Raw genomic sequence first — 66,343 nt, forward strand, 5'->3', positions numbered from 1 at the left:
TGTTTATTCTGAAGAAAAAAAAAAAAAAGCCTACCGGTACGTGTTACATTTCTGCAGTTAAAGTCTCCGTAGATGTCCTATGTGCTCAGCTTCATGCACGTGCACCAGATTTTCTTTGTGCAAAAAAGGGACAGTCGATTTCATTCCATAGATAGTGCCTTATCTTTCTGCGACTAACGTCATATATTGTGATATGACAAATTTCACAGATTATTTGAATAACACTTTTCGGAAAGTAGCCTAATTCTAGAATATTTAGGGTGATTTAAATGAAATAAATGGCGTTTTACATATTTCAGGTAAGTATTCAGATCCAGGAAACGATTAATATAAAATGACACTGCATAGTCTATACTGTATTAAATGAATTTAATTTACCTGTGCTAAAGGCACAATCTGGGCGTGGAATCGCGGGCGCGATTGCCAACGAGAGACTGATTTCAGTGCCACACGTGAGTCCCAGCCTGCATTTCCAGGAATAGGAATGAGTCAATTCATTCTACTGAAGTACTTGCAAGTGCTTAAATACTACTCATACAGGTAAGTTTATTTTATGAATTAAACTGAGGTAACGCATCGCTGTTTCACTTGGTCTAACGTTACACTATCATATTAAACTGCATTTGAGTGTTAAAGTTGTAAACTGCTATCTATTAGTCTGTTGACCGTAAGCAAGATCAACAGCACGATTGAGCCATCTATGGTGTTGAGCTACATAACATTAATTAGTTCGTGTACTTTTGCTCACCTGTCCATTAATGTGCTAGAGCGGTATCTGTTAAGTTGAGTTAGTCGCAAAGCTGTTGCATTTCGTAAACACCATACTGATGTTGATCCTCGCTCCAATTCTTATTCCAGTTTGCTTGCCATGTTCCATAGTGTTGGATGAAACCGTGTGCCACTAGACATCACGCAACTGTCCACGCCTGTTTCCACGGTTACTATCAAAGACTAGAATAACACACGACGTGTCACTCGTTTTTGAATGGGAGAAAGTGTATTGCGCAATATGGCGGAATATGTCCCGCCTTCTAAATAAGAGCCAATCGCCGACTGCTAAAGTCATCACGTCATAGCAGCGGCTCTTAGAAGCACCGGTTTCTATAGAAACAGTCAGACACGCGCCTCAGAAAGGTCTGCGGGCGGTCGACATACGGAAGCGTAAGCTTTAAAGTTCTCGTTCTCACTTATGAGATTCCCGCTACAAGCTCGCAAATACGTGACGGCTCGTGAACGTAAACCGTTCGTTTCGCTTAACTTTAATAAAGTGATAACCTGAAGAAAGCCTGCAGTATATTTATTGGAATATAAAAAATCTTAACATTGACATAGCATGTAACACTAAGGCTACTCATTTTCATAAATACACGCGGTGAAATAAAAATATATAAAATGATATGAAAATAATGTCTAATAATTTGAAAAATCTTTTAATAGGTTCTGACATTTGTTCGTGATGTTATGTTGTATTTATCGTGCATTAGCCTTGCTGGGGCAGTCAGTTGAGCTACAAGTTTGCAGCACATCTCAATTCTTAAACAATACGTCTGTGTCCTTGCGTCCTTCCGAGTTCGTTCTTTCAGGTCGCTGGCAAGTCCGCAACTCTGCGTTCTTGGAATTGAGAAACGGCCCGAGAGGCATTTCAAAGATGGCCGCCGAGTGAAATGACTGTCTTAAAGGGACTTGTTACTTTGCAGTACAAAAAGAATCCAGGGATAATGTAGAATTGCAGTTATTACGCCATTGACGGGCGTTATTTTAAATTTGTGACTTTCTCTGAATTTACAAATCTTGGTAACATTAGGATATGTACGCTCACAATTTACATAGTGTTCTATATATTATATAAAAAATAAAAATAAAATCAGAGCAAGTGGTTTTATCTTTCATATCATCTCTAAAGCTGCAAAGTTATTTCTCTGTACTTTGTTGGTTAACATGAATGACACAGACAGCAGCGAGCCTGCTGTAAGTTAAGATCGAATGCGTGGAAACCCTATAATGATACACATCAGTTCTTCACGTTACCCAAGCCATATGCACTGTGTGTATAAGGACATTTTGACATAAATCTGCATGTACGTGTCTATCCAAGAAAAAATGGATGCATAGGTAAAGCAATTCATCTTTAACGTGTACACAGAATAGCGCATAAACTGACAGGACCTAAACGTGCTCCTATGCTATCCTTGCGTCATGACTTGTGGATGCGCACATTGAATCATATCTAAAGTGATATATTGTGCTGCCTACTACACATCGAACATCAGAGTTACTGTGCTCCGTAGGCTACTCCGCACCCGCCTGGTCATAAGCATTTCACTTGTGCTCATTGTGCCCCTTCTGGCAGTGTACTCCCGAATACCTCTTATCTCTTTACTAAGGTATTGAACAATGATGCTCATGGTGTTATATTTTTGCAAAGGTTTGCTAGCTTCAGCCAGGTTTAGCATTGTCAAGTAAAGTGCTTCCCTTTTGCAAGGGCACCGTACGACTAGGTTTCGCAATCTCTATCTGCCCCATGCATTATGTAATCTTGTACTTGTGTCATTCTGAACTGGTTAATTTCTTTGGGGGTTCTTTTAGCAGGTTCTGACAGTTAGATGAATTCTCTCTGCTTAGTTCTGTCTAGCCGTGAGTGGGAGTCACGGCCAAGTATATTGGATAAGTCTTTCCTATAGAAAACATATATACCTTTTCATTATTTACTTAAAATGACTCATGATCATTCACTCATAGTATCACATTACGTCGACTATTGCTCGCTAGCTACTAGTGGTGGTGTCATTGTTTTCTACTTTATCTTCAGCTTCGTTCTTCACAATTGCATACCTTTATATCATTGGCTTATCGTGACCTTTAATCTGTATTCATAATGGGCCTTTCGTGGCCTTTACTTATAACGGCCTAATCATGGTTTTCGTGTAACATAGCATATTGTTGCTCTGCCCAGAATGGCCCCTTGACTTCTGCGTTGCATAGAATATATCATACTATCACACTATATTGCCTATTATTGCCTTTAACTTATTATTATAGGTATATCGTTATGTTGACATCTCATAAAATCACCTATTATTGCTTTGCATTAAATGGCCTCTCGTTGCATTCACATTCGATGGCCATCATAACTTTTAGCTTTACATGGAATATTGTTGCCATAACATTAATGGTTTATATTTGTCATCACATTATCATGGCTATCATGACTTTCAGCTTCACAGGGCATGTCGTCGCCATCAGGCATATTGTTGCCATCGGGCAAATCGTTTGCATCGGGCATATCGTTGCCATCGGCCATCGGGCATATTGTTGCCATCGGGCATATCGTTGCCATCGGCCATCGGGCATATTGTTGCATCGGGCAAATCGTTTGCATCGGGCTTATCGTTGCCATCGGCCATCGGGCATATTGTTGCATCGGGCAAATCGTTTGCATTGGGCATATCGTTGCCATCGGGCATATCGTTGCCATCGGCCATCGGGCATATTGTTGCATCGGGCAAATCGTTTGCATCGGGCTTATCGTTGCCATCGGCCATCGGGCAAATCGTTTGCATCGGGCATATCGTTGCCATCGGCTATCGGGCATATTGTTGGCATCACATAAAATGGCTTATTACCTCACATTAAATGGTTTTCATTTTTGCATCAAGTGGCATATCATGGTTCTACACAAAGGCCTGTCTTAGCGCTTCATATAATTAAAACCTTTCACGGCCACAAGGTAAGTCTGTTTTATGTAACTCCAAGGTCTTCTCAAATTGGCCTATATTGACTTTTCAAGGTACAGGACCTTTGTGGTCTTTCCATGTTAATTAGATTAATGTAGCCTCACTCCATATCTTTATCAGTCATGTTATGTATGCAATTTATTTGTCAATTTAATACTAGTACGTTACTAATGCAAACTACTGGTGGTGGTGTTTTCATATGATTTAATATCACTCGTTATGATTTCCCTATACTCACTCAAGGTCAAGCGAACCGCTTACTCTATGGACCATGGTCCTCATATGCAGTCTTCTAGTATCACAGACTAATGTGTTTTCTGACCATTAGTATCAAATCACTATTCACATCACTGGTATTCTTTGGTGTTTAATCTAGGATTACCAAGGCTATGTTTATAACAAGCTTTAGGTAAGGTTATAGCTTATCATAAAATCCTATATTTAAATCTTCTGTGGTAAGTATACTATTGAGACAAACTACCTGTAATGGCGTCAGTTTATATTCCTGATATTTACATCTATATGACTTGCTTATTCGGCTTATCCGGGCATCTCATTCATCTACATCTACTTCCCCTCACTATAGCCTATCGTGGCATCATACATGATCTACATGGCACATTTATACGCTGGCCTATCAGCCTACTTTGCTTTCATGCTTGACCTAATGTGGCAATGTTACATAATGATTCTTTCTGTTAATGATTAAACATTCATTAATGTCTGTGCATTCGTTATCTCTTTCTCTTTGGTAATATTTAGGAACGCATTCAATGAATCATCCAACTGGTGCGTATTTTCTTCACATTCTCAGTTCTTTTGGGGGTAGGCTCCGCCCCTGCCTTCATCTTAAGGCAGGATCTGCAAACGTCTGCTACCCTCCGGATTGTACTATGGACGGGGCCTACGCCAAAGAACTTTATCATTCATCATTGATATTTACATTCATACTGTTGAATAAATCGTATTCAAACGTTTCTTTGCTTCCCGAGTCTTTCTGGTAGAAATGGGAGCGTTTAGCGGAAGTTCTACCCGGAAGACTCTAATGCACGTCATTGCTCATTATCTAACCAATCATTACACGTCACCTGAGTATATAAGTTCTGTTCCCACCCACTATTGTGTTCGCAGATACCATCGCCGGCGTTCACCCCCATCCTCCCCACCACCACCAGGTCGGTCCCTGTCCATACAACGGGGGTAGGCTCCGCCCCTGCCTTCATCTTAAGGCAGGATCTGCAAACGCCTGCTACCCTCCGGATTGTACTATGGACGGGGCCTACGCCAAAGAACTTTATCATTCATCATTGATATTTACATTCATACTGTTGAATAAATCGTATTCAAACGTTTCTTTGCTTCCCGAGTCTTTCTGGTAGAACTAACCGAACTAACAGAGGACAGAGATCGCTAACTATGGCTATTCAAAACACTTTTCAAGACAATAAATACACGATTGAGACGATGAATGCATGTATTGCCTCAGAATTTGCGTCTGAATAGCGCTGGCTCCGTGGGCGTGGCCGCATTAGCGGATAATGAGCTGAATCACAGACTTCTGACATGGCTCTATTTTCATACAGATTACATAAACACAGAATGTTTGTTTTCGATTTGACTTACATGATTTAAAACTTGACATTTCAACGTTTTTTTAGACACAAGTCTAATTTTTTTGTGATTAGTATTCACTAAGTTACAGTTCATTTTCTGAGAACTATCAGATTGGACTTTGTTCAGAGGGAGACGAGAGATCACGCATCATGTTAGTTTTCTTTATTTTACAAAAAGCACAACATTTTGTTTTTACTCTGAGTGTACACAAATGAAAGAAGATATTCAACAGATTAAAATGGTGTATAACTCTTAATTGTATGTGCAACATTGACGGAGTAATTTGAGTCTCTTTCACACTGGTAAGAAAAAAAACGAGGTGGTATCGCCGGCGATACCCTCAGACCTCAGAGTGTTAAAGCTTTACAAATCTGCCTGGAAGAGGACGTGTCTAAATCGTCCTAATGCGCGGTGAGGAGGAGAGTTTGAGTGGCCAAAGACTCTCCAAGGATCACAGCTGGAGAATTGTGGAGATTAGTTGAGTCTTGAGTCTCAGAAAGCCTAAAAAAATGATTAAACAGCACCTACATCCGCACAAGATGTTCGGGAGGGTTTCAAGAAAAATCCTCTGCTCTCATCCAGAAACAATCTCCAGCATATTTAGTTGTCAGACACAACTGGAACTTCAAATGGGACCGGCTTCTATGGTCAGATGAAACTAAAAAAGAGCTTTTTGGAAGCAAACCCACCAGATAGGTTTGGTGCACACATGGATAAAAAGTACCCCATGCCCACGATTAACTCCCTGAGGTCTGAAATTCGCGCCGGCGCATTTTGCAGGATTTTTTTCACATTGCAGCAAAACAGACTTAAAATACTCCGTCATTTCTTGTCATAGAGACATAAGTAATATATCAGTTGAAACTATAGAATGTCTTCTTTTATTTGTGTGCACTCAGAGTAAAAACACAATGTTGTGCTTTTTGTAAAATAAAGAAAACTAACATGATGCGTGATCTCTCGTCTCCCTCTGAACAAAGTCCAATCTGATAGTTCTCAGAAAATGAACTGTAACTTAGTGAATACTAATCACAAAAAAATGACACTTATGTCTAAAGTAACGTTGAAATGTCAGGTTTTAAATCGTGTAAGTCAAATCGAAAACAAACATTCTGTGTTTATGTAATCTGTATGAAAAGAGAGCCATGTCAGAAGTCTGTGATTCAGCTCATTATCCGCTAATGCGGCCACGCCCACGGAGCCAGCGCTATTCAGAGGCAAATTCAGAGGCAATACATTAGGGCTGCACGATATATCGCATGAGATTGTCCCGCGCATTTCGTCAGTAAAGCCGGTTCCCTGATTACCGCTAAATCGCCATCACCTGCTTTCAAATGGAGCGGCATTTAATAGACAGAACCGTAGATCACTGAAAAGCCACGCAGTATCGCGTTCATATCGCAGATGAATCGCCTTCGATAATGAACGCGATATTGCGTGGCTTTTCAGTGAACTACGGTTCTGTCTATTAAATGCCGCTCCATTTGAAAGCAGGTGATGGCGATTTAGCGGTAATCAGGGAACCGGCTTTACTGACGAAATGCGCGTGACAATCTCATGCGATATATCATGCAGCCCTACAATACATGCATTCATCGTCTCAATCGTGTATTTATTGTCTTGAAAAGTGTTTATTTGGATGTTAAAGCAATGGTTAGCGATCTCTAGAAGACATGCCGTTAGTTCCTAGTTCCTTTTCTTCTTTATATTAATTTGTGGCCTGAAGGTGTACAGAGAGTGCCCTCCGGCTGCAAGTATGAATGGAAAACACCATTCCTGAAATGTCCTCTTCTTCTTTAGAATAATTTGTGGACTAAATGTGCACAGAGCGCCCTCCGGCTGCAAGTATGAATTGAAAACAGTATCCAGCACTCATAGTGATAACAATAAATATTACTTCTCAGTATAGAACATTGACATAAATATATAAGAATCCATCAATATTTCTCCAAATGTGCATGCTTTTAAGCTATATGAAATGCCACAGAGGTAACATAATTGTTCAGACACTTTGCATCACAGAAATACATTATATTTTAAAGAATATAATAGAATACCATTATTTTAAATTGTAATAATATTTCACAATATTGCTGTTTATGATGAGCTGAGACATGATTACAGAGAGTTTTTTCACAGCCTACCTGACTGAAAGGCCTCATTAATATGCAAGTCATTTCAGGTCATTATTATGTGATTCTTTTGTCTTCTCGGGTGAGAATCGCCCATTATTCATGATGATTCACACCTCCACGCATACTGTGTTTCTTGACAAAAAGTGTCTTACAAAATTTAAATCTCTCTATTGTTTTATATGAAGGAGTAGGTAGCATAATTTTTACATAATTCTGAAGCAAAAACTCTAGTCTACAACCTCCAATACCCAGAAGTCTTGTGAACACAGATTTAATATACTTTTTTTGGCCTTATTTCAGTGACTTAAGTTTTTTGTTTTTTCAATAACCACGCATAAACATTATTCCTTCAAAAATACAAACATGTACATACATGTTCCTCACATATTATTGTAGCCTAGTTTGTGCTGAATACAGTGTAATGGCACTTTTGTCATTTATATGTTTATGAACAACTGAAAAAAGCACAAATGTCAGGGCATGTCAAAACTTCTCCAAGCCCCAAATCAGCCTCAGACTCCAGAGGGTTAATTGATTGGAACTGTTATTTACTGTGATACATTAATGAATAATTTCTGTCCATAAAAGGAGCCACGGTTCAGTATTTAGTATGCCATATGAACAATATGTTGCTAAAATCTTGTTACAAATTAACCATTACTATGCAGTTTTTCATTGTGGAATGATTATGTTGAATGAACATTTTCTTTCTTTTTTTCCCTACAAGATCAAACCACATTTATTGAAGAGAACATGAGCACAAACAAAAAATGCGAGAAACAGAAGGTAAGTGCTCTGTGAAGTGTAAAGCAATCAGAGTCCATTTGTTCATTTAGGCAAAGTGCTGCCTCTCATGTACAGTTGTTTTTTATACACAAAAGGCTGATGTGAAGTTGAAGTTGTGACGTAGTGAAGTTACAAGTTGTTTTATAATAATATACAAGTTCTTGATCCTATTTGACTATGGTGTCCTACAAGAAAATATTTTGTTAGGAGAAAAATTAACTGTTTTCTATTTGCAGCTCCTTGTATTGGTAAATGTATACAAAAATTAGAGATGAAAGTAAAACTGTCATGCTTATTTTACAGAACAAAACAGCCAAGGACTTTGGAACACAAAGAAAAGAAGTGAAAAAAGAAGTGGATGGGAACTTCTTCACAGACTTCAACTTGAAGTCAAGAGCAACTATAAAATGAGAGCTTCAGATCTTCTTCAGATAACTGCAAATGCCTCACAGTCACAAGGGTCTTGTACTGAGAAGGAACCTGGTTCAGATGTTCTTCACAAAAACTACTGATGATGAACTACAAAGCAAGAAGTATCACTGTTTCAGAGAATTACTAAAGAAAAACAACAAAAAGGCCCAAACAATTATATGCAGAACCAACGTTGATGTGTTTAGTTTCGTTTTTGGAAAAACACCTATGCCTAATAAAAGACGGAGCAACACAGACCCTATTCACCCAGTGGATTTTAAACCACAACAATCATCTGCAAACAATGTTGATGCGTTTAGCGCACTATTTGTAAAATCATTTATGCCTAATAAAAAACAGAGCAAAAAAGACCCTATTCACCCGATGGATGTCCAAATGGTCGCGTTTCATTGTGCTGATCGTGTCCCTGAAGCAGATGATGGTCACTAAACTGTTCCCAGTGCCGGTATGCTCTGCCTCTGCTTGTTCCTGATCCATTCACAGAGCAGATTGAGTTTCCTCTTCTGGACATTTAGAGAAATTAACCAGAGCTGGAAGACATAATAAATGCCAAAAATGAAATCATCAGTCAAATCCAGCCAATCTATAAGGCAGAAACTCCAATGGTGTTTTTCTTCAGGTTTGTCTCTGTGTCTTCATCCAAGTCTCAGCTGATGAACAGTCTGATCAATGAGAGAACACAACACGTTCTTCCACAGACACTGCCCAGGCAGCAGCAGAACCAGAGTCCTGATGGATGGAGTGGTGGAGATCGCCTGGTTCTGCCCCTTCTGGAACATATGATGATAAATTCACTGAACGTGTTGCATTCTGTAATCTACACGGTGATGCAGGAGACCATGAGAAACAGCTGCAGATCCTCACTGAAATGGCCTCAGTCAATGTTGTTGTTCTACCACAGCTCAAAAAGGAATGACAAAAGCATGACAAAAATCCAAAACCTGTACAAAGGACCCAAAGCCACTGATTTGCCTTCTTCCTGAGGAATGATTCATCTCTCACTGAGACCTCTCTGAAAGGAAAATATAAAATTGGTTTGAAAGACAGAGGTCAGGCAGATGTTTCTAAAGATCTCAGAGAAGCTATTACAGATTGTCTCTCATTCTCATCTTCAGAATCAGCCACTTTCAGACTTGAAAGATGTGGCCAGAACAGTCAGACATCAGAGTAGATGAGGAAAGATGATGATGACTGCAAGGAAAGGAAAGGAGGCAGCACAAGAAATGATGAGACTACTGGAGAAGAAAGATCTGACAAAAATCAAAGAAATCATTTTTGCCCTGTCAGGGAAAACTGTGGCATCAGTGGTGTCAGAAGAATAAAGAACTGACATCGACCTCAAGGGGATGACCCAGGAAATGGAAGTTAGCAAAAAAAAAGATTGAGATGATGAATGTCCGTGAACTGCAGCATAAATGTGACATCAGTATGTTTATACATTTATTCATGAAACAAATGAACTCAGGTTGCTGCAAATAAGTCAACAGTTTTTTCTTAAATGGCTCAGAATCCTCCTGGATGAATATACCTCAGCTGACCTTTCTGATCTACATCACAAGTATGGTGAAAAGTGGTCAACAGATGTTAAAACCTGAAAGTAAAATCAGTGATGAAAATAGTGGCAAAGCTTAAACAAGGCTGAACTTCTGGAAATATCTAAGAAACTTCAAGATGCAACCTTTGGTTTGGAGCACATCCTCAGAGAAATTGGCCAGATCTATGAATCATTGTTCATCTGTGAAGAAGAAAAAGAAAGACCTGCCAGTTTCACTTCTCTTCTCTCCCGAGTCCTTGCAGCACAGATGATGATCTCTGGATTTCCTCTGGAGCTGATGGATGGAGATGCTGCTCATGTTCCTCTGGTCTGGATCTCTGCTGTTCTTGATGAACTCATCCAGAAACTGGGAGACCAGAGAGTCTTTGTGCTGTCAGTTTTAGGGATTCAGAGCTCTGGGAAATCCACCATGCTCAATGCCATGTTTGGACTGCAGTTTGCCGTCAGTGCTGGCAGATGCACCAGAGGAGCTTTCATGCAGCTGGTCAAACTGTCAGATGAGATGAAAACACAGATGAACATTGACTATATTCTGGTTGTTGATACTGAGGGACTTCGGTTCTCTAGAACTGGCTGGGGAACATCAACAAGACATCATGACAATGAATTGGCCACGTTTGTTATTGGCCTTGGAAATTTGACAGTGATCAATATCTATGGAGAAAACCCATCTGAGATGCAGGACATTCTTCAGATTGTTGTTCAGGCCTTCCTGAGGATGAAGGAGGTCAATCTGAATCCCAGCTGTGTGTTTGTGCATCAGAACGTTTCAGACGTCACAGCTGAAAAAAATACCATGGAAGCAAGGAGACGACTGCAGGAGACACTGGATGAGATGACTAAACTCGCTGCTGAAGATGAAGTCTGTAATGCAGAACGATTCAGTGATGTCATTAGATTTGATGTTCAGGAGGATGTGAAGTATTTTGCTCAGCTCTGGGAGGGAAGCCCACCAATGGCACCTCCAAACCCTTCATACTGTGAAAATGTTCAAGACCTTAAGAAAACTATTCTTTCTCATGTTGAAAAATCAGATGGCATGATGCTGACAGACATCAAAAATCATGTTAAAAACCTCTGGGATGCTTTATTGAATGAACGATTTGTGTTCAGCTTCAAAAATGCTCTGGAGATCGCCGCTTATAGAAAACTGGAGACAGAATACAGTAAGTGGACCTGGAGTCTTCGGAAGACCATGCTGGAAACTTGAAAACAAATTACAGAACAAAATAGAAAATGGAGCAATCAATGTTGGTTGAAGAAACAGATCTTCAAGAGGAACTAAATGTAAAAAGTACAGAAGTGAAGAAATCCATGTCAGAATTCTTTGAGAGAGACACCAATGCCAAAATACTGATCCAGTGGAAAACAAATTTTGAAATAAAAATCTCACACATACAGGAAAACATTGTTAGAGGAAACGAAAGAAGGAAATTGAATGATGGTGCTTCCAGCAGCAAGGCCTAAAGAAAAAGGATTGATTCTCAGAGGACACAAAATGAAAATGATCTGCTTGAGAAGGCCAAAAATCTTGCCTTAAATCTCAAGGACAAAGCAAAGGATGATAAGATCCTGCAAAGAGAGTTTAAATCCTTTTGGGAACAATGTGTGAGTGAAATTATCAAAGACACACCGCAAGACACAGACATTGACATGTATTAAAAGACATGAAGGAGGTACCTCAGTGACGGCAATGAACGTTTCTTCAGACCTCTGGATGGAAAGCAAAAAGTGCAATATTTTAAACATGTCAAGCTATTCAGAGTATGTACAGATTCAAAAAACAACAGAAAAAATTAAAAGATGGTTTGGTTTTTCTGAGATTGATGTCCCAAATCAAAAACTCTAATTACAGACATTGTTCAGCAAGTAAACAAAACAATCATGTCAAAAAATATTGCAAAGCTGGGCTACAATAAAAGTTACATTCAAGAACTCAGTGATTTCATCAAAGCAAAAGTAACAGAACATGAGGAAGGACATAAAGAGAAATATATGTTCAAGAAACACTTCTTCAGTGATTTGGTACTTGCCATATTCAACACCGTAGAAAAGACATTCAAGGAACAGCATGACATTTTCAAAGCAAGCCAATGATCCTGTTCTCTATTTTGCAAGAAAAGAGAGAAGAATATTACAGCATTTTCCAGAAATACTGCCAGGGGGCAACATCAACTGCGATCTTAGGTCAGATCATCTGTAACAAACTTAAAGAGCCCATTCAGCAGAGCGTCTACAAGAAAACTGCCCGAGATTTGGCAGATGAAATGAAGACAAACTGTGAATCACTGAATGGAAACAGATCTAAACTGGAGAAACACATCCTGAAGACACTGGCAGAAAAGGAGGATTTTGAGGCATACAAAATGTACATTCGTTATCCCAAAGGACACTTTGAGAGTTTCATCAGAGATGAAGTCCATCAATACATCAATGATAAGTTCAACACAAGTGTTCTTCCCAAGATGAGAGATGATTTAAAACTGAAGGAGAAGCGGATCACAGAAGCAGTGAAGAGAGGAACTGAAGATGGTTGATGAAAAACCAGGGAGATTTTGATCTGTGGTTGAAGATTTTCACACTGAATTTATCAGATGTGCTGATATTCTCTGAGAATGACCTCAGAGGAGTTAGTCGTGATGATGTTGATGTAAAACTCCTAGAAGTGGTAATAATAAAAGAACTTCCTCCCATAATATCTTACATGAGCAAAACATTCAGTACAGAATCTTTTCTGTTGAATCTGGAATATAAAGACAGACCCGATGAGATTCTGATTGAACACCTCTGTCAGTGCTGTTGGGTTCAGTGTCCGTTCTGTAAAGCCATCTGCACAAACACAGCAGAAGACCACCTTCCACAACCTCACAGCGTTCCTTTCCATCGAATTAATGGACTGAATGGGTGGCATTATAAATTATCACAAGATCTTTGTTCAGGTTTTTGCACAACTCTAGTGACAAGTACTAAGAGTTTTCACCCATCTGATGAATCTGAAGAATCCATTCCATATAAAGATTACACAACAGCAGGAGGAGTTTATGCTGAATGGAGCATCACCCCTGACCTCTCTGAGCTCTCATACTGGAAGTGGTTTGTCTGCAGATTTCAGAAAGAGCTGGAAAATTGCTATGTAAAAAATTTCAGGGTCGAGGTGAGATTCCAGCTGAATGGAGAAAACACTCAAAACAGGATGCTATTGAGAGTTTGAACAAATACATCTGAACAAGATCTTTATTATTCTTTGATTTGAGTCTTTTTGAACGATATTTTAGTTCAAGTCAGAACAATTTTGAGGAAAATGCTAGACTGTTAGAAACAATTATAAAGCTTTTAACAAACTAAAAAGAACCATCTACAATACAATATAAAATATATTACTAATTATTAAATGCAACTAAACACTTCTGTATAATACAGAGTTCTGTATTTATGCTCTTCATAAAAAAAATTGTTTTTGCATGCATATTTGAAACTTTAAGAAGATCTTTTCCTAATCTCATTGTTAGCAATAATGATTGGTTCCTAAATGTATACAGAATACTTAAGTGTGAAGTAATGTTGAAAAACTACAAGTAAACCACAGTAAACAGACCATTTGAAAATCCTGCATTTTAAGCTCTGCTATTAAAGGATTAGTTCAGTTTCAAATACAGTTTTCCTGATAATTTACTCACCCCCATGTCATCCAAGATGTTCATATCTTTCTTTCTTCAGTCGCAAAGAAATGAAGGTTTTTAATGAAAACATTCCAGAATTTTTATCCATATAGTGGATTTCACTGGCCTCCAAATGGTTGAAGGTCAAAATTACAGTTTCAGTGCAGCTTCAAAGAGCTTTAAACGATACCAGATGAGGAATAAGAGTCTTATCTAGAGAAACGATAAGTCATTTAAAAAAAAAAACAAACAAAAAAAACACTGTATGTCCTACGCCTTCCCTGTTTTTTTTCAGTAAGTTGAATAGGGAAGGTGCAGGAAGTACAGTGTAAGCATTTTGAAGAATACGGAAAGTGGAAGCATGTGCAAGGCGATCATTTGTTTATATAAAGCATATACAGTTGTATTTTTTTAGAAAATGAGCAATCGTTTCACTAGATAAGACCCTTATTCCTCGTCTGGTATTGTTTAAAGCTCTTTGAAGCTGCACTGAAACTGACATTTGGACCTTCAACCCGTTGAACCCCAGTGAAGTCCACTATATGGAGAAAAATCCTGGAATGTTTTCATCAAAAACCTTCATTTCTTTTCAACTGAAGAAAGACATCTTGGATGACATGGGGGTGAGTAAATTATCAGGAGCATTTTATTTGAAAGTGGACTAATCCTTTGCATGCAAAACAGGTTTGATTTCTTACTGAGTATGAATTATTTTCACAATTATCCTAGGACTAAGGCCTAAATAATAATGCATGTCGTATTTCACCTATGATATAAAAGAAAATGGTAACACTTCAGTATGGGGAACAATTATCACTTTTAACTAGTTGCTTATTAGCCTGCATATTGGCTGTTTATTAGTACTTACAAAACACATATTAATGCCTTATTCTGCATGACCATATTCTAAATCCATAAATCCTACCCAATACCTGAAGTTAACCACTATAACAACTAACTTACTAGCTATAAGCAGTATATTAACTATAAGCAGTATGTTATGAGTTTATTGAGGGAAAAGTCATAGTTAATAGTAAATGTGTTCCCCCTAAAAAAACTGTTAACAAAAAACTGTATAGCAAATGTATTAAAATGTTTTCAGTCGATGAATGAGAAGAATATGTACTGTAGCGCCTCCCATCCAATAAATCGCAATAATCTTTGTTACTTTTGATATGAAGCAAAGTCTCAGATTTCAAATGACGTCCATCTTATTATGAGATTCAGAAAATAAATACCGTTTGGTGCTGTTTAATGTGGCGTGACAGATCGCTTTAGCACCTCAGTTAAAGAGAAGCATGTGATCATCCTCTCCTCCGCTTTAATACCAGTTACAGCGCAATAAACAGGCATGAACATCTGAAGGTATGTTAAAATATACAGTACAACTTACTGAAATCCGTATCACGTCTCGTGTAATCGCTCAATCAGTGTTTCAGCCTCGGAAAGATGTCAGTAAAAACAGCTTCAATGTCACATGACGTCACATTTACCTCAGAAAAACATATTCAGTGACCATAAACTCATTAGTCAGCTAGAAAAGTGAACTCTAGAGAGCAGCATTCTGATAAATATAGCTATGCACCGTTACATATTCCTTATCATGTTCTTTAAAGTTTAATGCATGTTTGAATAAATCAGTTATGACAGCCAAGATTTAAATGTTTAAATTTTAAAAAACGAATTGGAGTAGAAATATGATTATATAATTCTAAACTTTATTTATTATAAAAAACGTAACTGAGTGTAATTTAAAGGGTCCCAAAACACTTTTTTTGAGATGTAAACAGATATGTATAGGCTGCACATAATTGAAAACACTAAAGGTACTCATTAATGTTATCCATAAGTGAAAAATAGTTATTTTTGCATTTTTCAGAGCGATTGTCTTCCTGTTTGAAAAGCTGAGTCGGAGCAACTTCACAAAATCTGACGTCATCGTGTACTTTTGAACATGCTGACGTAGATTCTCGACATATATATTCATGACATAAAGCTCATTCAATCCAATCACTGCTCTGTAGTATGCATACGATTATAATTGCGGTGTTATGCATGAGGAAGTATCACTTCTCTCACCTCGGTCTCTTGTCATTCAGAGACATATCATTGGTGTTCGTTTCCTCAGTGCTACAACCAGTGGCGTAGCGTCTGGGCATGCAAGGTATGCACGTTCATATGGGCCCATTGAGTGCTTGAAAACAAAAGTCCACTAGATAGTGCGCAGTGCACACGCCGAACACGTCTTTCTGCAGCCAAATACTTTCAAAGTCTCGCACGCGCGTCTGTGCGCGAGACAGAACCTGTGTACATATGTTCAGAAAAATGAAGTAGCCTATAATAGAAATAATGTTGCCAATAACTTGCTATAGCCTATCTATGTTAAATGTACTGAAAATCATTAAGAATCTGAATAAATGGACCAAAAATGGTCAATTCCATGTCTTAGCGATGATCTATATTTGGCCGGTATTCGCTTTTCTGTCATTTTTAAAGTGGGTTTCTGAAACTTATGCATGGCAGTAATGTCAGTAGTACAGAATTTTAAATAAGTCATATTGGTTTTCTGAAAAAAACGACTACATCTGCACATTTTAAGATACTGCACAAGATGTGAATAAATGTAACTCACACACTCGTTGGGGTGGATACTCTTTATTCAACGAAATAAAATGTACATAAAACATGATGGAAACAAATTTAGAGAAGAAACTTCTAGTAAATTTATTAGGAATAAAACATGTGCATTAAAAATAGTCTGTGACAGAATAATTATTTCATAACTGGAATAATCTTCGGAATAATCATTGCATCTGAAATGATGCTATGATCATTCTAAAATTTCAAAGTCGAATCTGTCGAATTCAAGCGTAGACTGTGTAGAAAAGCAGGTTTGTTTGACATTTTTGAAATAGATCCGCAATGCAAAGTCAAAATGATGGAGGAGCGCATAGTAGGCCTACTGTAGTGCTGTTAGTGATGATACCTTATTCATATTAAAGTCCGCGAAGCCAAGGGGGCCTGTAAAAAAAAAATCTGCATATGGGCCCGGGGCTGACTTGCTACGCCACTGGCTACAACACAATGTGTTTTCCTGCGACGTGACCAGAGCAGAGGTTTGTCTGCATGTGGATTGTTTTGCTGTAATCTACCAGCACAAATGGAAAATATGTTCGCGTGAGATCGCATTACAGCGGAGAATTCAAATGTCACAAACGTGCTGCTCATTCACCTCTGCCTGCTCTAGCTGCGTTCAAACACGCGAGCCGTAGGCTGTTTCCCTCAGCACAGCACGTGTGTTGTTTGTATTTTGCTCGCGATGCGGTCAGAACTGGAGTTTGAATACGAACACATGAAAAATACGAGTGTTTTTATGATATACATCATATATGCTTGGTTTCAGTGCAGAGCTCCGAGATGAGTTTAATAACACTAGCCACGTGGCACATAGCTCATACAGAATAAAGTATCTGTGTTTAAAGTTTTTATTTCACACATTCTCCTGCACCAAACATTAACCAGCACGGTGTAGTTATGCACACATATTTCATCAAGTCTTCTCTCAAATTAATTATATGTGCAAACTGGACACTGATACAGTGGTGTAGCCTATCTGAACACGACGACACGATTATTCTAAAAGACTGATTTTGAGACTGCAGTGCTCGTAAATGTAATCAAAGTAGCTATTATTAGCCCTATTAAATATTCTTGCGCATTTGTCCCTTGTGCTTGGGAGTTTGTCGTCATATTCTCTGTGCTCATATGTTAATATTCATTATTCTGTAAAATGAGTGTGTTCTATGTCTGTGCTTCATTGGTTGTTCTCTCCCCTCTTCCCCCCCTCTATACTCCCACTTTTCCAGAGCTTTACACGCCCATTTTCACAGACGTTTTGAAACTCAGAGGTGTGAACGACCAGGGTAAAACAGGGGGGTTTCATGACCCTTTAAGTAAGTGTATATAAATCAGTTAATTAACCGTCAATATTACAGTAAAGTAGTACCAACTGGCTCCCATAGTTTACAGCATTAGTTGAGAGATTTTTTTTCCTCTAAAAATTTGTACAGTACAGTAACTGATAAACTACATCCAAAATAATCTATATTGAATCGAATTGCAAGCATGTGAATAGAAATCAAATCGAATCGTGAAAATTGTGTCAATACCCAGCCCTAATTCTGACATCTGCAGTAAAGTTTCACCTGAGCACCACCTGAACAGATGTTGAGCCAGACTGAGACATACTGATGGAAGGAATGAAAAGAAAAAAAACCTCAAAATATCCCAAGAACACAAGTTAAAATACAACAATTATACTGTAATGACTGAGACAAATCAGACACAATTATTTGTCATATTTAATAAATAATCTTTAAAACTCACTCTGAGCTCTGCAGGACCCTCCCCGACAGACCAGCCTGTGCAAGGGCCTCAGTTACCATGGCCCATCAGATAAGGCTTAGTTTATAGTCCCAAAGAATGTGGTCACGTGGAAAAGGAGAGACAAAGAGACCCATAGAAAACGTCTCAGGTTATGACTATAACCATAGTTCCCTGAGAGAGGGAACGAGACACTGCGTCCCGAAGGGGGCGCTATGGGAACGCCCTCAGCGTGAAAGCGTCTGATGCACGTGTGTCAACTAGTCCAATGGCGAGAGTGAACGTCACCGGCAGGTGACGTCATGACCAGGAAAGTATAAATACACATCCGGAAAGACCGGCTTCAGCTTAAATTGCCGAAGCAAATCGATCACAGGGATGCAGGGAGTATGGCAACGCGACGCAGTGTCTCGTTCCCTCTCTCAGGGAACTATGGTTATAGTCATAACCTGAGACGTTCCCTTTCGAGGGAACTCGCACTGCGTCCCGAAGGGGGTGCTATGGGAATGATATCCCAAAACGCCATAATTCCAAAATGCCTGTCTGTGTGAAACTGTGGCACACTAAGACAAGAGCACTGAAGAGCCTGGAGCTGCATCCAGGTCGAGATACATCATCTCACAACGTGAGTGGCGAGGATCAGCCCGCCACATCACAGACTTCCTTGAGGAAAACCCCCAACATCAAGGCCTTGGAGGCCGCCATACTCCTAGTAGAGCGAGCTCTGGCAGACAGTGGATACTGCTGGCCGGAGACCTCATACGCAAGTGATATAGTCTCAACTATCCACTTGCTAACCAATTGTATGGACGCAGGGAGACCCCTATTTGCGCGGTCCAAAACAAACAGTTGATCTGAGGTCCTCCACAGGGCAGCTCTGTGGATATCAGGTGTCCAGTGCTCACACTGGACACACAAGAATCCACTTTTCCTGGTCTGGATCTGAGAACAGAGGACAGAAAGCTTGCAGCACTATAGGCCGTGTCACATTGGTCAGAACCTTAGGTATATAACCCGGTAGGGTAAAGGAACACTTTGACCATCCCTGGTGCACACTCAAGGCACGTAGGGGATACAGATATGGCCTGAAGGTCTCCTACTCTTTTAGGGAAGAAATGGCAAGGAGGAAAACAGTATAAACAGAATCAAGCGGCTCAAATGGAGCTGCAGATAAGCCTTCCAACATAAAGGCCAACTCCCAAGCAGGAACCCTAGTGCATGTTGCAGGCCTCAGCCTCAGAGTGCCACGAAGGAAACGATACCTCAAAGGGTTATTCCCCACAATTGTACCAACCACAGGGGCATGGTACTGCAGAAATACGAGGATAGTTTCCTTGTGGTTGGAGTTCTGGAGTAAAGTATGGTCACCACAACCTCGGTTGAGAGACCAGATACTATGAGTTGGGCCCCCTCAGGGGCCAAACCCACAGGTTGAATACTTCTGGGCGGGGTGAAAAATCAAGCCCGTCGCATGAGATAGGTCTCTCCTGAACGGAATCTCCGAGGGAGAGCCGTCAAGGATAGACACGAGGTCCAAGAACCATATCCGACTTGGCCAGTAAGGCGCTACTAGTAGTAGACTTATCCCTTCCCGGCGAATTTTGTCCAGAACTCCTGGGAGCAGAACAATTGGGGGGAAAAAACGTACAGACGTAGCCTCGGCCATGTCTGTACCATGGCATCCAGTCCAAGAGGAACTGAATGTGTAAGGGATAACCACAGTGGACAGTGCGTCGTATCCTGAGACGCGAAAGATCCATATGAGCTTCACCACTTTGGGGTGAAGTCTCCATTCCCCTGGCCTCAGCCCCTGTCTCGACAGGATGTCTGCTCCTATACTGTAGGTCCCTGAAATAAGATTGTTCTCTAGGAGAGCATCTTCCCCAGGGACCACAGGAGGATCTGGTGCGCCAGATAGCGGGCGCAAACGCAAACCCCCCTGTTGATTTATATAAGAGACCATCGATGAATTGTCTGTTTTCCAGACAGCTCGATGACCTCTCAGGTCTGGGAGGAAGAACTTCAACGCATTGAAGCCCGCCATCATCTCCAGGCAATTAGTGCCACGAAAGATGATGACTCCTCAACAGCCCTTGAGCTGAGCGGCCTTCCATTACCACTCCCCAGCCTGTGAGAGAAACATCTACCATGAGAGTGACTCCATGATATTAAGCTCCTAACACAGGTCCCTGGGACAGGAACCAACTTTTCTTCCATATAACCAAGGCGCGGAGACACCGCTGCATGATCTTGATCCTAGGAAGTGGATTCCCCTCAGGGAAAACCCTTGGTCCTGAACCACCACTGTAAGGGTCTCATGAACAGCAGGCCAAAAGGTATCACCGTTGGACACAGCTGTCATCAGACCCAACAGTTTTAGAAAACTGTTTTACAGTGAGTGACTGGCCTAGTATATTTCCTGTGTGACTGAAAAGATTGCAGCAATACGAGTGGGCGACAGAACGGCCCGCAGCGTCACTGAATCCATACCATGCCCAGGAAGGTGGTTCTCTGTAATGGAGAAAGCACGCTCTTCTTGGCGTTCAGCCACAACCCCAATCTTTTATGAGCAAGAACAACATCTCAATGTTGAACTGACCATCTGTTCCGACTGCGCTAATATTAGCCAGTCATCTTATCAGTTCATAATGCGTATGCCCTGCAGCCTGAGCAAGGCGAGAGCTGCATCTACGCATTCCATGAACGTGTGGGGTGATGGAGCTAGACCAAATGGAAGAACCTAATATAGGTATACTTTGCCCCTGAAAACAAACCCGAGGAACTTCCTATGCTGTAGAAGGATGGAGACGTGGAAGTATGCACCCTTTAGAACTATCATGACAAACCAGTCCTCGGATCTGGTTTAGAGTCAACATTTTGAACCTAAGTCTCCTGACTGACTGATTCAAATGATTAAGATCTAATATAGGATGCAACCCTCCATCCTTCTTTGGAACAAAATAGTAGCGGCCCTAAAAACCCTAACTCTCTGCTGGGAGGAGGAACCCATTTTGTAGCTCCTTTCGCAAAAGAGTTTACTTTCTGTTCCATTACCAGAGCCTGCCCATTGAGATACATCTTTGGCAGAAGCCTCAACTCTGCCAGAAAATCCACAAAAGGGAACCAGCCTCTCAAGACTGGTCTCTGGTATACCTAGAGCAGCCACTTTGGTGACCTGAAATACACTGGCAGGAAATAACCCATTTGACTGCTTTTCGACCCTCCTCAGAGGGTGCGAACCTGATGCAGCGTCGAGTGAGCGCTGAATCAAAGCTTGCTGGAAACCGCTGCACCCCAGAGCACTAAGAGTGATGGGGTTGGCAGATCGGTCCCCTGAGGGCAACGAAGTGGCACGGGCACCGTATACGGAGGTGTACACCGCTCCACCCCGCAGGGGGCTGCCCCAAGAAGCCTAACACCACAGGCGTCAGGATCTACATGAAAGGCTGAACTAATACATGAATCTAACTATTTAAAGTCAGATAAATATGTATTATTTTAATTTCTCAAAATTAAATTACAGCCAACTGTCCATTTAATTCCTCAAAATTAAATGCAGCAAATGATCTATCAGACAAGTTAATACGGTCTGAAAGAAATGCTATGTATATATAGGCATATAGCCATACACACATCAAATTTCATTTAATCTCTCAAAATTAAAGAGATATTAGTGCAGACATATAGCTTTTAAAAAACCAGGCAATATCCCACTTAATTCCTCAAATTAAAAGCATCAATGAACCACCAGACAAGTGTACACGGTCTGAATAATTGGTTGAATATTTAGAACTGCCGTCTGCACACCCTAATCTACGCGTTGCCTCGACAAACACGAGATTAGAGCCACATAAATTCTTTATTGCAGTTTGCAGACTCGAAATCTAAGCGTCGCCTCAGCAGACGCGAGATCAGAGCCACTAGATTCTTTATTGCAGTTTGCAGACTCGAAATCTAAGCGTCGCCTCGGCAGACGCGAGATCAGAGCCACTAGAATCTTTATTGCAGTTTGCAGACACGAAATCTACGCGTCGCCTCGGCAGACGCGAGATCCGTGCCACTAGATTCTTTATTGCAGTTTGCAGACTCGAAATCTAAGCGTCGCCTCGGCAGACGCGAGATCAGAGCCACTAGAATCTTTATTGCAGTTTGCAGACTCGAAATCTAAGCGTCGCCTCGGCAGACGCGAGATCAGAGCCACTAGATTCTTTATTGCAGTTTGCAGACTCGAAATCTAAGCGTCGCCTCGGCAGACGCGAGATCAGAGCCACTAGAATCTTTATTGCAGTTTGCAGACACGAAATCTACGCGTCGCCTCGGCAGACACGAGATCCGTGCCACTAGATTCTTTATTGCAGTTTGCAGACTCGAAATCTACGCGTCGCCTCGGCAGACGCGAGATCAGAGCCACTAGAATCTTTATTGCAGTTTGCAGACCCGAAATCAACGCGTCGCCTCGGCAGACGCGAGATCAGAGCCACTAGAATCTTTATTGCAGTTTGCAGACCCGAAATCAACACGTCGCCTCGGCAAACGCTTGATCCAAGGCTATAGATTCTTATTGCTTAAGACTTTATTCCCTCGAGAAAAAAGCCAAGAGGAGCAGAGCTAAAAATCTCGATAGTGCATCACATCGGGAAATATGAATGAACACTGTCAGATACCCTTCTTTACAAGAACTGACGTGCATGCTCTGCTCTAAAACAAACAACACATGAATCGTGTGTGTTTCCCTGCCCTCGCTACTATACGAGTGGGAATACACACGATTCATGTTGCTATTTGCTCGCCAATAAGCTTCTGTCTATAATATATATATAATGCTTGAGGACAAACAACAATAAATAGACAGAGACAGTTTAAAACAGAGCGCTTTGCTGAGGCACAAAAGCTGAAGCCGGTCTTTCCGGATGTGTATTTATACTTTCCTGGTCGTGACGTCCCCCGCCGGTGACGTTCACTCTCGCCATTGGACTAGTTGACACACGTGCATCAGACGCTTTCACGCTGAGGGCGTTCCATAGCGCCCCCTTCGGGACGCAGTGCGAGTTCCCTCGAAAGGGAACCCTCAAAACAGACTTTCCTGCATTAATTTATAGATGAACTGATGTATAAATGAATATGCAGCCTACAACATTGGGTTTATGATTATGACTGTTTTGTGCAGCGTCTTGTGTCAAGTAACCTTTATTTATATATACAAACCCAATTCCAAAAAAGTTGGGACACTGTACAAATTGTGAATAAACAAGGAATGCAATAATTTACAAATCTCATAAACTTATATTTTATTCACAATAGAATATAGATAACATATCAAATGTTGAAAGTGAGACACTTTGAAATGTCATGCCAAATATTGGCTCATTTTGGATTTCATGAGCTACACATTCCAAAAAAGTTGGGACAGGTAGCAATAAGAGGCCGGAAAAGTTAAATGTACATATAAGGAACAGCTGGAGGACCAATTTGCAACTTATTAGGTCAATTGGCAACATGATTGGGTATAAAAAGAGCCTCTCAGAGTGGCAGTGTCTCTCAGAAGTCAAGATGGGCAGAGGATCACCAATTCCCCCAATGTTGCGGTGAAAAATAGTGGAGCAATATCAGAAAGGAGTTTCTCAGAGAAAAATTGCAAAGAGTTTGAAGTTATCATCATCTACAGTGCATAATATCATCCAAAGATTCAGAGAATCTGGAACAATCTCTGTGCGTAAGGGTCAAGGCCGGAAAACCATACTGGATGCCCGTGATCTTAATAATAATAATAATAATAATGCATTTTATTTCATGGCGCCTTTCAGAACACCCAAGGTCACCTTACAAGCAATATACAGGTCACTGCATAAGACAAAAACAAACAACAAACAAACAGCATATACATATAAAGTGCATTTAAGTCTCAATAAAACATGTTATAAAAAAGCCTGTATAAAAAGATATGTCTTAAGACGCGTTTTAAAAGTCAACAAGCACTCGCTATTGCGAACATCGAGGGGAAGAGAGTTCCATAGGCGGGGGGCAACATAACTAAAAGATCTGGCACCCATAGTAGTAAGTTGAATCCAAGGTACCGCAAGAGAAATTGAAGATGAAGATCTAAGTGCACGTGAAGGAGTGTAAACCTGGAGAAGTTGAGTAAGGTATTGTGGTGCAAGATTATGAAGTGCCTTATAAGTGAGTAGCAGGATTGTGAATTCAACTCTATATTTTACTGGAAGCCAGTGCAATTGCTGGAGAACCGGAGAAATGTGATCAGTATAAGGTGTTCTAGAAAGAACACGAGCTGCAGAATTCTGAACCAATTGAAGCTTATGCAGCAATTTGGAGGGGATACCTGTGAGAAGAGCATTACAGTAGTCTATACGTGAGGTGACTAGTGCGTGAATGAGAACTGCAGTATTATTATTTGAAAGAAATGGACGTAGACGATTAATATTGCGCAAATGGAAGTATGCAATCCGTGCGATATTATCAATCTGAGCTTTAAAAGATAATGTGCTATCCATGATGACACCCAAACTTTTAACCTGAGAGGAAGGACAGATTGCAGTATTGTCAATGTGTAAAGAGAAACAAGTAGATTTAGACACAACAGATCTAGTGCCAACAAGCAAAGCCTCAGATTTATTGCCATTTAATTTCAAGAAGTTCGCTGAAAGCCAGTCTTTAATTTCAGCTAAACAGCTTGACAAAGATGGCGGAGGAAAAGAACCGGTAGGTTTGGCAGACAAGTAAAGTTGGGTGTCATCCGCATAACAGTGAAAATTAATACCATATTTCCTTAAAATATCACCAAGAGGGAGCATATATATAATGAAGAGAAGCGGGCCCAAAACAGAACCCTGGGGAACACCAGTGGTGACTGTAGATAGTCTTGAACTAAAACCTTTTAATTGAATATGCTGACTGTGTCCAGATAGATATGAACTAAACCAAGACAGAGCAGTGCCAGTAATACCAATGGAAACTAATCTGTCAAGAAGTATGTTATGTGAGACAGTATCAAAGGCAGCGCTCAAGTCAAGAAGGACAAGTATAGTTAAAAGCCCAGAGTCAGCTGCCAACAGTAGATCATTGGTTATTCTGACAAGAGCAGTTTCAGTGCTGTGGTGGGGACGAAAACCAGATTGGAATTGTTCATACAAGTTATTATTGGACAGATGTTCATGAATTTGAATTGCAATACACTTTTCAACTACCTTGGAGATGAATGGTGAATTTGAAATTGGACGATAATTTTCAAAATCAAATGGATCACCCCCTGGTTTCTTAAGTATGGGTGTAATAATAGCAGATTTAAGAGATGGAGATACAAAACCAGAACCAAGTGAAGCATGAACAATTTTAGTAATCAACGGCAAAAGGGCTGGTAAACAAGCTTTTACTAAAGGAGTTGGTAGAGGGTCTAACTGACAAGTCGAAGATTTAGATTTACCTATCAGACCTACTATCTCTGAAATAGTTGGTAGTGTAAAGTTAGACAATACAGAGTGGGGAGGTGTGTGAGTGATAGACTGACAGGAGTCATTGTGAAGAGTACCAATAAGTAATTGCCAATGTACATTTTCAACCTTAGATGTAAAAAAAGTCAAAAAGCGATCACATAAGTCAGTGGAATACATATCAGATGGCAAAGAATCAGGTGGTTTCAGAATATTGTTTACCACCAAGAAAAGAGACCTAGAGTTCCCATTGCTAGCTCCAATTACATTGGAGTAGTAAATCGGATTTAGCTGTAGTTAGTGCATTTTTATAATTTTGAATATGTTCAGCATACATGTCTTTATGAACAGTAAGGCCAGACCTGACGTACAGCCGCTCTAACCTACGGCCTTTAGTTTTAAGTTCACGCAGTTCAGGTGTAAACCAAGGAGCTGAATGCACAAATGAAACCGTTCGAGTTTTCACAGGTGCGAATTCATCTAAAATCATGTTCAGTCCATCATTGTAATATTTTACCAGTTCATCAACAGTAGTGAAATCAGATTTACTGGAAAAAATGGAAAGTTCATCAGCAAAAGTAGGCAAATCAATGTTCTTAATATTCCGAAATGTAATCTTCGGGCCCTTAGACGGCACTGCATCACATACAGGAATGCTACTGTAATGGAAATCACAACATGGGCTCAGGAATACTTCCAGAAAACATTGTTGGTGAACACAATCCACCGTGCCATTCGCCGTTGCCGGCTAAATCTCTATAGGTCAAAAAAGAAGCCATATCTAAACATGATCCAGAAGCGCAGGCATTTTCTCTGGGCCAAGACTCATTTAAAATGGACTGTGGCAAAGTGGAAAACTGTTCTGTGGTCAGACGAATCAAAATTTAAAGTTCTTTTTGGAAAACTGGGACGCCATGTCATCCGGACTAAAGAGGACAAGGACAACCCAAGTTGTTATCAGCGCTCAGTTCAGAAGCCTGCATCTCTGATGGTATGGGGTTGCATGAGTGCGTGTGGCATGGACAGCTTACACATCTGGAAAGGCACCATCAATGCTGAAAGGTATATCCAAGTTCTAGAACAACATATGCTCCCATCCAGACGTCGTCTCTTTCATGGAAGACCTTGCATTTTCCAACATGACAATGCCAGACCACATACTGCATCAATTACAACATCATGGCTGCGTAGAAGAAGGATCCGTGTACTGAAATGGCCAGCCTGCAGTCCAGATTTTTCACCCATAGAAAACATTTGGCGCATCATAAAGAGGAAGATGCGACAAAGAAGACCTAAGACAGTTGAGCAACTAGAAGCTTGTATTAGACAATCATGGGACAACATTCCTATTCCTAAACTTGAGCAACTTGTCTCCTCAGTCCCCAGACATTTGCAGACTGTTTTAAAAAGAAGAGGGGATGCCACACAGTGGTAAACATGGCCTTGTCCAACTTTTTTGAGATGCGTTGATGTCATGAAATTTAAAATCAACTTATTTTTCCCTTAAAATGATACATTTTCTCATCTATGTTGTATTCTGAATAAAATATTGAAATTTGAAACTTCCACATCATTGCATTCTGTTTTTATTCACAATTTGTACAGTGTCCCAACTTTTTTGGAATCGGGTTTGCACTTTATAGTGATAACTGGTGAATAATTTTGTCCAGCTTAAGTAAATTCAGTATTGATTCTTTCGGTCGTAAAAATCAATAATTAGTTCATTTATCTATATATCCGCACCGGAGAAAACAGTCCAGCTCAGTTCAGTTAATTTCACATACAATGGTGTCAATGCAGGCAGATCAAAAACATTGTTGAATATCAAGTATCCCCAACTAAGCAAGCCAAAGGTGGCAAGGGACCCAAACTCCATCAGGTGACATCAGGTGATAAAAATGGAGGGAAACAAAAACCTTGGGAGAAACCAGGCTCAGTCGGGGGGCCAGTTCTCCTCTGGCCAACAGCGAACAGTGCATTATGATTCAGGCAACGTTACAGGTCATAAGTCAGATTGGGATCGCAACAGTCAAAATATTTGGTCCAGTTCCATCTAGTTGAAGATTGCAATCATCACGCCGATATGGGACGGTTTGTTGGAATCTCTGCCACTGGCTGTCGTGTCGATGAGGCCTTCACAATGTATGATCTAGCTGACTCAATCTCTGCTGACACTTCAGAGCTGCATTGTCATCATGTCTAGGCACAGGTCCTCCATCTGATCTGGATCAGGCTGACTATGGTATCTGTTTATCTCGGGATAAACAGAAAGACTAATATTAGCGCTGATGCCATTCTTCTTCTGATGTAATGAGTACATCTGGTGTTATAGGAAGTGTTCCCGGTTCCGGCTGACCTAATTTATGCAGCATAACAATCCTTTAATTAGGGATGTCCCGATCACGTTTTTTTGCCCTCGAGTCCGAGTCCGAGTCTTTTGATTTTGAGTACCTACCGATACCGAGTCCCGATCCGATACTTCTATAATACATAAAAAAGAATAAAGAAGAGCGAAAAAACAGATCCAGAAACAGTGCTTTTCAGGTTTTTCAGGTATCTAACAGTAATCAAATAGAAATCAAATATAAAATATCACTGCATATTATCTTTACTGTATAAAATAAATAATGATTAATCATTACTGAAGTTACAAAAACTATTCAGTCAAGAGCAGTGAGTGATTTCTTTGTTATTTGTTGTTTGGTTTAACATTAAAAACAGGAAGCAGGAATAGTTTTTTTTCCCTTTAAGACATGCACGATCCAGTACATATACTGTTACACATGCGCTGTCTTTCTCGACTAATATACGTTCACTTAAGACATAACTGACTATGTTTGCTAGGATACTCGCCAAGACGGGCATGTTGACATAATTTTTGTATGAATTTGTCCGCTGAAGCGCAAGACTTGAAAGAGAAGTCAGTATTTGTGCGCTGACTGAAATAAGCGTGTGCGTGCTTTGGATAAGCGCACACAAATCTTCTCACAGCGTGCACGAGTTCTCTTTCGCGTCTTGTTCTTGAAGGTTTAAATCAGCAAGGCTTAAATGAGTTAGTTTAAACACAGACAGCAACGTGTGCTGTTCAGGTCTCACCTGTATCAACACCCGTGTGATGACTGCGTAAATGACTGGACATTAGAGCAGACGGCACTCGCAGTGAACAGTTTACAAAGAGTGACTGTTTTGTCCACGCTTTCTGATTATCATTGTTGTAACGTTTTGTGCATCCATCGACTGAAACATACATTATATGAACTCTGTCTGTCTGCAGACAGACAGTTGCAGAATCTGTGAAAATCTGAATAATTTTAATAAAATAAGTGAGATCATACAAAATGCATGTTATTTTTTGTTTAGTACTGTCCTGAGTAAGATATTTTACATAAAAGATGTTTGCATTTAGTTCACAAGACAAAACAATAGCTGAATTTATTAAAATAACCCCATTCATAAGTATGTGAACCATTGATTCTCAATACTGTGTGTGGTTACCTGATGATCCACGACTGTTTTTGTGTTTTGTGATGGTTGTTCATGAGTTTCTTGTTTGTCCTGAGCAGTTAAACTGAGCTCTGCTCTTCAGAAAAATCCTCCAGGTCTTGCAGAAATTTCAGTTTTCAAGCATTTTTGCATATTTGAACCCTTTCCAGCAGTGACTGAATGATTTTGAGATCCATCTTTTCACACTGATGACAACTGAGGGACTCCAACACAATTATTAAAAAAGGTTCAAACATTCACTGATGCTCCAGAAGGAAACACGATGCATTAAGAGCCGGGGGGTGAAAACTTTTGAACAGGATGAAGATGTCACAATTTTTCTTATTATATTTTTTATTTATTTATTTTTTTTATTTTGTTTGCAACGAAACAGGTGACAATATAACATATCATGCACAAACAAGATAGGCACATATACATGGAGAGACACACGTTACACAGACACAGTGAGAAAAAAGGGATGGGGAGGTAGAGATGCTGGTAATAATGGAAAAGAGAGAGGTTGGGAGGAGAAAAATAAATAAATAAACAACACATAACATAAAAAAAATAATAACAAAATAAAAAAAAAATAATAAAAAAATAATAAAATAATAAAAAAATAAAAAAATAAAAAAAGGGAGGGGAGAATAATACAGTTTTTCTCAGTCGCTTTGGTGCATTTCTCACATCACTATTCACATTTGCACAACAGTTAATGCAGTTCTCAAAACAATTAGTACAAACTGCAAAACCTAGTTGATAACCTGCAAAAGCGTGTCACTTGCTCAAAATGGATAGGTTATTCCTCAAAAGCAAGTATTCGTGTCAATGAAAGTGTCAGTGTCATCAAGATGAAAAGTCCTGACACCATTGTTTATGAACAAGATAGTCAAATGGCTTTGTCATGTTTTCATTATGACAGTTTACTCTGTCAATGTTTCCAATGCAAAAAAGATCTTGGTGACACTACCTGAAAATGCTCAAGACAGCACTATATACTATTTGCAGAGCCATCTGAAAAATACAGTAAAGTTACACATTACTGTATTTAGTGAGGTAACTGAGTACAAGACACTGAATATGTATGTTTCACATTTTACTGCATATGCTCTTTTCAATTCTAATTTGTTCACAGCATTGTGCAAAAGAAAAATTACACCCTTATTTGCAACAAACATAAACTCCCTTTGGGTAGAGCTGTGCACAACTGTAAACACTATTGCAGTACATATGGCAAATCTTTGCGTGATGCAGTAAAGCTGTACGTCTAAATGTAAAATGTACAGTGACAAGTTCTTGTCCCACTGCAAGCTTCATGTATGACACGATGACAGTAGTGCAGTGTAGATTGTTTAGTGCTGAATTACTGTCCATTTATACACACCTGTTCTCCCAACGAAATGTTTGAATAATTGAATTTACAGTGGTTCTCCCAACATTTGGCTGCACCCTTCGACCAGCCTCAGCCAGTGTGAAGCCGTGATTGACAACATGATCCACAATTGTAGCCCTGATTTCATCAGGGATCTGCCTATTGGCCTCTTCTTCCTCTTCCCCTGTTTTGTCCCCTTCCCCTTCTTCCCCGCACCCTCACCCCTCTTCCATGAGGCTGACCTTCCATTTCTGTGTCACAGTATTGTAGAAATGGTACACACTATGTCCTGCTTGGTTCGTATATGCTTGTAAAGTGGGGGTTTATGGGATTCAGCTCTGACAGTGATTGTAGAGAAGTGGCTTATCATTGGTTGCAACTAATGCTTCACACACCCCTTCTCATCAGTGAAAGTTGAGATTCACTTGAGAGAAATTGTTCAATTTAGGAGACATTTTCAGGAAAAAGATTTTAAAAAAATGTGTAAAATTTGCTTGACAGATTTTGACAACTAGTTCAACATTTTTGTATGTAATGACTCAAGCAATGAAATGAGTACTATTAGTTTTATATGGAATGACTATTCAGCATTCACAAGTATAGTTAATTTTGACTGACATGACATAAGCAAATGATAATGTTATAAAACAGCAGAGAGTTGTATGAAAGCAATTGATGCATGTCCAAAAGCATTTGCAATTTGTTCGAAGGAATGAGAAACTGCTACTATGATGTGCACAAATGACTAAATGTTGTGGAGGTTGAACTAACTGTTGTGCAAATGTAAATAGTGATGTGAGAAATGCACCAAAGCGACTGAGAAAAACTGTAATAAATTCTAATAGTTTCTAAATAATGGAGATGTGTTAACTTTAAATACTTTATCTGGGGCTCATTGGGTACGTAGGTCAGGGACCCCCCCCTACCACCACCCAATAACCTAAGAAAAAAAAAAAAAACACTCCCTTCCTTGGATTGTCAACACGTCCATGCCCCGTTCAACCCTGTCTGATTCTCTTTCTTTTACAAATGTATATGTTCAGTTCATTTTCCCTGCTCTTGTGTGAGGTGCATTAAAATAAGCATTTTGCTTACCCTATACTAATTGTTTATTTGTATTCTTCATTACCTACCTAGATTTGTGTGTTGCATTAAAATTGTTCGGGGCAAGTGTGAGACAGTACCAGGGGAAAGTGACAGACGAGGCCCGGGCCCCCACACCCACCACAAGGCCACTTTGATAACTATAATTCAATTTGTAAATCCATGAATATAATTTACAGCAAAGGTTTTGAGGAATATAAGAAGTGCAAAGAAATAGCAGATAGAGAGGAGAGGGGGGGGGGGGGGTAAAATAAAATCAATAATAATAATAAGATTAAAGAAAATAATAATAATAATAATAAAGGAAAAAAGATTAAAAAAATAATAATAATTTTTTAAAAAAAAGGGGAGGGGATAATACAAATCACGATAATGGTAAAAGTGGGGGAGAGAGAGGGAGAAGGAGCACTAGAATAGAGAGAGAACAACAACAACAACAAAAAAATAAAATATATATATAATCAAAAGTCGCATTAACCAAAAATTTTCCTTCATTGACAGAATTTTTTTTAGCAGTGACGGAAAAAATCTGCAGCCCATCCGTCATTTTGAGAGATTACTGAGGCTGATGTTGCTTGCAACTGTAATTCCCACCCCGTCCAGTTGGTGGTGAGTGCGCTCCAGTGTGGCAGCAGAGCGCGAGTTCAGTCTCCAGAATAAAATGAAAACAATACACACATGCGAGCACCTGGTTTAAGTCCATTTTATGAAAATAAAGTTATAATACTTATACTTACTTACATAATTATGTTTCTAATACAGTTAGTTTTGTTTTAAATGGTTCGTTTTGTTATTTTTCTTGCTGACTATAAGTTTTTGGTCAATGACTGGCTTTTCTGAGGTTTAATGTTATGTGACATTGTTTGCAACACTGACTGAACTGACGTGATACAGATTTCGGTAAGCTACTGTATCTTTCAACATATGTTTGGATTTTCATTCATGTTTATTTCATTCTGTACAGTAGTAAAGAGGAAAGGATGATCACATTCACTCACAATCCTCAACAACTGTTCAAGATGAAAACTGAAAAGTGACAGTGTTGATCAACTTTCTTTTCATAATATAAATAAATGCAGAGCCTATTTGCTTATCAGGTAAATTCATAAATAAAAATGAAAATTATTTCTTTAAATATTTCTTTTGAACTCTTTTGGTAATATTGTTTCAGAGTTGCATACTATGGTTAACTAAAATCACATGGGTAGCATGTTTGGTATCGATGGACTCCAACTTTTGTTTCCTGTTTGGTAATTTATGATACATGTTGCTAACTCTGTGACACACTAGTATTATAAGCCCTGAGAATTCAGTCCGATGGTGCTGAAGTTGCAATCTTATTTGACTTATTTGCTTATCTCAGGGCTTCCTACTGCCACAGTGTATCTAGACACTCTTCAAAAAGGCCAAGGCCTAATGCAAGTATGGTACAATATACTAAATTGCTGCTAGTTAGTTAAAGTTGTGAACCTCCTTTCTTAACAAAGGAGCATTGAAATGAATATTGATGTTTCTTTATGGGTTTTTGACTCTGCCCCATAGCTCTTCATGTTTCCCACTTCCGGTCTCACTCTATCATTCCTCATTTTACCCATGTACGTGTGACTTGTGTGTATGTATGTGCTTGTTAGTTTAGTTATGTGTTTGTGATTTAGTTAATAAAACTTGTGCACAATACATATTTGGTAGTGATGGGATGGCTCATACCGGGGCTCCGATGGTCTGACGCAGTTTTCAAAGCACTATTGTATCACACACTGTACCGATGCTTGTATCAAAATGACAATACCACGTGATTGATGACGTTTGAAGCTTTGAACGTCATGCAGTATTAGAAAGTCGAGACAGCTGGTTTGAAACAATTGGCACTAAAGGAAAATGCATTTAATCATGTTTTATTGCTGGGGTCTCAGAGACCCTGAACAGAACATAAGGGTTAAACAGCTCACCCAAAATATTTTTTTAACCACCCGTGTCAGATCACATCATTCTATATTTTATATTATTGATCAATATGTTAATCCGTTGATCAGGTTACAAATGACACGGGTGGTGGTCTCATTGTCATTAATTTAGATGAGATTACATCAGATTAGATAAAACTGAACAGTAGATCTGCTCCGCAATGATTTAGATATGGTGGAGAAAACAAGTCTGATGTCGCTAATACGCACTTTGTTAAAAGCTTCGAGTAATGAACTGTTTTTCAGCACAATTTGATGAAAGCCTCAAATGCTTCAGAAAGCCTTGGTTTCCCATCACTAATATTTGGTTCTGACTCTGTCTCCAATAGATTGTCTCTTAAATGATCAGATCTTATTACTATAACGGTTTTAAGGGTAACTCAACATAGGCTATACATCCAAGAAATGATAGCAGGCAAACACATCCAACAATAACAGTGACTGGACAACTGAGGGAGGTGAGTGGTGGGCTTAAAAGTCCTGTGTGATGAGGTGCTGACAAGGAACAGGTATGTACGATAAATGAGTGCAGGTGAGGGCCAGGGAGGATGATGGGAGATGGAGTCTTTGGAGTCCAGGACAGACGGAGAATGTGACAATTACAGCTCCAAGCACTGTAAATGCTAAGAAAGAAATACCATTCTCTTTGAATTAATTAATAATCAATACTGAGAGTTCACACCATGAACTGATTTATTGATTGTAATTTTAATGTAGCTACATCAAGTTAATCTGATTGACTGATTCAAATATTCATAATTAATCATAATTAATAATCATAATGAGTTACAAATAATTACTAATATCTGAGTTAATATCGCTACAATACTCAGAACACTGTGATCAAACACAATATGAGGCACAGAAGCAGTGCTGTAAAAAAAAGGTCAGACTGAGACGAATCAATGTGAATCAAACACAAGAGTCATAATTCTGAATCATGGACTGAACTGGTCATTCTGAACTGGTGCACAAAAGTAGGGCTGCAACAACTATTCAATAAAATCGATAATAATCGATAATGAAAATTATCAACAACAACTCTCATTATCGATTAGCTGGCTCCGCCCACCACGCACGGAAGAATGACCGACCAGTCACGTCAAATTACAGCACTGAATAAAGCATTTCTATGGGAAAAAAAATACATCTAAAAATAGTGTAGGAAACAAATTGAGGAACTGCAGGAAAGGTAAGAGATCAAAGCTGATCAAAACATGAGAATTCTTTATTTTAAGCTTCAAGCTAATGCATTAAATGGCTTGCCCTGTCAGGCTCTTTGACAGATGCATGTGTTTCCTCAGCACAAAACGTTCAATCTATGTCTATATCCTTATTTGTAAATGTTACAAATTCACGTGAGCATTTCAATTTTGCATAAAGGCTCATTGTGACAGCATGCATTAAACTTTAATGAATGAGTTCCAGACGGAACACGGTAGAGAGGGAGACTATTATAATTGGCTATTCAGCGCCAAAAAAATTCATTTTGCTGAAATATCTGTTGTTTAAAGTTACATTTAGATTTAAATGTCAACATGTCATTCTATTTTATGAGAGTAGTATCTGTAAAGGGATAACAACATGTAATTGAATATAATATGTAAGATGCTTCTTATAGCCTATGTTACAGGATAAAGAAATTACAGTAAGAGGTGATTGTGTCCAGAGTGAATGTGTGTGTTCCTGCAGAACATTTATCTTGCCTGTTGGTTAACACTGAGTTTGTGTTTTTCTTTATTATCTTTATTACTATCTTAATTTTTAATGTAGAAAAGAGGTTTAACCTGTTAACTGTCATGGGCCCACCAGTGGGCCCACAGCCATTACATATTTAAAACAGTAATATTCTATACTAAACCTAAACTAATCTTGACAAACTATATATCATTTGAAAGCTTAGAATCTCTAGTTTACATATTTGGCGATTTTCAAAATAAATTACATAGGAGCAGTAATTTATCAATTTGCAACAAGCATATTTTCATACTCATAAGGCATGTTCAGACCTTTATTTTGAAATGGCGATGAACATGAAAAATCATTAAAGATTGGTTGAAACATATTTGTTTTCATGCCAAGAGTTCAAAAGATAACATCCATTCACTTTTTTGAGAAGAAAAGGTCTGAAAATGTTTTTAATAGAAAAAATAAAAAAATAAAAATTTATGATTGTGGCAGCGATCTATAACCCACATACATGTTGTTTTTTTGTTTATTAGAGGCTGAATTCATATCAAATTCTGCCAAACTTCCCAACTACTTCTATATAGGATGTCTACTTCATAAATTGTATGAAAATAATGGAAATATATGGTTCAGATCACTCAAACCATATATGGAAATGGAGGTTCTGTTTCACTTACATAAGTTATTTCACTTCTTTCACTTGCCAAATTTCATCTTTAAAACAAGACCAGCCTTGTGTCTATACTCCAAATTATTCTTGAATTACAACCATTTAAGTTTGGATAGTGCATTTTCTTGTCTAAAAAAAAGTGGGGGTGACAGTTAACAGGTTAAACTATATTCACTATTCAGCATTGATAGCGGCAAATAGGTAATGACTTTTTTGCAGTTTGACAGCTATGTCTCCTGAAACAGAGTGTTTTCCATTCCTATGGAAGTTGAAAATGCTCACTCCTCTCCACTTGATCTGAGCCCTTTTTTTTACCTGAGGGAGGGGTTCTAGCAGACCAATCAGAGTGCTAGCGGTCTGCATAGAATTTAACATTTTTGAAGAGGTGCATGTCAGGCAATGCCGTAGCTACAGCATACACTCGACGCAGATGTATAAATCAGCCTTAAGTCCGTGTGTCCACCAAAGCTAGGCACTCTGCTTAAAATGCCTATCTGTGAGCGCTTGAGAGCACTTCAGCTGCGCAGCGTTTTTTTTTTTTTTTCAGTTGAGATGCTTTGTTGCTATGAAACAGAATATCCGCAGCACTGTTACATATAACTGATTTTGCAGGTAATTTGTTTTAGACTAAAAATGTCGACACAATGTGGAATTACTTGCTATATATGTTCAGAGATATATGAACATATATGTTTATCATTTATTCGTTCTCTGTTTGATGTCGCTGTACACCAAGAATGTTGTGACAGTTGGTCGGTGTTGTATTTGTCCCGCCCCTCCTCCACTCTGATTGGACGGCTGGCTAAAAAGTGAGTGATGAGCGCAACGTTTTACTCAAAGTTGAACATTCTTCAACTCGAGGCGACCAGTAAAAAACACAGAGCTCTCAGCTCTTGAGCGTGAATAAGATGCTCAGCGCCTCATTACGCTCCTGGCATTTAAAAAACACGTCGTTTGACATTGAAAATAATTGAAAAAGCATGCTAGCAGCTGGAAAAAATGCTTTGGTGGACACACGGCCTAACGGTAAAAGAGTTATAGCCATTTTCATGTTTTTTTCCTGTTATAGTGCCACCAAGTGGCCAGTCACTGCATCCTTTTTCATGCAACCACAGAATGAACTCTTACATATGTGTGCCAAGTTTGGTGAAAATATCTCATTCTGTCTGTGAGTTTTAGACATTAGTAAAAGTGGCTCTGCCCACTTTAAACGTTTTGGTGGCCCTCAAGGACCATGAATCGAAATTCAAACTTTTTTTATATGGTTGACAATCAGACTCCAGAGACTCTTGCAGCACTGGTTTGGTTGCGATCTGGCCAAAAACCTAGGACTAGTAGGCAAAAGTAGGTTTTTCAAAAACAATCTGTCCATCTTTAGCCAAGGATTCCAACGATACAAGACACTTGAGTCTATGCCTAATGGTTTAGGAGTTATGAGTGATTTCATACTGTTTCAGCGCTACATGCTAGAACCCCCCAAATTCATGAATAAACAGAACATGGAAAACACTTACATTGAGCTCAAAACACAAACATTTCTCCTATCTGGACTCAGTATTGGTGACAGCAAAGGTAGATTTACTACTTTACTACTTACATCCTTTACTACTTTACCTTGTTTTCTGTTAGAGGTAAGCAGCTTAGACGGCAGTAGAATTACAGCCTACTATAAACCATAGAAACAGAACTATGAGTTGTTACAAAGTTCTTGATCATATTTGACTATGGTGGCTACAAGTAAATATCTTGTTAAAAAAATTACTGTTTTCTATTTGCAGCTCCTTGTACTGGTAAATCTATAAAAAATGAGAGATGAAAGTAAAACTGTAATGTTTTTTTTACAGACCAAAACACCCAAAGAAAAACGACCTTGGAAAAATAGGAAAAGAAATGGAAAAAGAAGTGGAGGAACTTTTTCACAGACTTCAACTTGAAGTCAAGAGCAACAAACTGAGAGCTTCAGATGTGCTTCAGATTACTGCAAATTCATTACAGTCCCAATGGTCTTGTACTGAGAAGGAACTGGTTCAGATGTTTTTACAAAAACATGTTCTTCCACAGACACTGCCCCGGCAGCAGCAGAACCAGAGTCCTGATGGATGGAGTGGTGGAGATCGCCTGGTTCTGCCCCTCTGGATCATATGATGATAAATTCACTGAACATGTTGCATTCTGTAATCTACACGGTGATGCAGGAGACCATGAGAAACAGCTGCATATAATGACTAAAATGGCCTCAGTCAATGTTGTTGTTTTACCACAGCTCAAAAGGAATGACAAAAGTGCAGAAACAATCCAAAACCTTTACAAGGACCCAAAGCCACTGATTTGCCTTCTTCCTGAGGATGATTCTTCTCTCATTGAAATGTGGAATGAAAAATATAAAATTGGTTTGAAAGACAGAGGTCAGGCAGATGTTTCTAAAGATCTCAGAGAAGCTATTACAGATTGTCTCTCATTCTCATATTCAAAATCACCTTCCACTTTCAGACTTGAAGATGTGGCCAGACAGTCAGACATCAGAGTAGATGAGGAAGATGATGATGACTGCAAGAAAGGAAAGGAAGCAGCACAAGAAATGGTGAGATTACTGGAGAAGAAAGATCTGACAGAAATCAAAGAATCATTTTTGCCCTGTCAGGGAAAACTGTGGCATCAGTGGTGTCAGAAGAATAAAGAACTACATCGACCTCAAGGGGATGACCCAGAAATGGAAATTAGTCAAATAAAAACTGAGATGATGAAAGTCTGTGAACTGCAGCATAAATCTGACACCAGTAGGTTTATACATTTATTCATGAAACAAATGATGTCACAGCACAGATGATGATCTCTGGATTTCCACTGGAGCTGATGGATGGAGATGCTGCTCATGTTCCTCTGGTCTGGATCTCTGCTGTTCTAGATGAACTCATCCAGAAACTGGGAGACCAGAGAGTCTTTGTGCTGTCAGTTTTAGGGATTCAGAGTTCTGGGAAATCCACCATGCTGAATGCCATGTTTGGACTGCAGTTTGCCGTCAGTGCTGGCAGATGCACCAGAGGAGCTTTCATGCAGCTGGTCAAACTGTCAGATGAGATGAAAACACAGATGAACATTGACTATATTCTGGTTGTTGATACTGAGGGACTTCGTTCTCTAGAACTGGCTGGAACATCAACAAGAGATCATGACAATGAATTGGCCACGTTTGTTATTGGCCTTGTAAATCTGACATTGATCAACATCTATGGAGAAAACCCATCTGAGATGCAGGACATTCTTCAGATTGTTGTTCAAGCCTTCATGAGGATGAAGGAGGTCAGACTGAATCCCAGCTGTGTGTTTGTGCATCAGAATGTTTCAGACGTCACAGCTGGAGAGAAAAACATGGAGGGAAGGAGAAAACTGCAGGAGACACTGGATAAGATGACAAAACTCGCTACTGAAGATGAAGTCTGTAATGCAGAATGTTTCAGTGATGTCATTAGATTTGATGTTCAGGAGGATGTGAAGTATTTTGCTCAGCTCTGGGAGGGAAGCCCACCAATGGCTCCACCAAACCCTTCATACTGCGAAAATGTTCAAGACCTTAAGAAAACTATTCTTTCTTGTGTTTCAAAATCAAATGGCATAATGCTGACAGACTTTAAAAATCATGTTAAAAACCTCTGGGGTGCTTTATTGAATGAACGATTTGTGTTCAGCTTCAAAAATGCTCTGGAGATCTCCGTATATAGAAAACTGGAGACAGAATACAGTAAGTGGACCTGGAGTCTTCGGAAGACCATGCTGGAAACTGAAAACAAATTACAGAACAAAATAGAAAATGGAGCAATCAATGTGGTTGAAGAAACAGATCTTCAAGAGGAACTAAATGTGAAAAGTACAGAAGTGAAAAAATCTATGTCCGAATTCTTTGAGAGAGACACCAATGCCAATATACTGATCCAGTGGAAAACAAATTTTGAAATCAAAATCTCACACATACAGGAAAACATTGTTAGAGAAACGAAGAAGAAATTGAATGATGTGCTTCAGCAGCGAGTCCTAAAGAAAAAGATTGATTCTCAGAGGACACAAAATGAAAATGATCTACTTGAGAAGGCCAAAAATCTTGCCTTAACTCTCAAAGATAAAGCAAAGGATGATAAGATTCTGCAAAAAGCATTTGAATCCTTTTGGAAACATTGTGTGAGTGAGATTACCAAAGACACACCACAAGTCCAAGACATTGATGTTTTAAAAGACATGAAGGAGGTACTCAGTGACGGCAATGAACGTTTCTCAGACCTCTGGATGGAAAGCAAAAAGTGCAATATTTTAAACATGTCAAGCTATTCAGAGTATATACAGATTCAAAAAACAACAGATAAAATTAAAAGATGGTTTGGTTTTTCTGAGATTGATGTCCAAATCAAAAATCTAATTACAGACATTGTTCAGCAAGTAAACAAAACAATCATGTCAAAAAACATTGCAAAGATGGGCTACAATAAAAGTTACATTCAAGAACTCAGTGGTTTCATCAAAGCAAAAGTAACAGAACATGAGGAAGGACATAAAAAGAAGTATGTGTTCAAGAAACACTTCTTCAGTGAATTGGTACATGCCATATTCAACACTGTAGAAAAGACATTCAAGAAACAACACAACATCTTCAAAGAGGCCAATGATCCTGTTCTCTATATTACAAGAAAAAGAGAGGAATATTACAGTATTTTCCAGAAAAACTGCCAGGGAGCAACATCAACTGCGATCTTAGGTCAGATCATCTGTAACAAACTTAAAGAGCCCATTCAGCAGAGCGTCTATAAACAAACTGCCCGAGATTTGGCAGATGAAATGAAGACAAACTGTGAATCACTGAATGGAAACAGATCTAATCTGGAGAAGCACATCCTGAAGACACTGGCAGAAGAGGAGGATTTTAAGTCATACATAACTTACATTCATAATCCCAAAGAACACTTCAAGAGTTTCATCAGCAGTGAAGTCAATAAGTACATCAATGATAAGTTCAACACAAGTGGTCTGCCCAAGACGAGACATGATTTAAGACGAGAAGAGGATCACAGAAGCAGTGAAGAGAGCAACTCAAGAGGTTGATAAAAACCAAAGAGATGCTGCTGATCTGTGGTTGAAGATTTTCACACTGAATTTATCAGATGTGCTGATATTCTCTGAGAATGACCTCAGAGGAGTTAGTCGTGATGATGTTGATGTAAAACTCCTAGAAGAAGTAATAATAAATCAACTTCCTCCCATAATATCTGACATGGGCGAGACGTTCAGTACAGGATCTTTTCCATCGAAGCTGGAATATAAAGACAGACCTGATGAGATTCTGATTGAACACCTCTGTCAGTGCTGTTGGGTTCAGTGTCCGTTCTGTAAAGCCATCTGCACAAACACAGCAGAAGACCACCTTCCACAACCTCACAGCGTTCCTTTCCATCGAATTAATGGACTGAATGGGTGGCGTTATAGAAGAACACAAGATCTTTGTGCAGATTTTTGCACAACTCTAGTGTCAAGTTCTGAGACATTTTACCCATCTTATCATTCTGAAGAATACTTTCCATATAAAGATTACAAAACAGCAGGAGGAGTTTATGCTGAATGGAGCATCACCCCTGACCTCTCTGAGCTCTCATACTGGAAGTGGTTTGTCTGCAGATTTCAGAACGAGCTGGAAAATTACTACAATCATAAATTTCAGGGTGGAGGTGTGATTCCAGCTGAATGGAGAAAACACTCAAAACTGGATGCTGTTGAGAGTTTGGACAAATACATCTGAACAAGCAGTCTTTATTATTCATTGATTTAAGTCCTTTAAATAATATTTTAGTTCAAGTCAGAACACCTTTGAAGAAAATTCTGGACAGTAAGAAAAAGTTATAAACATAATTAATGCATAAAGCTAATCATTAAATAACTAAACACTTCTGTATAATACAGAGTTTTGATTTCATGCTTCTGATAAGAAAATAAATTGTTTTTGCATACATATTCAAAACTTTAAGAGAATCTTTTCCTAATCTCATTGTTAGCAATCATGATTAGTTCCTAAATGTATACAAAATACTCATGTGTGATGAAATGTGTTAAAAACTACAGTAAACAGGTCAAATTCTGATACTAATGACAGGTTTGATTTCTGAGTATGAATTATTTTGTCAATTTCATAATTATGCTAAGACTAAGGCCTAAATAAGAATGCATGTGTCTTATTTTGCCTATGATATAAAAGAAAACTCTCAAGCAAATGTATTAAAATGATGTAAATTCTGAATAAAGGTCAGATTTAAATTCTTTCAAGTCTATTCTGTGCCTTATTGCAGATCACATCCAGATACTCCTGGAATTAAAGCTCTAAATGAAACATGTTATGTAAATAGATATCAGCTAATATATGTTATGTGTTATGATAACTTCTTAAATGGTTCTCTAAAGTGGGTCATAAGTATTTCAGACAATCTTTGTGAAATAATATTTACATGAGGATGGGAATCATAGAACTTGTTCAAACTGAATAATTACAAAAGTCTGACTAAAGTTTCTCTAATTCATATAAAAACACACTAGACTATAAATATACTTTCAAACTTTTTTTTTTACTTTTAGCTATTGCTTTAATTCAGTGTGATTGCTGCAATAGACTCTTGACCAAAACCAAAGTTTGTCTTTTTATTCCGCTGCTGCACTTGTGCTGAGCTTGACTGTTTCCGATGTGATTTTGAACACTGTCATTTGTTAACGTGTGAACCAAAAAAATGTATTTCCTTCTCATGCATCTCTGACGCCTGCGCCATTTGCTAATTTCCTGACCAATGTTTTATTATAAAAATTCTTAAAAACCAATTTGAGCAGACCAATTTGGAACCAATTTCCATTTTGACTATGGCTCATTTTTCCCTCCAGGAGTGTGTATACTCTATATAGCCTACCAGTTATGAGCAGAGAGGATGGTCAGCACAGTTCCCATGACTGGTCATGTTCAAATTCACATCTGTCTCCAGTGATGGTTAGAGAGTGTGAGACCTGGATATAAGACGCCCGTATGTTGCCGTCTCCATCTGGACACCAGGTTGATACACGGACAGATCCTGCAGGAACACACAACCTGTGGAATGATGGAAGGAATTTTCTACTAAATTACTTTCATTATTTTTTATGACCATCATATATGACATCAATAATTTTCAAGAAGATCGACAGATTTTAAATACAACTGAACAAATTATTTATTATGCCAAACATTTCATAGAGAAGACAGTTAGTGTTATTAACTGAAACACTGATGTTCGGTGGATACTGATCTTCTTCAACACCGACGCTCTCACTGTAACAAATCCTGATTTGATCCTGACAAATCCACATTTAACACACTTTCAGAAGGAATGTGGTTGAACTTGAACAACAATAGATGTCATTTATTTTATTTCACTACAGCATGCACACAAACACATTCAGAAAGTATTCTGACATCTGCAGTAAAGTTTCACCTGAACAGATGTCGAGCCAGACGAGATGTCCTGATAGAAGGAAGAAAAGAGCTTTCATAAGTTAAACAAGTTAAAATACAACAATTATACACCGTGATCAAACACAATATGAGGCACAGAAGCAGTGCTGAACACAGACTGAGAGGCCAATGAATGTGAATCATAATTCTGACTGAATTGATCATTCAACTCCTTCCTCACTGAATCAACTCACTCAAGTTTATCTTTCCAGAACCATTAACCATGTTTGCAATGCACACTTAGTTCTGTGTTCTTTTCATTTAAATTCTATGCATGTGTCACTCTTTTATGAAAATAATAAACAGAGGTGAACAAAAGTGAACATTTTATAAGGTTACTGAAAAAAAAAGTTTTAAAATTTAAAACTCCAAACACTCAAAAAAAAAGTTCTTTCTCAGTATTTTTGTCTTGTTTTTCATTACAAAAACATTCTTAAATCAAGATACATTTACGGAAGAAGCAAAATGACTCAAGCTTTCTGAAAAATTGATAAGAAATTATGCTTAAAACAAGAAAAAATATCTGTCAATGGGGTCAGAAAAATCATCTTATTTCAGAGGGAAATTCAGATTATTTTCTGAACCCATTTTTTTTAAGCATAGACACTTCATTTGGATACATTTTTCAGAAAATGATTAATATCTTACATTATTTTGCTTATCCAGTAAATGTGTTGTGATTTAAGAATGTTTTGATATTTGTAGTGAAAAACAAGAGACAAACACTGAGTGAGAAAGTTGGTTATTTTCTAGCATGCTGTTAAAATGTTAAAAAGACACAAAAACTATAGATATGTTTCTGCAATGAACATATACATATTATCACACAATGTCAACATCCCTCACTAGAAACAACAGCACAACATTGTTACTAATGTTCAGATGAATGAATGCATTTGAGACCGGCTGTTCTGGATCCGATTCTGTTGATTCTCACTGAGATGAATCAAGAAATCTGAGTTTTGCACAATTCCTCCACAAGTGGGCACTAAAAACAAGAGAAAATACACGTACATGTACACTTTGCACATCAAGAAGTTAGGTTCAAATTTATCTGAATAAGGGAATAGGATTACTTAATTTACAGTAAATTATTGCAGCTCTTGTAAAGTTGGCATGAAACAGTTCTTCTCTATTGTGACGTATGTATCTGAGTGAAACGGCTCCAAATGTAGGGCGGGTCTTGATTTTGTCAGTGGGGAGTTGATTATTATGATTCAGTTTAGTGTTCCAATTAATATAAGATCCTAAAAGCTGAATGCATTATTAAAAAACATATTTTTTCTACATATGGATTATACCTAGGGGTGTAGGAGGCAGAATGGTGTCCAGCGTCTGATAGATGAACTGTTTTATGATGATTTTTCACGAGTTTGTTTCCTTATAAAATCTTTAAACTAATAAGGTTAAGCGTATTTGGCTTGCTGTCCACTGTGGAGGGGCTTGAGGAAGCAGCTTCAACTTGAGCTTGGATATACCCCCTCTAGGGACTACTTGTGCCTGGAAGAGGAGTACAATAGATGAAATGGCTAAATTATGTGGTGGAGTTGGGGAGGTGGAGGGATATTGAAACAACTGATGCCAGAGCAGGGTGAGTAGCTGCTTATATGCTCTGGTCGTTAATTGAAAGATTAGGGTTCCCTCCTTTTGAAATTATGTTTGAATTTCACTTATGATGAACTTCCAGTATTATTCTCAGTGTGGGTTTATGTTTTTCCAATTAATTTTCTGTGTAAGATCTTGATATACATAATATATAATAGCCATTTTAAAACATATCTGTATTAAAATTATAGGCTGTTTAATGGCCTGACAGCAGAAAAACAGTTATGAAACATAAAACTCATGAAACAGACAAAAAATGGGAATGGTGAGACATCTCAAAGCATTGCTTTGGCCAACATAAATTATAATTAATAAACTGTATAAAATTACAAAACATAAAACACATATGAACTATGAGCTAGACTTTTATGAAAAATATTCTTGAACAAGAATACGGTACTCATGCTTTTAGTTCAAATCGTAAGAGAGGTACTCAAAACATGTTTAAAACAGTTCATGTGAGTTACAGTGTTTCTACCTTAATATTATAAAGCGACCAGAATATTTTTTTAAGGTCTTACAGGTGTAAAACGACATGAGGGTGAGTAATAAATGATATTATTTTCATTTTTGGGTGAACTAACCCTTTAACTTCCGTTAGACTTCCACAAAGAATCAATAACAAGTCCCTCTAGAGTAGATTATTTCTGATAACAAGCAAAACAAATAACAAGTAAATTTACATTAGCTAGCCAGTATTATTTTGGGTTATCAGCAGTGGCAGCTGGTGCAAAAAATATTTGGGGGGGCGCAAAAAAAAAACAAAAAACAATTTAGAAATGCAGGAATGAATAGGCTAATTGTTAAATAACCATTTAACAAGTGACATAATAATGTATCTATCTAAAACATGGAAAATTCAGTATTTAAAGCATGCCATAGGGCTGAGATCTAAAAAAAAAATCTGTATTTAGTTAAAAAAAAAAATTTAAGATCCTGCCCAATATTGTTCTAGAAACAATGTTCATATTGAAGGCTATGAAAAAACATGAATGTAACTGTAGTATATGCTATAAATTATGTGCAAAAAAGGGGTCAAATCACATTAGGCCTAGGCTACATTCTAAAATTGTACCTTTACAATCTAAAAACAAAATGTTTTTTGAAGCAGAAATTAAATACACTAAACTAAAAATGAAAATAAATAAAAACAAAAGAACAGACTAATAATTATTATTATTTTGATTACCCTACAATAGTCACCTTACACAGTTACTGCTATCGTACAAATACACTTAGTTGTAGGTTCGAAATTCTCCATATGTGTTAAGTATGAATGATGGAAGACCAGGGCTGGGTGCAGTTCACAGTCTTTAATGAAAAAGTAAATAGTCCTCAGAGAAACAAGAACACAAATGACTGGCGTTAAACGGAGCCAAAACCGAAATAGCCAGACGACTGGATCAAAGGAAATCTGCAAACTTCCACGAGGACGGAGGCAGGGACCCCGAGATGCATTCAGCCGTTCAGTGAAAATGAAGACAGCAGTCAGGGTGAACAGCCAAGGGCGAGCGCAGAACAGGTACTTCTGCAAACAGGCACAGCTGGATAATACACAGTCCAATGGCAGTAAAACTCACAGCAAAATGACTTCACTCTTTTAGGATCAGACAGGACAGGACAGGACAGGACAGGACAGGACAGGACAGGACAGGACAGGACAGGTGAACAAACGTATCTTCACGAAAGGTCATTGAATAATCCGACAACAAGACAGGGCAAAGAAGAGGGAATAAGAAGCAGAGACAATCAAGAGGAAAAAAGGGACAGGTGAGGAGAAGGGAACGAAAGGGGAACCAGCTGAAAGAGATAATGAGCGGAGAAGTGGAAGTGTGTGCGTGAGAGTGTGTGACCACAAGAGGGAGACAGAGAAAAAGGAGAAAAAGGCCAGGATCATGACAATATGACATAATTATGTTCGCCAACAAAAACTAATTTTCAACAAATATTTTGAGCAGAATGTATTTTACTCAGATTGAACTCCGTCTGTTCGGCGCGCGGCGGCACTCGTTCACGGAAGTTTGTGCTTGCTGAAGGCTCGTCCACGCCTGACTGCACAATGGAACTATTTTCCCGACTTTCTAACTTTTACAGATGGAGAATATGTCTGTCAAATGTAAATTATGCACTGAGGAAATTATTAAATGTCACTTTAGCTTAAAAAAAATGATTAATAGAGGTATGTTTGTTTCCACCAATCGCTGCACAAGTTAAGGTTACGTATGGTGACGAAAGCACGTTAGTGCGAGCCCTCCCGGAACCCATAGAGAATGCATTGCAGTGCCTGCAGTTCGAAAAAAAAAAATCTTTGAATGGAAGTCTATGGGAGCAGTCGGGGCAAATCTCCGCCAGACTGAAATGCCCAAAAAGAGGCGGTACTCCACAGAGCGTGACTCGACGCTGATTGGACTATATCCAGAGGCAGAACAAACAGCCTAGCAGTGACAGCTAGCGTAACTCTGTGGTTGAGTGTGATTGAAAAATCCGTCCCTTTCTCACTTTGGTGGTGCGTCGCCCTATTCCCCTAATGAAGAAACCGCCCCTGGTTATCAGTAGAGAAAAAGAACCGTTACTAGGCCAAAGTTGCTACCAGACCCGTTCAACAAACACAGACCGAAAGTTAACTTTGGGCCAGGCACGTAACCATGGTAACGTGTGCATCCGATGAAACCATCTATACACGTTTTTTGACATGATTTAAAAAATAAAAAAATCAACTGAGGGGGAGTACCGGCACTTTATTTTTTTTTACGTCAAGCACTGGAGATCAGATAAAAACCACAGACAGTTATTATCAATAGTTCACCACTGGAGGACATCTCATGATTCATGGGTTCACAGAGATTGCCCCCAGCGGTGAACAGATATGACATAACAAAGCCTTGTTTACTGAAATCACGTGACTTTGGCAGTGTTGTGGCAAAAAAATCAGCTGACTCTTGCTGCATAAGAGATAAACACGTCCAATTGTCTTTCGAAAGTTTTATTTCTTTCAAGAAAGGTCAAACAGACAACAGAAACAAAAGTAGCCCCAGAGTGTAAGACCAAGAAACAAAGCTTCCCCTCACTTTTATATCTCTAACCTCCAAGGCTGAAGCCTCGGTCCTTTTATTAGGAACATGTTTACCACTTCAGTGTCTTTCCATTTCTCACCCAAAGAATGCATATTTAAGCACTTGTGAGAAAAACAAAATCATTTAACCATAAGCATATAAGTAAAATCATATGGAAATTATACAGAAACTCAAAATTTCCCCAACAGGCAGTTTAATTTGTGCTCGGAACCACTGATGTGTAAAGGGTTCGAAGCAGTGTTTGCTGTATATACTGTATATGTAGAGTTGAAAATACATTCTATGCCTATTTTTATGTCAGTTTTTCAATGCTGCTCATCACAGGTTGACAAGCTTCTAGTTCATCAGAAAGTGGAACTAATGGAAGATAATGTTCAGCCACTGAGTGCACTAGAAACACTTTTCTAAACCCACATAAACACAAATGCTCTCTTTCTCTCACAGTCCTCATGAGATGGAAGACCAAAAGTCAATATGTGGTGAATAATAGTTCAGGGCAGCAGGTGTTTTTTGCTGCTGACGAGATTCAATTTTGTTCCTGTATGTTCTGTAGATTGGTGCGCTCCATATCCAGGATAACATGGGACAGGAAGTTATTCCATCCCCTTAACTGCATTAGTTGCTAATTGATATTAATATTAATAATTTATTCTTTTTTTATTTAATTAATCATTTGCTTTTCATAAACTCACAATCCCCCTGCAGTTCTTTTATTAACCCAAATCCTGGCATAATGTAAAGGTTAATGCATTTCATGTTGTTGATAACAAAGACCATTGTGTACCATCAGTATGTATGTCCCCTCAGGTCCTACTTGCCTTGCTCTGTGCGGGCCTCAAACCCTGGTCTCCAACGTGCGAGGCAGGCACTCTAACAAGGAGGCTAAAGACCACAGTCTCTAGTGTCAGTCTCTAGAGCACCTCTTGAGATCAGGGGAGTGAGGTTTACACGCACAGCTCTTATCAGTTACACTCAGCCCCCTAAACCTCACAACCATCCGGGTCACGGCACCAATTTAACCCCTCAGGTCCTACTCGCCCCGCTTTAAGCGGGACCTTGAACCCGGGTCTCCAGCATGGGAGGCAGGCACTTTAACAAGGAGTCTAAAGACTGCAGTATCTACTGTCAGTTGCTAGAGCGCCTCTTGAGATCAGTGAGGTTTACACACACAGCTCTTACCAGCCTACTTCAGTTACATATGGTACACAATAATCCCATTCAAATCTAAGATCTTAGTGATAAACAACCAAGTTAGGTCAAAAGTAATCAAAATGTTTTTTTAATTAGTTTTTTTCAGTTAAAAAAATAATAAAGAATAGTACTATTGACAGGCCTACTATAACTTATATTAATATTGTATTACGCTTCCAGCCAGTGCCCAAAGTACTTAACAAAAGCACAAACTTGAAAGTACTTGTAAATAGTATCTTGTTGTCACATTCACCGTCAGTTCCTGGACTCCAATTCCCATAATCCTCCCTGCCAGTTACATGCACACACTCCACACCAATCACCCATTGCCACATACAGCTAAGCTTGTATCTGGACTATTTAAGACTCACACACACACCACATCATTGCGAAGTCTTGTTTAACCTGTGTTGCAATTCTGAGCATTATTATCCTGTTTGCCTGTCTGTTACCGTTCCTGCCTGTTACCCGTTATCGACCCGTTGCTGCCTGCCTTTGACCCTTGCCTGGTATTCTGTTCTGTGAGTGATATCTGCATGTCCTGAACTACTGCCTGTATTCTGACCACGATCCTGCCTGTCACTCGCTGTTCCTGTATGTTCCTGTTTGACCCTGCCTGTACAACCACGCTCACTTTTAATAAAGCTCGCAAATGGATCCCTGCCTGAGTTCCGCTTTGTTACACTTGTAAAAGTATCCATACAATTTAACAACAACATACTGCAGACAAAAAAAATAACAACGAAGCTCTGTTCAGCATGTTTCAGTAACAACTATATGTGGAAATTTAAAATGAACAATCAAGCAGTCACTGCTGGAGCAAATAAACAAACCATGATGACCCACAGCTGCTATGCCACAGACCAAGGTTATAATCATTTGTGCAGTGGCAAGTGACAAATATTGAGGTTGATGAGAAACACACACACTCTTATAAAAATGAGCACTTAGAAAAAAATAGTGAATTGCCTTATTGTCAGGTTTCTGGTGTGCTCTAGACAAAACACACAAGGAAGTACTGATTCAAAGTCAGTAATAAGAAAACCAAAATGCAGGATCTCGGGGGAATACAAATTAGCATGAAAACACTCTACATAAAAGACAACATGGAGCAAAGAACAGACAGAACATCTTGGTTACGTATGTATCCCTCCCACGTTCCCTGAAGGAGGGAATGGAGATGTTATGCTAAACGAGCCAATCGACATTGGTATGAGATATTTGCATCGCGTACTCCACCCCGCAAAGCAGGTATAAAGGAAGAGCGCGTGAAGTTGCACATTAAGTTTTCACTGAGGAGGCAAGATAGTGTGTCCCGGCCATTCAGTGGTGGTACAGCAATTGTGGCGACGGGAAGTAACATCTCCGTTCACTCCTTCAGAAAACAAGGGTTACATACATAACTGAGATGTTCCCTTTCAGTCAGTCACATTCGCCGTTATGTCAGAACTGACGAATTGGGATCCCTACTAAAACGCTACTATTGCTGCCCCCCTCCAGCACCCTGTATAAGCCACCAAATCCCCAAGTACCTGCTGGGGTGGAAGAAAGGATAGGTCTTAGACAGAGAAGTGTCTCGCTGCTGTTCCATACAGTGAAACATTGGACAACACTGGGAAAGCGTACCCCCCTAAGGGAGTACTACGGAGGCCACATTCTGCATGTGCATGTAAAGGCAAGCATACCAAAACTTTTGGCAATATAGTGTACTTTCAGGGTGGAGGGAGACAGCCTTTGCTCCAACCCTTCCAGGATAGAAAGAGTCATTCCCTGATGGCAAAGGCATCTGTGGAAAACATCGCATGCCTGGACACTTGCTCTAGGGGAACTCCTGGACGAGTCATAGAAATGCAAGGTCCAACCACGAGCTGAAGATTTGGTGACCGGCCAGGTTGATTGCCACTGGGTGCGTGCCGCATTTCCACGGCCTTCTCGGAACTTGGCCGTGAAGCCAGTGCTGAAGCGGCCTCATATGAAGCAAACTGAGAGGCATTACTGGGGCTGCAGATACCATATGCCCCAAGAGCCTCTGAAATAGTTTCAGTGGGGCTGCCATCCTGCCCTTGAGTGTGTTCAGGCAGTTCAGCACCGATTAAGCACGTTCCTTCGTGAGGCATTCTGTCAGGTTGACCAAGTCAAACTCTATACCGAGAAAAGAGATCCTCTGCATGGGGGAGAGTTTGCTCTTTTACCAGTTGACCTGAAGCCCCAGATGGCCCCGGATGGCTGTGCTGTAGCACCAGGTCCCTGTGTTCACACAACTGCTCTCAACAGTGGGCCAGTATGAGCTAGTAGTCGAGATAGTTGAGGATGCAAACACCGTTCTTTCATCGGAACGAAGGCCACCTCCACGACCTTTGTAAAGTCTTCCTGGCGATGGCTTGATGTCACAGTTCAGCTGGCTGTGCTGGACCCTATTTTTTGCCGCAGGGGATGGATGCCCTTGGTGACGAGCAGACTGAGGGGCAGCCCATGATGGTATGGTAGCAGATCGAGGCACGCTATCAGCCTGCTTCTGGACTGTGGAGAACTGCTGGGCCCAGTCCTTGACAGCATCGCCGAAAAGGCCACCTTGTGAGATGGGAGCATCTCTGCAAGGTTTAGTTAGGGGGTGCTTCTGGACCACCAAGGTGGGCATCATCTGGCTGAGGGTCTGTGACTTTTTTATACGTTCATCATACGCAGTTCCTTCATCAACACTGGTTCAGAACTACCCCTGTGCATTATGAGTGCTTTGGCCTGGTAGACTTGCAGGGTGGTCATCGCATGCCGGGCAGAGGCGGCCTGTCCAGCAGCACTGTAAGCCTTAGCATCCGGAAATGCTGTTATCTTACAGGTGCTGGACGAGAGTTGCGGATGACACCACCAGTTGGCATCACTTTATGGGCATGCCGCAGCTGCACAGTCCTAAGTTCTTTGTGTGCCTCCATTAGGAAAGGCACAGGGGTGGGGTAAGGCGCCCCCAGAAAACAAACATCCACTCAGAGCGGGTCCGAGCACTCAGAAGCCCGGACAAGTGTGGCTGCAACTCTAAATCCAATTTAGTATGAACAAGCACTACCGAAGCAGGAACCTCGTCATTCTCATCTCCAGAGCACAACGGCCCTCTCTCCAATGCAGTGATCGACATCTGATCCTCTGCCAGAGCCCTGAATGAAATGCTAGGTCCCACATGAGATAGACCAATCCAATCCGGAAGCTGTCAGCCAACAGCTCAATAGCACATGACACTCTGAGAAACTCAAGCTTTTACGAGAAAGGCGAGACGTGACCAGCATGCTAAAGCGGTCATGCTCTCAATCGAGAACATGAGCCACCCACGAACGCGGTCACAGCATGCTTATGCCCAGGTATGTGAGACTGTGATCGTGGCCGTCAAATGAGGATAGGAAAACAACTGCATCCAGAAACATTCAGGTGGAATAACGCCTTTACAAAGACCCACCCGTGTTTGCTCTTTAAGAGAAATATACTCTTTTAGGAAAAAAAGCTCTTGTATGTTGAAGCGCACAGAATGATCGCTATTGAAAGCCTGCAGCATGCTGGAAGCTCTTTCAGTAGTAGCAAACACCATAGACGTGCCGTCACACCAACACTCTCTAGAGAGCTTCTTCCAGGTTCACAGAACACTCAATGATGATTGCAGAGCAGAAAGAGAAAGCTTAATTTGCAACAGCACACACTCTCTTGAAGTGTGCGACGTAAATCTCATATGCCAATGTCCATTGGCTCATTTAGTTTACACTTGAAGGTGATTGGGCTTTCGTGTAAGATCCCAATTCATCAGTTCAGTTCTGACGTAACGTTGAACGTGACTGACCAAAAGGGAACTCAGGGTTTAAATACAGAGGGGTAAACGAATGGAAACTAAATGGTGAACTAAATTAGTGACTAACATGGCACAAACTATGAAACTAGGTCAACATACAAATGGAAGGGAACAGGAAAAACACAGAACCAAAATAAAATGAAACTAATCATAACTGTTACACTTATAGCCTGGGTGAGGTCCAAACTGCAAAAAATGTCTAGAAATTTGATAAAGCAGATATTCAACAGGAAAAAATGCCTGCAATTATTTATTGCATATACATGAATTTAATTGAATTAACAGAACATTTTCAAGCTGTTAAAAACAAAAATAACTAAACTTGAAAGTGGGTCAAACCACTCTTTATCCACAAACATCATGCTGGTAAAGAAAAAAAAAAAAAAAAAAAAAAAAAGGTATACTTTTTTTGTCATGAGAGAAACAATACCTGTACTCATCAGTGCCACTGCCAAACAGACGATTCACATCACACTGGTATGTATGGCATATCTCACAATATACAATAATTTTAAATAAATACAAATTAAAATTTTTTAATCATAATTTAATTTTGTGTTTTATATATGAATGTGCAGTTTTATAAAGTCTTATGGTGTTTTTACCATTCATTTATTTACATTAAATAAATAATGAAAGAGAAGAAAATTTAACACTAAATAATATTGATGTCTCATTTATTCATTTATTTATTCTCTCTGCCCAGATACAATCAAATATGGAATTTTCAGGTGAGTTTGTTAAAGGGGGATGTTTTTCTATGCTCGTTTTTTGTTTGTTTGACTACAACAGGCACTGTCAGGATTCAGAATGGTCAAGGCAAGACATATAAAAAGTACATTTAGCATAAATTTTAAAAATAGTACTTATTAGAGCTATTAAATACTTTAAAAGAATAAATGCAAACTCAATGTAATGTTTTCAGACATATAATTGAATGTTATTTACAATTAAGTGAAAATGTATTATAGTTTGAATCTATATTAAATGTAGTAGTTGAACTTATGAGTGATTTTTTTTAACCACTGTCTTTTAAATATGCTTAATGTGTAATGTCAAATGTACTGACATTGAAAACTAAAATATTATATAATTTCTATTAAACTTGTATGTATTGTATTTAATAAGTATATTTGTAATTACTCATTGTAATTGCAAAGTTGCAATTTAATACATTTAAAATATATTACATTTAAATAATTTTAAATAGTTACACTACCGGTCAAAAGTTTTTGAATGGTAAGATTTTTAAATGTTTTTAAAAGAAATCTCTTATGCTCACCAAGGCTTCATTTATTTGATCCAAAATACCACAAAAACAGAAATATTGTGAAATATTTTTACAATTTAAAATAACTGTTTTCTATTTGAATATATTTTTAAAATGCAATTTATTCCTGTGATCGAAACATCATTACTCCAGTCTTCAGTGTCACATGATCCTTCAGAAATCATTCTAATATGCAGATTTGCTGCTCAATAAACATTTATGATTATTATCAGTGTAATTGTTCAATAAGGCCGGAAATGAAAAAAGCCTTATATTCAGGTGTGCATAATTATTAGGAATAAATAGATTTAACTCAGACTGAAAAGTCAAAAATTATTAAATGCTCATGAGAAGGATGTAATATTAATGCAATACTAGAAATTGCAAAGTTAAGGCATGACCACTGGACAGCAAAACACTCATTGGGTCAGCAGGGTCAGACAAAAACAGGTGGAGAAGAAAAGACACAATTTAACTGCATTAAGGTGTGGGAGTTCATTTTTATTCCATATCTGCAAAACGGACTTCAGGGTAGGTGATAAACAGTGGTACAAGAGGTTGTGGTGCTGGTCCTTCAGTCACTCTCAATCTGTCTATAAAGCCTATAAAAAACAAGTCTTCAAGTATTTCACAACACTTCAGCTTGTGATTCTTATTAAGTGCGGGTCATTTTTTAGCATTTTTTAGCTAACCCAAGTCTCTGGGATCGTGACACCTCGCTCTTCTGGAGACTCCAGGTAGGTTGCAGTTCTGGAAAATGGTGTCGCTGGAGACTAAAGGGTTCCTGATGGTTTCACACTTAATTCTTCACCTTAATTCTTTTGCAGTTAACTTGTGTCTTTTCTGCTCCACCTTTTTTTGTCTGACCCTACTGACCCAATGAGCATTTTGCTGTCCAATGGTCATGCTTTAACTTTGCCATTTCTACCATTCCATTAGTATTCTCATGAGCATTTAATAATTTTTGACTTTTAGTCAGACATAAAACTCTTTTTTGGCTCATTTTGCCTGTAAAAGAAATCCAGCCTAATAATTATGCTCACCTGAATATAAAGCATTTTTTCATTTCCAGCCTTCATGAACAATTATATATCACTTATAAATGAATAAATACAAAATTAATAGTAGTTATTTAGATTAATGTGGTTTGGAATCGGTAAAAAAATTGGTGCTTGGAAAAAAAATATGATCAGAAAATCAACTTAATTAACCTAATAATTCTTCTGCAGTGTATTTAAAACTCAAAGGTGTGAACACGAAAGTTGTGATTGGCAGATATGAAGTTCACAGACCTGACTGAATGTTGCGTAGGAAGGATGAACATCCATTTTCACTGATAATACACAATATATTTCTGTGTGTAGTCATCTGCTTAACAAAGCTGTTTGATACATGGTTATGTTTATACAGCACTAGAGAACACCGCAATGATATCTTCCCCAGACCTGTACCACTGTCCCTCTCTTCTGGAGACCTTGACCCGGGTCAGATAAGTTTGGAGATGCTTATTAATTATTATTAATCTTTATCATTTATCAGTGGTGTTACTCTGACAAATGCATTAATTTTACAGTGATTTCCACTGCATGTAATTATCATGTTTATTTTAGATTGATCAATTGTTTGTCCACAAAGAAAAAAGTTGTGCTGAAGTTTGTGCAGAAGGTTTGTTCATCAGCATTTCATGAATGAAATACATCAAAATCAAATTAGCAACACTCTTATCTCCTACCTTTTCATTTCTTAAAGTTTGCTGTGGAATAAAGTTTAACAACCGATATACTGTGAAGAATGACAATGGGGAGAGCATTTTTACTATTCTTGAGGACAACGATTGTTGTAACAGGACTTGCTGTGCTGGAGCACGTTCCTTCATAATGAGTGTTTTTAATAACTCAAATCAAGAGATCATCAGACTGGTGCACCCGCTTGTTTGGACTTGCTGCGGCAATGAGGTATGATTGTTATACTTGTCTTGGTTAACTCTTAAAGGATTAGTTCACTTTCAAATTAAAAATTTCCTGATAATTTTCTCACCCCCATGTCATCCAAGATGTTCATGTCTTTCTTTCTTCAGTCGAAAAGAAATGAAGGTTTTTGAGGAAAACATTCCAGGATTTTTCTCCATATAGTGGACTTCACTGGGGTTCAACGGGTTGAAGGTCCAAATGTCAGTTTCAGTGCAGCTTCAAAGAGCTCTACATGATCCCAGACGAGGAATAAGAGTCTGATCTAGAGAAACCATCGGACATTTTCTAAAAAAAAGAAAAATTATATATGTTTTAACCATAAATGCTCATCTTGAACTAGCTCTCTTCTTCTTCTCTATTAGAATTCCGGCAGTGTAGACACTGCTAAGTGTATCACTGCCCTCCACAGGTCAAAGTTTGAACTAATTGTTATATACTTGCACTAGCATATTGTAGCTATGACAATTTAGTTCAAACTTTGACCTGTGGAGGGCAGTAATACACTTAGCAGTGTCTACACTGCTGGAATTCTAAATAGAGAAGAAGAAGAACATTCAAGATGAGCATTTATGGTTAAAACGTATATCATTTTTTTTTTTTTTTAGAAAATGGCAGATGGTTTCTCTAGATAAGACTCTTATTCCTCGTCTGGGATCATGTAGAGCTCTTTGAAGCTGCACTGAAACTGACATTTGGACCTTCAACCTGTTGAACCCCAGTGAAGTCCACTATATGGAGAAAAATCCTGGAATGTTTTCATCAAAAACCTTCATTTCTTTTCCACTGAAGAAAGAAAGACATGAACATCTTGGATGACATGGAGGTGAATAAATTATCAGGAAATTTTAATTTGAAAGTGAACTAATCCTTTAATTATGTTGTTCTACATATGATATGGTGTATGTTTATTTTAGCTGGAGGTTCAGTCCCCACCGGGCATTATCATTGGATATGTTCAACAAAACTTTCACACTTTCCTACCTAAACTCACCGTTGAGAATGAACGAGGTGAACCGGCATTTAAGATCGCGAAACAGCGTGTATTCTTCTTCACGGATCAAATCTTTGAGGTGACGCACATACACCCAGATACAAGTTTCAATTTTCTATTGACTTTTATTGTTTTTAAATTGACCAAAGATATTTTCTGTCCTGTAACCTCAAAAATAACATTCACAACCACACAAAAATTTTAAAATAAATTATAGATTATATTTATAATGGTATTTAGTATGCTTACTAAGCCATTGTCCTTGTTGCCTGACCCACATTGGCTGTAGGTGATTTCAGGTTGTGCTATTTTTCTGGGGAAATTCGATCCCGACAGTGAAGGAATGGATAATGTGATCGCAAAACAGATATGGCAAATGCTCTAGTGTGTATTTGTGTTTGCACTCTGGAGAGCGTCAAATGTTTCTTTTTACAATGTGCTTTTGTAGTGTTGAACAATGTAGCCACTATGTTATTAATCTCCATTTCTAAGTCCTCATTAACCAACGTGACACAAATAGTTGGGTCGAGGAGGAGACAAAACAGGAAATATTGACTCATGACATGACAACTAAAGCACTTTGTTAATTCTATTTAACAATACATATATTTAACAGTGTCATTTTATACCTTTTACACACAGCTGGTGTCTCTGAATGAGGCAGCGACAGACAATCCATTTGGCAAGATCGTCAAACCCTTCTCTAGCAGTGGACCCAAACGCAGGTGTGGAATTTTGTGGTGAAGGTTTCCGAGCGACCTGGAAGTTAAAATGAAAGCTACTCTACTGGGGGCCTGTGTTCTCATTGTAAATATTATTAACAAAAAAAAAAAAAAAAATCAGTATTGTACTTCAAGACAAATTATTATCATTAATTATAACTCTATTCATTTTCAGGACTGTTTGTATTATGAAAAGCCATCAAAACCACTGTGTGCACTACTGTGAAGAGATGTATTCTGGTAGGCTATTTTATTTACCAAAAGAAAAAAAAAAATTAACCAAGGTGGAAATGGTTATCTTTGTGTGCCTGTAACACATATTGTTTCCTGTTTGGATACATAGGCCTGCTTCAGAAAGAAGACAGAAGAAAGACAAATGTCTGATGACTACTTGCCAAATTATCCTCCAATGAAGGCTGAAGAGAAAAGAATCATAGAACAGAATATGGCTTTAAAAAAAAAAAAAAAAAAAAAAAAAACTTTCTGAGATTCAAAAGGTGACAAATGACACATTATCATCAGTTGATTCAGTTTGTGGCTCTCTCTTATAGAAAGGTGACACTGCGGTTGCATGTGTTATCTGAAAGGAAAGCAAACACAGCAGTAACCACAAACACAGACAGATGAAGTTATTAGTAGGTGCTGGTGATGTGAAAAAACAAACAAACAACCACAACTGACTGGCTCTTTGGGTTTCTTGTCATGGAAAATACACAGAAAATGTTCGTATTTAAAAATTATTCTCTGCTGCCTTGATGGCTAAAATTAATTGCACAGACATGCAGTCCTATATAAATGCTCTGTCGATTTTCTTTTTTATTCTTAATGTGTTATAATACATGCATAATGCCTTGTAAATGACTTCGTTCTTGTGCAATTTTTACCTAGGAAACCCGATAGCATGGGAAGGCAGTAACAACTGGATGGTGTACTATTCCCTACGAGTGCGTATACTAATGTTGTAATAAAATTCTGAGGTTGCATTTCACTGTTTTTATTCATTTTGAGAAATACTGAGCGTTTTCATGCAAGTGAGATGAGTAAATGCATGTTCACATTTGGTCTAGAACTACAATAACCATCATGTTCACACAGAGACACACACCTCCCCAATGAGCAAATTACGTCCAGAAGACGTCTTTTTGAGGTCTTGTCTCAGGTTGAAAAGACGTCCACTGAGGGGCCAGAATGAAAGTTTTTGGACGTCTTCTGGACATCCAATATAGACGAACACACAGAATCACCAAAGGAGAAAAATCACAATTTTTAAGCCACCATCGTGGAGATGAGTGTTTGCTTTAGTTGGGCTCTTGACCCTTTCCTTCTTAATATTTAGAGTTTGGTTGGGCAGTTAACTGAGTCATAACAGCCAGACAAGTAAAGAGAAATGATCAGGTGATGATTATGTTTTAACATAATCATTATTTGACCTGAATCACTGAACTCATTTAGAGCCCAATCTCTGAATTAGATTTACATTATTGATTACAGCAGAACTGTGATTCTACAGCAGAAGGTCAGCTTTATCAATATAATATAAAGGATTTCACATGATAAAAAAAAATTTCTCTTAGGCACACACAGACATCAAGAATCAGCCTGTGAATCTCAATGACGGTGACAAGCAACATATTCTGATCAACAGATCAACTCTGAACATTAGAAAACAAGCTACTAAAAAGTCACATAAACAGAACAAAATAAAATATGAGAATAAAGGAAATTACTAAGACAATTAAGCTCATAATTTATTCATGCAGCAATGCATGATGGGAGCCATGGATGAATTTTGATTGGTGGCTCCCAGAATGCACTGCAACATGCTTTGTGATGGTCACCACTGTTGAGATTCACAGGATGATTCTTGATGTCTGTGTGTGCCTAAAATAAAAGCTTTTTTTTGTTCAACACACCTTTTCTGAAATCATGTGAATCGTATTGTAAAAGCTGATCTTGTGCTGTAGAATCACAGTTCTGCTGTAATCAATAATGTAAATCTAACTCAGAGATTGGGCTCTAAATGAGTTCAGTGATTCAGGTCAAACAATGATTATTTGAAAACATAACCATCACCTGATCATTTCTCTTTGCTTGTCTGGCATGACTGAGTTAACAGCCCAAACAAACTCTAATATTATAAGGCAAGGGTCAAGAGCCCAACTAAAGCAAACACTCATCTCCACGATGGTGGCTTAAAAATTGTGATTTTTCTCCTTTGGTGATTCTGCGTGTTCGTCTATATCGGATGTCCAGAAGATGTCCAAAAAAGACGTCATAAAACTTTCATTCTGGCCCCTCAGTGGACATCTTTTCAACCTGAGACAAGACCTCAAAAAGACGTCTTCTGGACGTAATTTGCTCAGTGGGTCTGTGCTTTATTTCTCCCAACATGAGGACAGCAGAGCTGACAGTCAATACATGTGAATCTGAAAAAGTAATGCATTACTTTACTAGTTACTTGAAAAAGTAATCTGATTACGTAACTTAAGTTATTGTAATGCGTTACCCCCAACACTGTTTCTATATAATAGTAGAGAAATCGCGAGAAATCCCTGGATGTCCTTTTGTGTAGTCATTAATAAAACACAATCTGATAAATAGCTAATAATTTACTGTTATTTTATTGTGAAATTTTGCCTCACTTCCGGCCGTTACTGTATCCCTTCTAGACACAACTGGAACTTAATTCTCCATGGCTGCGGGTTACTGATGTCATCAGAGTTTGTTTTGTTTTGTTGTTCATTTTGACGCTATTGACAGTATTGTGTCTAAATTAACTTCTTGATTATTGAACTGTTGTATGTAATCAATATTACATTTGCAATTGTGCAGATATTCAGGAAAACATATATTGCTCATGTGATATTGCTAAACTATATCATATTATATAAATATAAGACTAAAACCCATACAGGGCATTTAATATCTTGAGTAACACTTTACTTGAAGGGGTGTGCATAAGACTGACATGACACCTTCATAATCATGATATGACACATGTCATGAATATGAAGGAGGTTTTATGCATGTTTATGACAACTGTCATTAAGTGTCTTTCACTCAATTATGTCATTTTTAATGCAAAGATGACATTGTTTGAGATGTCCGAGTTATAACAACTTGACATAAACCAATACATTATAACCTGTCATAAACATGATATAGCAGATTAATTATCAAACTTAAAAAACTACTTAGCTATATGGGTTAACATTGCATTACATTATTTTGGTAACACTTCAGTATAGGGAACACATATAAATTATTAACTATGACTTTTCCCTCAATAAACTCCTAATTTACTGCTTCTAAATATAGTTAATTGTTAAGTTTAGGTATTGGGTAGGATTTAGAATCTAGAATATGGTCATGCAGAATAAGGCATTAATATGTGCTTATTAATTACTAATAAATAGTCAATATTCTAGTAATATGCATGCTAATAGTAATAAGCAACTAGTTAAAAGACCCTAAAATAAAGTGTTATTTTATAACAGTGTCATCTTTTTTAAGAAATTTGAAATTGTCTATTATCTGACCTTCTGTTGGAGGGGGAAAAAAAAAACATGAAATGAAAAATATTCATGACGCTGTTATAAAATTATTTGTCAGAGTATTGTCACTTAATAACATTTTAATGACAAGTTCAATTTGTACCACTGTAGTTGAGGTCAAGATAAATATTCATGACACTATTATAATGGCCTCATGACAGCCAGTGTCAAAACCAACCACATGACAGATTCATGTAATGTTAACCCATAAAGCTAAACGATGTCTAGTTGTCATGACAAAGACACTGACAGGTTATGATGTATTGGTTCATGTCAAGTTGTTATAACTCGGACATCTCAAACAATGTCATCTTTGCATTTAAAATGACATAATTGAGCGAATGACACTTAATGACAGTTGTCATAAACATGCATAAAACCTCCTTCATATTCATGACACGTCATGTCATGATTATGAAGGTGTCATGTCAGTCTTATGCACACCCCTTCAAGTAAAGTGTTACCATATCTTGAATTATAGGGACCCTTCGCAAAGACCCGCCCCCCTTAGTTACTGTTGATTTGACCGACAAGCCATGGCGCTGTAACGGGGTTACAGATTTCTACAGGCACATTTTGACCATGAAATAAAACACAGTACAAGAAAAAACACAAAACGGTTGTCTATTCATTTTCAGACCTCACTGTAATATGAATAAAGATATTTTCATATAATATGTATGAAATATATTCCCTCCATTGACAGTCCATGCAACTACCACTTTGACGCTTCAAAAAGTTCCCAAAGAGAATAGTCATTTAGTCCAAATTTTCTTAAGAGACACGATCAGTTTATGTAATGAGCAGATTTAAGTTTTTATTCACATATAAACATTCATTAACGCACACATCAGTTATGGTAAACGAAAGAATGAACCAATGAGGTTCATTCCTGTGTGTAACGCAGCACATTTGAGCTTCTGCTTATGTTCGCTGATGAATGCTTATATGTGAATAAAAGCTTAAATCTGCTCATTATATAAACTGATCGTGTCTCTTAAGAAAATTTGGACTAAACCAGACTGTCAATAGAGGGAAAGAAATCTCTCAGATTTCATCAAAAATATCTTAATTTGTGTTCCGGAGATGAACGAAAGTCTTTTGGGTTTGGAACGATTTGAGGGTGAGTAAATAATGACATTATTTTCATTTTTGGGTGAACTAACCCTTTAAGATGTTTCTGTCATAATCGCTGCAGAAATGCCTGGCAATAATAGAATAGAATAGAATAGAATAGAATAGAATAGAATAGAATATTCAATTTTTACTGAGCAGAAGATTAGACAATAATGTCTTATGTAATGCCACTAGAGGGCGATAATTCACCATGAATGTAACACTGCAGCTCTGGGGCCATATTCACAAAATATTTTATCTTACCACTAAGAGTTCTCCTAAATAGCCCTAAAAGTTCTTAGCTAAGAGTTTTCTCTTAAAAGCTATTCACAAAGCTGCTGAGACAAACTTCTACTAAGGAATAGACTGAAATCTTAAGCTAAGAGTAAGGGCGGGGTTGACCTCGTTGCCATGGAGTCTACACACAGTGATTGGCTGATGGGGGAGGAGTCAGCGACTTAATCATAGAAATATTGTAGAATGAGGTGTCATGTTTCCATAGTAAAATAAAGGTTTTAAAATAAAAATGTTGCCCCATTTAAATAAATATTTTTAATAAAAATGTTGCCATAGTTAAAATAAAATGTTGCCATAAAGGTTTTAAAATGTAGGCTAAGTGTCACTAATTAAACTATACAGTTAATTGTCCACCTCTTGGATGTCTGCATCTCAAGAGAAGAGAATGCATAATTCAAGCAACAAATTATGAGTTATAAACAAAGTTTTGGGAGGAACACATTCAAACAGTCTTTCTAATCAGCTCGAGAGGAGGAATATATACACAGACGAGATCCAACTCACCTATAGTTACTTCAACAGTTTTCTGCATCCGTCCGCCAACCCGCTCCTCACTCTCGGCTGGGGATATGAGAACTTTGGGTTTGGGATAAATTCTAAGCTCGGAGCCCTTGATCCCCTTGGACAGCACACCAAATACACTATATATATATATATATATATATATATATATATATATATATATATATATATATATATATATATATATATATATATATATAACTCTATTCAATAATTTGTAAGTGTGAATTCATGAAAATATTGCCACAGGTAATCAGACAATATTTATTTATTTGTTAAAGATTTATATCAAAATTTCTACTAAAAGGAATATGAACAAGTTAAAGTTCAAAACGATGTGCCTGATATAACAGAAGTATGACTTTACAAAAGCACATTACAAAAACAACACAACATAAATATAAGATGATAAATAAAGTCGCATTTAACAACTTTAACATTATTGAATTTAATTTAACTTTCAAAAGCTGTTTTTATTATACATTACAACTGTTAACTTTTAACTATTTTTGAATACAAAGTAATGTGCACGTGTATTATTATTTTTTATGTATTCATATCTTGTACCACGTGTGTGTGGAAATTGCAGCGTTGTGACTGGAACTTTTGTGGATGTTTAAAATTGTGCAAAACCATCTCGCACCCTGCTGAGGCCCTGTTATAAAACATGCAAACAGTATTACTTTAATTTAACATGTATAGTTAGCATGTTACTACCTTGAAACCAATAACGATGTTTATTTTGATATGTGATGATAATGGCACTCTGATCTGGTCCAGATCCAGGTGTTCTTCATGAAGTAGCGGCGCGCGCGCGCGACCAAGTGTAGCTGCACATCCCCCTCTGTTGGTGAACATGATCACTACACAATTGCTCCAATTAACCAGCAGTCCGCTGTATGCTGGTCAGGCTTTTTTGCAATGCGGGTTGTTTTGAAAGAGCTATAAAACGGGGACATTTTCGGGGGCAGCTCCAGTCGGCGACAGAACACCAAAAACCGGGTCTGGTCACCCTATTATTTTGTCCATATTGCACAGCCCTAGCACGTAACTTGGTGCTTTTATGCTACAATGTTTATGCTGCAAAAAAGAGACGCAAAAATCCATTTCTGTTCCAAGAAATAAAGTTGTGTGAATTTGACATCTAAGCACGACGACAGAATAGATAGTTATTCGCTGTCTCTGCCAACTCTGGTGGACTAATTTAAAATGGCGCTCTCCCACCATCACTCCCTTGGCTGTTTTCAGGGAGTAATAACGTAGAAAATTACGATGAGACAGTTAAAATAGTGAAAAGTCGTATAATTAATTGCAGTCTATGAAAAAATTAACATATTTTACTTTTTATACTTGAGCTGTGAAGTTTAATTGCGGTTGGCTTCGCTAAGTTTGTTTAAAATTAGACTCTTACATTACTAAATTAAAAAAAAAAAACTATAAAAAATTATACAATTATTTAAAAACAAAATTACTGGTTAATATATAATGAAATATGCATATCTTACCTTGAGATATTCGAGAGAGTAGGACGTTTTGAAGTGGATGCTGGCTTGCCAGTGGCGTTTTGGGTTTTTTTTTTTTTTTAAATGAGAAGGCGGGAAGGCACGACGTCAATCATCGCATGACGCAATGACGCATGACTGCAAGTGCTTCAGAGTGCCATTATCATCACATATCAAAATAAACATCGTTAACATGCACAATTTTAAACGTCCACAAAAGTTCCACAGTCATAACGCAGCAATTTCCACACACGTGGTACAAGGCATGAATACATAAAAAAATAATAATACATGTGCACATTACTTTGTTCATATTCCTTTTAGTAGTAGAAATCCCTGTAAGTGTTACTTCAATCATTTGGACAGAAATATAAAGTACTGGCATGGCTTGATCATAATCATGCATGCTTTTTAAGAGAGTGCTCATGTTAATGATTTGATAGTATTTTAAAATAATTGCCTTTTCTGTTTTTTCTCTCATTATTGTTCTTTAGATATGAAGCTGATGGATCTGCCCCAACCCAGGAGTGATGGACTGAAGAATTTTCAATGCTCTTATCCTGTTTTATTGTACTTTTATTTTTCTTCTTATGATCAATAAAAAGGTGGTTTACAAATTCTGAGTTGAAAGTCATTTTCTCCACAGTACAAATATTTTCTCATGTAATTTAAATTAGGTACAGGTTTACTAAAACATAAGTTTCTTTTGCAAATGAGCACATTAAAGCACATTAATTTCACCTACATGAATAAAAAAGAAATATAAATGGGGCCCAGTTCTCACCCACTGTGGTCCCACAAAAACCCCATAGAGGGGCCATTTGTGGGTCTAGTGTTATTACCCTTCTGGGTCCCATAAGGGTTCTGTATGTGGCCCATATTGGCCCATTTATTAGAACCCATATGTGACCCATGTGGGCCCCTATAATGAATACACAAATGAGCCCCACTTAGAGCCCACTATGGACCCATCATGGGCCCCTATGGGCTAACACACATGGGGCCTGTGTGGAGCCGATGGACAAAATTCTATGGGCCCCACTTGGGTTGCCCATGCAGGGCCCAAGTGACAGCCCATCAAAATCCCACATGGGGCCCACATGCATGTTGGCTGGGTAGATTTTAGATTATAAGAAAAAAAAATGTTATATATATCTATATATAT

At 38.4% G+C, this 66,343-nt stretch overlaps 1 protein-coding gene and 1 long non-coding RNA gene across 2 annotated transcripts; both read left to right on the forward strand.

Annotated features, from left to right (window-relative positions):
* Nucleotides 1-52,171: 52,171 nt before the first annotated feature.
* Nucleotides 52,172-58,209, forward strand: LOC125248246 (phospholipid scramblase 2-like). Its single transcript, XM_048159973.1, has 8 exons — nucleotides 52,172-52,241; nucleotides 52,339-52,421; nucleotides 53,941-53,965; nucleotides 55,915-55,988; nucleotides 56,115-56,169; nucleotides 56,254-56,459; nucleotides 57,389-57,544; nucleotides 58,108-58,209. The coding sequence occupies exons 1-8, from the start codon at nucleotides 52,172-52,174 to the stop codon at nucleotides 58,207-58,209; spliced, it is 771 nt and encodes a 256-aa protein (XP_048015930.1).
* LOC125249212 lies at nucleotides 58,210-59,135 on the forward strand. Its single transcript, XR_007180514.1, has 3 exons — nucleotides 58,210-58,272; nucleotides 58,363-58,427; nucleotides 58,531-59,135. It is a non-coding gene; the product is annotated as an uncharacterized LOC125249212 (long non-coding RNA).
* The last annotated feature ends 7,208 nt before the right edge of the window (nucleotides 59,136-66,343 follow it).

Source organism: Megalobrama amblycephala, linkage group LG16 (assembly GCF_018812025.1).
Source record: "Megalobrama amblycephala isolate DHTTF-2021 linkage group LG16, ASM1881202v1, whole genome shotgun sequence".
Classification (NCBI taxonomy): Eukaryota; Metazoa; Chordata; class Actinopteri; order Cypriniformes; family Xenocyprididae; genus Megalobrama; species Megalobrama amblycephala.

What these genes read in the sequence shown, in the direction of transcription:
- LOC125248246 (XM_048159973.1), top strand. Translation starts at nt 52,172, where the DNA reads ATGCCGGGCAGAGGCGGCCTGTCCAGCAGCACTGTAAGCCTTAGCATC. An exon ending in ATCAAATATGGAATTTTCAG is followed by an intron (nt 53,966 to 55,914) that starts GTGAGTTTGTTA and finishes ATGTTTATACAG; the next exon opens with CACTAGAGAACACCGCAATG. An exon ending in TTCTGGAGACCTTGACCCGG is followed by an intron (nt 55,989 to 56,114) that starts GTCAGATAAGTT and finishes TGTTTATTTTAG; the next exon opens with ATTGATCAATTGTTTGTCCA.